Raw genomic sequence first — 72,089 nt, forward strand, 5'->3', positions numbered from 1 at the left:
ATCAGCAATGTGGTCTCTTTCAAAAAGGTTGGCAAAGAGAGTTTCTCCCAAAATGCTAATGGGGTCGGGTCTCCTCCAAAGCTGCTAGAGAGAGGAAGAGAGAGATATGGGAATGTGTGAATAGAGGGTATGAACTATGGGGGTGAGTGGTGTAACATAGGGTGAGAGAGAGATGAGAGAGGGAGTGTGATTAGGGTTTGATATAGGGCTAGGGAGAAAGTGTGTGAGGCATGAATGAGAGGGATATAGGGGAGTGAGGGTGGCAGCTAAGGAGAGAAAGAGGGAGAAGCTTTTATAAGCTTCCTCCTCCTTTCTTTTTGGGTTGCCCTAATTGTGATCCTCACACTCCACTATCTCCCTCCCAGTTAGATCATTTTTTCAAGTCGGTTAAAACCCATAACCCTATAGAGCGACCCACACTTGGGTCACTACTAGGTCCAAATACCACTATGGACTCGATTAAGCTCCAAATGAGTAGTTCAAACCCAAATAAAAATTAAATTATTAATTAAAATTTAAATATAAATTAAAAATTACAAACCATATTTGAGGCCAAATTGTATTTTTATTTATTTAATTATCATAAAAAATTTATCAAAAATTCTTGGATATATATATAGTGGGAATAGACTCTTGGATCATGTTTTAGATAAAAAAAACAGCATTTTATGAGCTGAAAAAAATTGGTACCTTCATAGCCATTGATTTTGGATCAACAGAAAAACCTGTATACATGTCATATTTCGGCAATCCAAAAGCTTGGTCTCTCTAAACAAAACCTATAGATCACATCTATGGTGTTAGACCTTAGAAAAAAATACTTAAAACTACAATTTTTGAAGGGGCCTAAGGAGACCTAATAAAAAAGGGGGCCTAAGGAACATATTACTCTCTCTCTCTCTCTCTCTCTCTCTCTCTCTCTCTCTCTCTCTCTCTATATATATATATATATATATATATATATATATATATATATATATATATATAAAAGAAAGCTACTGGCCGGGGTGGTGGATTAAGAGGCCTACTTCGGAATATCACCCACCCTATGGTATCACCCTGCAGCTCTACCTTGTGATATGTCCTTGTCGCCCGGCTCCAAAGCAATAGCATGGATAGGAAGAGATGATTACGGAGTGAGATTGTATGTATATATATGATCCATGCTAAATATGCTAAATGAAACATTTTATCGGATTTCTTGTGTTTTTTTTTAATTCTTATGGCAAACATGTGTTCAGCATGATTGGTTTACTATATATATATATATATATATATATATATATATATATATATATATATATATGGATAACTTGACTAATCAGTTAAATCTTCAACAATCAACGTAATTTTTTGGTTAAATTTGACGTTTATAAACATCTCTCCCTCTTTTTTTTTTTTTTGTGTGTGTGTGTGGCATATGTGAGCCGTTAACATCCAGAGTCATGCACGTATCCACCAGCTTGACTAACAAAAAAAAAAAAGTTTCACAAGAAATTTACAGCTTTAACCAATTCTAGGATTGTAATTTATGCATTAATTAGTGTTAGCATGTGTATTTAATAAGTGTATACTGATAATATACAAAAGTCCGTAATTTCAAAATTCAATTAAAAAGCGTGCTACCAAATTATTCACTTCCCATGACAGTGACAATGAATGCCTGATATCACACTACCCATAAATTTGTCAACATGGACTCTAACAAACTGCCAAAAAATTTATACTCATGATTGCTTGAAAAATCTACACAAATACAAAAAATCCCTTGGTTTTTAAAACGCTATCGGTATCACATTTGTATAAAAAGAAAAAATCCCTGTTGGCTGTCTGGCAGGAGAAGTTAGTGTACGTCACCTTGTGTTGGGCACGTTGCAAGTTCGAATCCCAATGGTATAATTGTATAACTCTGCCTAACCCCAGCTTTCTCTGTCTTACAAAAAAAAAAAAAAAAAAACAGAAAGGAAGGGGTCCATATATCTGCAGGATCCTCCTTTTGCGTTACACACAATAGATTGGTTTGCTTAAATCACGAATCAAACATGCTGTGTTACCATCACCTCATATTCGATAAAAAAAGTCTTAAGAGAATAATTTTAGATGGAACAAAAAAAGAAAAAAACAATTGCCGGTCATAAAGATTGTCATCAATTGAAATATGGTACGTTACAAGCGAATCTTGGCAAAGTAAATTGCTTTTGAAAACTTTCCGTATAACAATGTCACACGCTTTCTTGTTCTCGGGCAAGAGCATTAGAGAGTACTTGTCTGGTAGGAGCAGTTAGTGCACGTCACCTTGTGTTGGGACGTTGCAAGTTCAAACCCCAATGGTATAGTTGTATAACTGGTATATGGGTCTGCCTAACCCCAGCTTTTTTCTCTGTGGAAAAAAAAGCACAAGAGAGTACACCTGGGCCCTGAATTTCTATAGGGTCATTGTCCAACATGATTTAAAGGAGAAGCAGCCTACAAATTATCTTTTATTTTTTGGAAAAAAAAGAAAGATGGAAAATTTTTATAAAAAAGGAAAAAAAAGAAAATAGTGCCGGAGACCTAGACTTGAGAATCAAAGTCTCTAATTTTTTGGTGGAAAAAAATCAGTCAATCGTCAACCATCATTATGCAAATTGTGGTTATGTAGTCCTACGTCTTTTGCTGACTCTTCTCCTTGTTGGGTCTCTCACATCCAGGTTGTCACCAATTATTTTCTTCTTCCTTTTTTTTTTTTGTCTTTGATTCAAACTTAGGTCTTGAGATATTGTATTAAGCAAAATTATTTTAAACCTCATTCTTTTACCAATCTAAACATTTATTTTTTCAAATAAATTTTTTTGGGTTTCTTCTGACATCAAGGAACTTGAAAATTTAGTTTAAGAATATACAGACAAAAGAAAGCAAAAAAACAGGAGACAGTCTTGCTCTTTTGTTTGGTTAAAATCATGGGGCCTAATTTTTTCAGGCAATAACTTACATGGTACTGATTTTAGTACCATTGTTTAAAAAAAAAATGGTACTGATTTTTTTCAAGCAATAACTTAGACAAATGGTTTGACCAATTAGGGACCTAATTTTTCATGCCACAAGAGTGTAAAATCATCAAGAAAATTTTAATTGGCTAGATTATCATTTTTTGTGCTGTGAATTGGTCATGTTTATCATATTTTTTCTGTATCAGTCAAAACACATGATGGTGCCAAAAGTGAGGGTCATCTATGTCACAAGTTCGAAACTCACGAGTTGTATTCCTTGACACAAGGTTAAAGTTGAATGTACTCTCCAGTGGGCAAGGAGGATCTCAAGGGTTTTTCCAAATGGAGGTAAGCCAATATGTGGTCGGTGATAGGAGATTTTTGCCTTGGATTATCCCAAAAAAAAAAAAAATTGCTGGTTATCAACATGTTGAGATCGTATATGTGCTTTCATATTAGAAAAGTTTGATGCTAAAACCTCACTTTCAATGTGACAACAAAATGTATTAAATAAAATGTGGCCATTATTTTGCCATTTGTAATATGGCCTAAAAAAAAAACTACTTGACAGGGATGCTTTAATTTACTCCTCGTTGTAATCTCTTATATATTATTCCCAAGGGAAAACTGTACAAAAACTTTCGTGTCCCCCATCTCTTTTTGGGCGTATCCATGTGACATAGATCAAAACTTGAGCTTCCAGGAATTGGGGTTTGCCTCATATTTCAAGTAGACGGTCACTGTGAAGCCATCTGCATGTACGGAGCAAAAAAAAGATCATACTCGGTTCAACATTCCACATTGCCAACCAGAAGATGTACAAAACAGAAAAAAGAAAAAGATGATGATATAATGAACAAAATAAGGATTTCATTATTGAGCAAGTATATATGCCACCAAGCAGACGCACAATCTGCCTTTTTTTGCTTTAGTAAAATAATGCAAATTGTTTTCAAAGATAAGAGAATATGAAGATCCACTGCAGGCCCAACAGTTGCATGAAAATAAGAAGTGGGTCATCCTGCGTTTCTTTATTCCTTTTGAATGTCTAACCAAAGCCAAAAGCTTCTCACTTGTGTCATTAAAATATGAAGGTGGGCCATACTGCACTCTTTCATGTTCGTTCATGTGGGCCACCACACTGGACAAGAGAGAAAAAGTATGCCCTGCTAGACCCGCCTTTACTAAAATGTGAGAAGAATGAATTTCACAAAATAATAAGAAAGAATATTATGGGGCTGTCTGGATCATTTGAGTATGAACATTGGCCACCCACCATGAAAAGATTAAGGGCACTGATTTCATTTCATACCCCGAAAATCAAGGGGAAAATGGTACAGTCCCATTTATAGCTTAGCTTTGAGAATATTAATAGCAAAGAATTGAAGGGTAACAACCAACATGACCTGTGGAGTTTAAATATTAGGGCATGAGAACTAAAGTGAACATAGGCATCACCCAATTCATTCTTCCAATTGGCTATAAACTACAAATTGTACTCATATTTAGTGAGATGAGAAGCAAGTGCACTTAACTTTGTGAGACAAAGTGAAGAAGAATATTACTATTTTAAGAATATTACAAAGTGAGATGCGAAGGGCACACAAACTTCTTCTTGTGGCCATTGCTTGTCCAATATCATTGCTTCATCTTCATCAAAGTGCAAATTTGCATTCATTAATTGCATATGTTGCAACTATGAAATTATTGTTGTTCCCTTTTTCTTTTTGGTTAGACAAGAGAAAATGCCCCTATCACTACCTCTAATTGGTAAAACCCTTGAGGTTCCGATGCAAATTGAAGGGGCTCGATTTACAATAAAATCCTACCAAACTACGGTTATCTAAGAAAAAAATGAGAAATAACTAGGCAAATATAGAAAAATAATTGGAAAACAAAAAAATAATTGAATTTCATATTCCAATCAACTCCACCAACCATCGACAAAGATCCCTCATCTATAAAGAGATGAGTTTTCCTAATTCTAATCTTAAGTAAACTACCTACCCTGATACAAAAGATAAAACTTATCTAAATAAATCCATCCAGTATCTGTTACAAATGAATCAAAACACAAAAATGATTCAAATTTTAATAGATCCAAATGATAAAATATAAATTATGAATCACATCCAAATGGATTCTTATGAACCCGAATCTTCTGCTCTGCTCTTACATCATTCTCTCCAAGTTGGAGAAGACTTGCCCTCAAGTCTAAATCTCCCTTATGTTTCTTCAAATTCCTCTACACTACCATAAATCATCAATCCGGTGCAACTATTCATGGTTGATGCATATAAGGAAGATAGGATCGTTTGATGCCAATAAGGTTTGTTCCTCCAAAACCTTTCCCAAAGCATTAAAGCAGTATATCCCAAAAAAACCCACCTTTCCTAAAATCATTCTTCAAACCCAAGTGAAACCCATTTAGAATTCTATCCAGATAAATATCCACTAGAAGATACCCAAGACCTAGATCTAATTAAAGAAGATTGGGACTCAAGATCTCATAATGGATCTATGTCTATTTATTTGGATCCTTCAAAAGCCAATTTTGAATCCGTTAGCCCACCTATAGATGAACTCAGTTTGAACTTACACCAAAGCTTGTTAGCTCCAATCCAGAGTGACCTTCTGCAAACCTTATCCATACCCAAACATATTCAGGACCTAAATCCTAGTAATCAGATCCAAGATTGTCCTATATCCATATTTTATAATCCAAACCCATTTATAATCATGGACTTACTTAAACCATATCAGTATGAGCTTCCACAATTAGCTATGGATGAGGTTTCCTGCTCCAAATCAGTTTGAACTGTTTTACTTTAAAGGCATTTCATGTGACTATGGATGGTTTAAAAAGAATACTTCTGGTTTTAGTGTACATGTCCTGGTAAATCTTGCTTGGTTCGTTCAATTCATGGTGATACACTGAGATCCGATCACTCTATATTGTGGGTCCATAACCGATAAGGTGGAGCAAAATTGGAAGAAGCGCAAACGTGATCCAAACTTGAGGGCAAGTCTTCTCCAACACGAGGAGAATGATGCAGGAGCGGGAGCAAGTCGTCATCGGGTCTACGGGGTCCATTTGGATCTATTCTCATTATTTGGATTGTTTTGTATTTATTTAATTTCGATCTTAATTTAGGATTATATATTGGGTCTTCTTGACTTTTGAACCTATCTCAGATCCATAGTTGAATTAGAGTTTCTACCATTTTCACCTTTTCATTATAAATATTCATTATAGAGAGGTAGATGAACAAAGATGAATGAATTGTGAGATATTTTTAATGAGTTTTTCTTAAATTTTTGTCAATTTCTTGCTTTTCATAGTCTTCTAGTTTCGTCGCTGTGCTAAGGTGCCGATTTGTTCGGGGTTCAAGAGTGATCCTCTTGTCCACTACATCGGGTCCTCTCTGCCCGCTGAAGAGTACTTTTAGTTTCAACCTTACGACGCCCAACATAGGCCCTGGGGGCAGGGGTCCTAGCCTTAGAGTTTTACGTTGCTGGTATGACGATTGTAGGTATGGCAGACTGAGCCAGCACGACCAGATCATGATACCAGGTTCAATTTTTTTGGGTTATAAATCCAAAAGTAAAAAAACCTTGCAACAAGAGAAGCCCTTGTATGTTTGGAATTTGTGATGTCTGGACAACTTGGTGGTGTTCAGAAGTCAACCCTACATGAGTGGAGCTCTTGTCGCCTTTGTTTCTTTTCTAAATTAGCAAAAACGAGTCCTTTAAACTAGCGTGAATCAGGAAGCAAACATGTCTGGACTATCAATGGGTAGATTAAGATAGGATCCAAATCCATATTTTTGGTACAGGTAATGTTTCCTCCCCATATGCATCAGACTGGTTTTGAGTAGGGGTGTCAATGGGTCGGGTTTGGTTCGGACCCATGTGAAACCAGACTTGATCCTGATTTTGGGTATGGTATCGGGTTCGGACTCAAGTCTAATCGAATCCACCATAAAAGAAACCATACCCAGACCCGATAAGAACTACACCCGGGCCATACCTGATAAAATAATAATTTTTTTTATTTTCACATTGAAAAAATGTGGGTCTTAATTGGAACTCAGGTCGGGCCTGGGTTTGATATAAAATTTCACAAACTATATCCGGATCCATGTATTAATCAGACCTTCGGGTCCATACCCGGGTCTTAATCGTGTCTTCTTATTTATCACCATACCTGGACCCTATAGGGTTTGGTACGGGTCAGGTCCAGGTAAACCCAACCCGTTGACACCCCTAGTTTTGAGCACCGGATCAGGATTTTATTATAGAATCCAGACCTTACCGGATGGACATAAAGCGCATTGACCTGGTCCCATCAGAATTACTATTTTATTGTTTCTGTAGTAGAAATGAGGTACAGATGCAGACGATGTGGATCTGCTTCACATCCTTCTGACCTAGACCTAAATGAATCCGGGTCAGATTGATTCAGTACATATCCTCATTGGATAAAAAAAAAAAAAAAATAGCCCGTCGGTCCTTTGTTAGGTTTAGGTTCAATCCACAGATTGTCCAACAACCACAATAGGGAAATTATAAACGTTGACCATGGTCGATGGTGGGCCCTAGATTTCATGTGGAGCCACGTAGTTCACATCATTGGACGTACATGAACGTAGTCCACACTTAGTCATGGCCGAGTTTAACGTGATCATATAGGTAGCTTCTCTTCTATTTCTGTCACACCATTTTGGTGGCGTGTTCTTGATGACACGAGAACACACGTGGCTACATTGACTAACACACGTAAATAATATTTTAAAGTTTTATTTCAATAATAATATATTGTTAAACAGCTTAACATTAAAATACCAAAACAAATAATTTTTTATTGATTAAATATCAAACAATTTCGTGTCTCCGTGTCGAACCCCGTCACGCGTCCACCTATTCACCCCCTCTTGGTGACGTAGCCTTCCTTTTAAACTACCGAAGATGATTTTAACGAATAAAAATATCTTATCGTGAAAAAGTGGTGGGGGTATTCGAGTAATTTGTCATCCAATGGGCAATCTTTTATTAAAATGCATAAAATAAAAAAATTTAAAACAATGGGGAGCAACAAAAGCAAGTACGTGGAAACCACTGATTTTTAACGTTAGGAAAAGTTAGATTGAGGTACGCTGCGCTGCGTGGGTACCCAACTGGAACTTCTTGGTAGACGTTGACCCCCCAACCATCTGGGTCTTTGGTTTTGGGCGTATGGGGGGGGGGGGGGGGGCTTCCTGCACACAGATTTGATACGGTTACTGAAATGCCCTCAAAGTTGACCAAAAATACCTTCGTTACCTGCCACTCATCCGAAAATGCAATTTTGGTTTTACACCTTGTTAAAACACAAGCTTCGATACTTCTCATTTGTAATTTTTAAAAACTTAGGGTTGTGTTGACTTGACTTATCCTAGTACCACCATGCACTCACCAGCATAGATAAGAAAGAAAGTGAATTATTGAGATGATGTGGCCTGGTGAAAGCATAGATAAGAATGTAAAATGTGTGAAAAGCATGGGTAAATTATTGAAATGATGTGGGTAAGATTTTGTAAACTCACTCATTGTATTTTGTAAATCCGGGGCAGGATTGAAATGTTACCCAAAAGCATGGGTACTTTGGTAACCAGGCGAAAACAGGGGTTTGGAGATATGGTTGGCGGTTTCCTCGTGTTTGTGTGTGTTTTATATCCAAAGTTTCTGCCCCGACAGGGAAGGGGAAGGAAGTCCGCATCTTCTTCCACTCGGTTTCAGTCCTTGAAAACCCTGTCCTTTACACTGTGGTTTTTGTTTTATTAAGTTTCAGCATGATTGATTCTGTGGTTCCTTTGAGTACCGTCATTCACTCCTCGACTCTCTTCTGTAGCCGTCCTCACAATTCACTTGTTCCTCTCCACAAGGTATGTAAATCTGATCTTTCCCTCGGCTCAGCTTTGCGTGTTTTCTTCATGAGAGAGAGATATGGTAGTTTTCTTCATGAGAGAGAGAGAGAGAGAGATGGTATGTGTGCATCTTTTTTTGTAAGTATACTTTTGAGGGATTGAATTAGTTCTAGATTAAATAGTTCTTCAGAAATGATGCTTTATTCATTTGAATAGGAATTCTTGACATTCAAGTGCGGAGTTTTTTGTCCATTTCTTGTGACCATGTTTTCTATTTTGTGTTATGCGTGTGCTATTCAATTTCTAGATATGTTGAAAATAGGATATTGTTTGGTTTTCTTACATAGATCTTCTAGGGAGGGATATAGTTCAGGAGATAATGGTCCTGCTGGGATGTTTCCTGCAATCCTTTTCTTACTTTTTCCAGCTGAAAATTTTCCTCTTCTATAGCTGAATTTTCATTGAAATATTCTGCCAACGCTCTCTTTACCTCTATTCTTTGCTTTCTTATAATAATGAAAATTTGACACGTTTTTAATTCCTTTTTTCAATGTTTCTTGTCTCCCCTCTTCAAAAGGCGTCTGTTTTGAATTATAATTTTAACCGAAATAGACGATTCCTTGTTTTTTACCGTAAATCTAGTAGATCAAAATTGTAGAATTTCTGCGTACTCTGTCTTCTTCACAAAAAACATTTTCTTTATATATATATATCTGTGTGTGTGTGTGTGTTATTTATTTATGCAGAGCTCTTAGTCTGGAATATGTAAATATTGGTGGCTTATAATCTGTATCCATGTGATAGTTTCACTTGCAGATTTAATGAAATTGGATATTGAGGAACCTTTGCTCTTCAGCAATTAGTGAAAATAAAATGTATCTGCTGCATACCTGATCAATGATGCCATTTGGATTTTTCAGTTGGTAAAAGATACCATTATAAAGCACATTCCATACTTGCAAGTCATCACTTGCAAGTATTCAGATGTGCAGTTGAGGAATGTCTTGCAATAATTGGCAAGGTCTGGGTGAAGACAAACGCCACCCATGTTGAATTGGCTAAATCATCTATTCAAGAATTTGTATATTGATGCCTTCTGGATCAAGCATCTGAGGCACGGGTTTTTTAATTATAGATGCCATAATTGAACATGAAAAGTTGCAGACTGTCATGACTGACAAATCAGCAATTCTTATGCAATAGTTATTCAGGGAATTACATATGGTCCTCCAAATTAGTGAAAGAATAGACTTAAGAGCATAGATAGTCATCCAAATCAATGAAAACATAAATCACCAAATCTTGATTCCTGTTCTAGCATATGCATCATGGATCTGGCAATGGATTGTTTGAATCTTCAGACATTTATACATTCAACCACTTGCAATTGTACTTGCACTTAGCTCAAGTGGTTCAAATAAAAGTTGAACAAGTGGTTCAAACCAACTTTAATGTTTTGCCAAGCCATCTGAAAATATAATAAACTCAGTTAACCCTTTATAATATCTTATGAAATAAAATGCTTACTAACAGAAATTAAGAAGAATCTGGAGAAATGCTCTGTGTATGTTCTCAGATGCAATACAACTATTTGATTATTAAGTGTGAAAGAAAATCCATCACTTGAAATTAGTCTTGAGAAAATATTTACATGTATATCATACCATACTTTGGTCTTTCTGGAGGGCCAATGGTGCCTTCTTTTTCCTTAATATCAAGCCAGACGGTTTTGGGCTGGGTTGACTGTCCATCTTAGGAAACTTATATTGAGTATATAAAAAAGCCTATCTCACCTGTTTTGTCCTGATATGCAGATGCTCTTATATTGCACTTGTAATAATAGATCTTTTTTGTTTTACTAAGAGGGCATGGAGCTGCACTTTTTTTTTATGACGAAGTTCCCTGCCAAAGCAGGTAATCTCCGGGTGGGGTCACTAAGCCCACCAATGAAAGGCACCTGCACACCCGGTGGGAGTCGAACCTGGGACAAAGGGGTTAGCACTTTCTCCCCAAGCCCGCTACCACTTGGGCGACCCAGGCGGGTGTGGCATGGAGCTGTGTAATGAAATATGCGGAAAAGAAATGTATGTCCTACAATGGACATTCACACATAGAAATCAAAGAACAAGTCCAAAAGAGGACATACACAAAAGCCAATAATGGCTAGAAAGCATAAAATCTTATAAATGCACAAAAGGGCTTGAAGAAGCCACACATTACAAAGGGGGAGACCCCACTTATTTATAGGCAAGAGAGGAGTGAGGGAGAGATAGAGAAAAGCAAGAGAGAGGGACCATTGGGAGTCCCAACAAGGAGTCGTTGGGCTCCCAACGGTCACAATTGTGACCGTTGGGGGCCCAACGACTCTTTGTTGGGGCCCCCAATGGCTGTGCATTAAATGCACAAAAAGAAATAAAAAAAAAAGACAAAAAAGAAAAAGGAAAAAATAGAAAAAGAAAAAGGAAAAAAGAAGAAAAGGAAAAAGTCTAAAATGCCCCTATTGGGCGAGATTACAAAACTACCCCTTATCGGGTAGTGAATGAGAACTATATTATATATATAAATATAGGTATTACATATATTTTAACACCCTCCCTCAAGCTTTACGGGGATACAACGGAAAGCTTGTTGAGAAGAAACATGAAACGAGGAGCAGCAAGAGCTTTGGTGAAAAAGTCCGCCAACTGGTACTCGGATGTGACATAGGGCAGTGCTATGGTTCCTTTTAGGTATTCATCTCGAACATAGTGGCAATCCATCTCAATGTGTTTAGTACGCTCGTGGAAGGTGTGGTTGCTTGCAATATAGATAGCACTCTTGTTATCGCAACACATCTTCGAAGGAATTGAGATGACGATGCCCATATCACAGAGGAGACTTCTAAGCCACACAAGCTCCATGGTTGTAGTGGCCATTGCATGATATTCCGCTTCAGTTGAGGACAATGATACTTTATGCTGCTTCTTGCATCTCCAAGAAATCATAGAGTCACCTAGGAAAACACAAAAACCAGTGGTTGAGACTCTATCATTGGGATTTCCTCCCCAATCAGCATCTGTATAAGCAATTAAATCAAGGGATGATGAAGAGGAAAGAAAAACTCCCTTAGTTATGGTGTTTTTAATATATCTGACAATTCTTAAGACTGCACTCATGTGCACAGTTGTAGGTGCATGTTGAAACTGACTGACGGAGTGAACTGCATGAGCTATGTCTGGCCGAGTGATGGATAAGTATGTCAGAGACCCAACGAGTTGACGGTAGGGAGTAGGATTCTCAAGAAGTGTCCCATCTTCCAGTCTCAGCTTTGCATTGATAACCTCAGGGGTTTATGTCTTCTTATCATCCGAAATTCCAGACTTGGCACAGATGTCAGCAGCAAGTTTCATCTGAGAGAGGATGTACCCTCGAGGTGAATATGCAACTTCAATACCTAGAAAATATCTTAAGAAACCAAGGTTAGACATGTCAGAATTTTCTTTTAAAATTTTCTTAATATCATGGATTCCTTGCTCATCACTTCCAGTGATGATCATATCATCAACATATAGTAGTAGAATAACTACAGAGGACCCTGCACTTTTCACAAATAACGCAGTGTCAGTATAACATGAACGAAAATTTAAGCTAGTCATTACAGTACTAAATCTGTCATGCCAAGCTTTCGGAGCTTGTTTTAACCCATATAGTGCCTTTTTTAGTTTAAGAATTTTGTTTTCACCAATAGATACTCCTGGTGGAGGATCCATATAGACCTCTTCACTTAGTTCGCCATTAAGAAATGCGTTCTTAACATCCAATTGATAGATAGGCCATTTTTTAACGGATGCAACCGCAATAAGAGTCCTAACACTAGTCATTCTAGCTACGGGAGCAAAGGTTTCTTCATAGTCTATTCCGTACTCTTGAGCATATCCTTTGGCTACCAACCTAGCTTTATAACGTTCTAATGACCCATCACTTTTAGTTTTAATTTTGAAGACCCATCTACATCCAATAGACTTCTTTCCAGTGGGTAATGAGGTTATTTCCCAAGTTTTAGCCTTTTCAAGGGCACTAAGTTCAAGTTTCATGGCTTCAACCCATTGAGGAATGTTTTTGGCTTCATTATAGTGTGATGGTTCATGATAAGAGTGTAATGCAATTAGGCATGCCCTATATTTAGGTGTTAGGGACTCATAGGAAACAAACCTATTAGGAGGATTGGAGATCCGGCTAGATCTCCTTAAAGAGGTTTCTTCTATGTTGGAATTTTGAGAATATTTTTCTAAAGCGCTAATGGGAGTTTCTTGACCACGCCTAGCATAGGTTTGAATGGACCTATTTTCAACATCATTACTTGCATTTTCAACATTACTAAGAGGAGTATCCTCTAAATCATTAGGAACATCCTCTTCGTGAGGAGTCACATCTTCTTGAGAGAGAAGATCAAATAAGAAAGCATATTCGCTTTCATCAATATCTTTATTTTTCTCAAAACCGTTCTCATTTTCTAAAAATGTAACATCTTTGGATACATATAGTTTGTTGCTTTTGGGATCGAAGCACCTAAAACCCTTTTGATTTTCTCCGTATCCTAAGAACACACATTCGATAGCCTTGGGAGATAACTTATCTCTTTTATGTGTAAGGACAAAACACTTACACCCAAAAATTCTTAACCTATTAAAATCGGGTGTTCTTTCAAAAAGTTTTTCATATGGAGATATATTTTGTAGGGATGAGGATATCATTCTATTTATCAAATAAGTGGAGGTTAAGGCGGCTTCGGCCCAATAGCATTTTGGAATTTCTTTGGAAATAAGAAGAGTCCTAGTGGTTTCCAAGATGTGTCTATGCTTTCTTTCGGCTAGACCGTTTTGTTGGGGAGTCCTAGGACATGACCTTTGATGACAAATTCCATTGGTTTCCAAATATTCTTGAAATTCATTTGATAGATATTCTCCACCGGAGTCGGATCGAAGAATGGAGATATTAGTTGAAAATTGATTTTTGACAATCATATGAAATTTTTTAAAGAAGTTAAAAACTTCGGATTTTAGATTGAGAAAATAGATCCACACATATCGAGTGAAATCATCAATGAAAGTAACATAATATGAGTATCCTCCTTTTGATATGACCGGAGAAGGACCCCAAACATCCGAATGAACTAATTCAAAGGGTCTTTTTGACACAAATGTTCTCTTTGGAAATGGGGTGGATTTCATTTTTCCAAAAATACAACTCTTGCAAACAAAATGTTTCTCATTACAAAATTTCTTTCCAAAGGGAAATGAGTACATTTTTTAGAAGCTTGGATGTCCAAGTCTTTGATGCCAAGTTTCTATATTTTTATCTTGGACATGATTACAAAATGAGTTAGTGGGAAGTTTCAAGTGGGTCATGTAGTAGAGATCTCCCCTCCTATGGCCTTGCCCAATCCGCTTCCCGGACTGGAGATCCTGTATAGAACAATCCTTGGTTGAGAAGGAGATTTCACATCCATGATCACATATTTGGGAGACCGATAAAAGATTTAAATTAAGTTAAGGTACTACTCTTACATTTGGCACAAAAAAATCTTTTGAAAAATCTAAGGTTCCAAAACTTTTAACTTGTAAAGAGGTACCATCGGCGGTGGAAACAAAGGAATTTTTGGAGTTGCTACATACATTGGATAGTCCATTTTCAATAGGGGTCATATGAAAAGATGCTCCAGAGTCAAGGATCCAAGAAGGCGTACCTGGAGGAGAAGAAGAGGCAATGGCGGCTCCCGAAGTTGATGGCGACTTGAGTAGAATTTGTAGTGCTTCGGATAGTTGAGCAAGGGAGAAGGACTCTTTCCCTTTCATTGTCTCCTCCTTCTTTTGTGGGATTTCTTCAATAATAGCAACTTTACCTTTTGGAGGTTCATTTATCTTTGGACAATTAGGTCTTATATGACCCGGTTCTTGACAATGATGGCAAATGGCTTTCCTATAATTGCCATTATAGTTATTTTGCCTCCCAAAGTGTGGAGGCTTATATGCTTTCATATGATTGCCGGGTTTAGACACGGCAAGAACTTCATCTCCTCCTTTAATCATGCCAAGACGTGTTTCTTCTTGGCATATTTCGGCTATGGCATCTTCCAATGGAAGTGGTTTGGATCTATGAAGGAGGGAGGACCTAACTTGTTCATATTCGGGCCTAAGCCCATGTAAAAATTGGAAAAAGTGTTCTTTCTCCATTTGTTCTCTCCTCATTTCAACATCTTCACTTGATACCCATTTGGGTTCAAGAAGGGATAGCTCATCCCACAAAGGGCCAAGAGTGCTATAGTAATCTCTTACACTCATTTCACCTTGCTTAATGGTACGAATTTTTTCTTGGATGAAGAATTGACGAGCAAGGTCTTTTTGGGTATACATACCTTTCATAAAGAACCATGCTTCATTTGCTAGGCGGAATTTAGCAATGTTGGCGCAAATCTTTAACTCCACGTTGTTCATGAACCATGCAAGAATTTTTGCATGCTTACTTTCCCAATCTTCTACCTTGGATTGATGATCTTCAATAGCTTTCATGCGAGCATTTCCTTCTAGAGTTTTTTCTTGATCACCATCAATTTTCGTAAGTTGAAGTTGAGGTTCCCTAATGGTGCCCATAACGTATCCCCAAAGCTTTTTACCTTTGAGGTTGTTCTCCATGGCGGCGGCCCACATCATGTAGTTAGTACCATTGAGCTTGAAGGAGAGATCAATCTTTTGTTCTCCTTCCATTATATAATCAAGAATGGAGGACAAACAAAGAGAGATAAAACAAGACAACTAGCAATATGAATCAAGAGCACAACCAAGGCTCTGATACCATGTAATGAAATATGCGGAAAAGAAATGTATGTCCTACAATGGACATTCACACATAGAAATCAAAGAACAAGTCCAAAAGAGGACATACACAAAAGCCAATAATGGCTAGAAAGCATAAAATCTTATAAATGCACAAAAGGGCTTGAAGAAGCCACACATTACAAAGGGGGAGACCCCACTTATTTATAGGCAAGAGAGGAGTGAGGGAGAGATAGAGAAAAGCAAGAGAGAGGGACCATTGGGAGTCCCAACAAGGAGTCGTTGGGCTCCCAACGGTCACAATTGTGACCGTTGGGGGCCCAACGACTCTTTGTTGGGGCCCCCAATGGCTGTGCATTAAATGCACAAAAAGAAATAAAAAAAAAGACAAAAAAGAAAAAGGAAAAAATAGAAAAAGAAAAAGGAAAAAAGAAGAAAAGGAAAAAGTCTAAAATGCCCCTATTGGGCAAGATTACAAAACTACCCCTTATCGGGTAGTGAATGAGAACTATATTATATATATATATATATATATAAATATAGGTATTACATATATTTTAACAAGCTGCACTTACCTTCCTTTTCTTTGCTTGACTAGTCTATGGTGTGTGGTGTGTCTGGTAATAGTTTCTCATACAGAAAGGTTATATGGAGATTAGTGCAGGTGACTTGTTGGTACTTCTGCATAGAGTGAGATCAAACTGGATTATGATTTGGCCATGTTCTCGTTTTTTCCATTTGATTAATTTACATGACTATGATGATTGAAAATATTGTCAAGCCACTGTCGATTTCAAAAAAATGACAGTAGCAGGAGACATGTGGAACGACAGATAAATCTTTTCAGCAAGAGCCCAAAGTATGTAAATGAAGATTCTGAACATTTTTATCACTGTCAACTGAGTAACATATTGAAATTGAAACTTTTATTAGAATTCTTATGATAGTTGTAATGACCCTTCACAATTTCTTATACTCTGTTGCCATGGGAGCCCCCGGAAATTTGCTTCTGTTGCCCATAGTGTTAATCATTTTTATGTAGATGGTTAAAAAAAGTCGCAAGGACAGTGAAATGCTGTCTTGAAAATGGATATCAAGAATGAAAAGTGAATAGTAATTATGACCATCTGGGACACTAGGAATCTTGCCATTTTAGATCATCTCATTGTAGAGCAATAATAAAATTAATGTTTTGCATGTGGAATATTTCAATTTTATAGACTGTTTATATGAGTTCTGTTATATTTGAAATGACTATTCTGACAGTCTTTCAAAGTATTATGATGCTTGTGATGTGCTTGATGCTAGCTATCTTCCTACACATTTAGCATTTCAGTTGCAGCTTACAAGCTTTTATAACTGCAGATAATTGTGGAACCATGAACCAGTGTTTATGAGAAAGGGAAGCCATTAGATGAAAGTGATGGGCTCTAAGGTGGTCTCTAGACATGATCATTCTTATGGCTATGGGGTCAACAGCTGATATCCTATTCGGCCGTCTGTGAAGTTTCCATATTGGTACCCCTAACATACAGTGCAAAGCACTTTCTGGGTCATTTGAGCAGTAAACATTTTGGTCTTGGTTGCCGGTATGAATTTTCAGTTGACACCAGAGAACGGGATCTCCAGGATGAACAGTCAGTGTTTCCTGGTCTCTGGTGAAAACTACCTAACTAGTTATTCACCAATTCAGCCTTCTATGGTGAATGGGAATTCACAAAATCGTTATCAGTATGAAGTATCATCTACAGAAGATGCTGTTTCATATTCCATCTCTCAGGGTTCTCCTGGTCCACTCTGCTCTGAAGCATTCCAAGGAGGAAATTTTCCTGCTTTTACCTCTCAAGTGCAGTACTGCACTCTTGAGTCATCATCATGTGCAGTGGGACAATCTATTGACAGTTCTCCATCAACACACAGTTTTTCATCAAGTGGGAGCCCTGTCTCACAACAGGGTTCTCAGACATACCCACCTGATATGCATCATTCCCCTGAAAACACTTACAGTTCTACCATAAGCAATTCTTGCTCAACTGAAGAAAATGATTTCAAATACAAATTAAGAGAATTGGAAAGATTAATGTTTGGGCCTGATTTGGAGTATGGAGATAGTTCTACAAGTGCCCTTCAGAGCGGTGCAATGTTTGGATCAGAGACATGGAAACAAATGTTGGAGATTCGAAAAGGTGGTGTGAAGCAAGTCCTAATTGCCTCTGCAAAAGCTGTTGCAGATAACAACCTGATATTAGCAGAGTGGTTCATGAATGAATTGAAGCAGATGGTTTCAGTTACAGGTGAACCAATCCAGCGACTAAGCGCCTATATGTTGGAAGGATTGATAGCAAGGCTGGCATCATCTGGAAGTACCATCTACAAGTCTCTGAAATGCAAAGAACCGACAAGTTCCAATCTCCTCTCTTATATGCATTCCCTGTATGAAATATGTCCCTACTTCAAATTCGGTTATATGTCTGCAAATGGTGCTATAGCTGAAGCATTAAAATGTGAAGATAGGGTTCACATCATTGATTTCCAGATTGCACAGGGAAGCCAATGGATTACCCTGATTCAGGCTCTTGCTGCTAGGCCAGGTGGGCCACCGCACATACGCATCACGGGCATTGATGATGCCCAATCAGCTTATGCCAGAGGTGGAGGCTTACCATTAGTCGGGCTGAGACTGTCGAGGGTTGCCGAGTCATACAATGTGCCATTTGAGTTCAATGCTGCAGCCATGTCTGGATGTGATGTTGAACTCGACATGCTCAAGGTTCAGCCACATGAAACCTTAGCTGTGAACTTCCCATTCCAGCTTCATCACATGCCGGACGAGAGCGTAAGCACAAGCAATCACAGAGACAGGCTTCTGCGCTTGGTTAAAAGTTTATCCCCTAAGGTGGTTACTCTGGTAGAGCAAGAATGTAACACCAACACTGCACCTTTCTTCCCCAGATTCATGGAGACTCTGAGTTACTATACTGCCATGTTTGAATCGATCGATGTGGCTCTCCCTAGGGATGACAAGAAGCGTATTAGTGTTGAGCAGCACTGTGTGGCCCGTGATGTAGTGAACATAATCGCATGTGAGGGTGCTGAAAGAGTAGAAAGGCATGAGCTTCTTGATAAGTGGCGTTCACGCTTTATGATGGCTGGTTTTAGGCCTTACCCACTGAGCTCTGTGGTTAATTCCACCATAAGAAATTTATTACAGAGTTACTGTGAGCACTATACACTTGAAGAAAGAGATGGGGCATTGTTTCTCGGCTGGAAGAATAGAACCTTAGTTACCTCTTGTGCCTGGTGCTAAAAGCAGATACACTTGCATGATCGTTTGTCTCCTGGGGTCTTGTAAACCTTTCTGCTTTAGTTGCTCAGTGAGCGGTTCCACATCCTGTGGCATTCCTAGGAGGTTTTGCTTTATTGTCACATAAACATCTGCTGAGTTGCTTTCAAACTCAGATGCAGGTAGAAACTTGGTTTCGCTTGGACATCCTTGAGCACTCTGGGGATGAATGTAGGTTGTATTCTAATGTATGCGGCATGAACTCCTGTATAAAAATCTGAATTTTAACAATCCTCAATTATGTGCATGTGACAGTACGCCATGTGGAACAGCATTGTAGTCATGTGTGCGTGTGCAAATGCAGGGAGACATGCTTGGTTGTGCATCTGAGTATGCATGTGTGCTGGAGTGTGTATGTGTGTTATGTTCAGATTTTGGAATCCTTGCAAAGTGGCACCAAAGGAATGCTACTCAAACTTGTAGAGAATAAACCAGGATTGCTATTTTGTCAATGACAGCACTTTCTCAAGTTTAGTGTAATATAAGAAACTGCAAGTTGTGATTGTGATTTTCATGAATCCTATGAAAATTGGTCACAAGAATGACCTTGTGCCCAAGAACCGCAGCTTTTTTATTCTCAGCTGTTGTTCATCCAACCTGTGATCAAAGCAAAACGTGTCTAGTCTACGGTCTCATTTTGTATCTGAACTTTAGCGTGAGCGTAGTTGATGAATAGTGCCCTTTTCGGTCGCAAGGATATCCAATAAAGATCCAAACTTAAACCAACATTTGAAAATATTTAGTCGGAAGAAGAGAAACAAGCTGCTCATGAATCATCACAGACTCCTCGTCTTATTGACATGGTATTTACCCACAACTCATCTTTCATACCTTGACTCACCTTCCCCACTGCTCTACATTATTTGCGGTCCCTCTTCATCTTCTGTATCAAAAATTGGTTGATCCAAAAATGAAAAATCTTCTAAACATGTAGACGAATACCATGCAATACTGATCATCAAGATGAACTACTGAAACTCCAAGCTGGATTTGTTTTCGAAAGGCAGAGCTGCGAGCTGCTTGTGTAAGGTATACTGCAAATCATTGTTAAGTTTGACAATGTGTGCTTTGCTCAAGCAGATGCAGTAATGCAATGGTAAATACCACTAAAAACAGTAGATTGAAACAATGAACGTGAGAATGCATGGGGTTTGTTAGAACATCGTAGAGAAGCATGGCAGGTCTTTAGTTTCACGATCTCTTTAGATGGTAATCCTTCCATTCTGGGTCCAAATCTAAACGAGCTGATGCATCATCATCATCATGTAATTTTTTTGGTTGGCCAGCTTTGCCATCAAGATGATAAAGTTTGGCAGGGCTCGGGTCAGGGTTGAAAAAGCACCAATCAAGTTTTTTTTTTTTCCGATGACGAAGGAAAGCGCTCACCGAGAACCGAGTCAAGCCTGTCTCCCTGCGAGGTAAACTCCAGGTTGAGGACACAACAACACAGCCTTACATGTTCCAATCATGATAAAGCAACGGTAGCCCACATGCGCCAGCAGGATTCGATTCTGGGCCTTCAGCTTGATACAGGACCCCACGAAATACATAGGTAACCATGGCCGTGGTAAAACCACCAATCAAGTTAGACCACATTATCTTGACCGTGCAAGTCAGGCTGCAAAGCAATTTAATACTGCTGCCTTTAGAAAGTTACTTTTCTGCTTTTATGAGCCACCCCAACATTTTTGTTGATTCCTCGACTGCCCCTTGACGTTCTGTGTACACAATTTTTGCTTTGACTTGTACGCATTGTTAGGAGTGTGCATATCGCTACTGTATCGGTACATGATGATGCAAGTGGAAACACTGGAAACAAGAGAAAAGGATTGGTCAGCTGTTCTTTTAAGGCTCATCCCATTATAAAAAAAGAAACATACAACTGAGAAGTGAAGAAGAATCAGAGACCAAGGACACTACAGATTTGCACTTTATATGGCGGAACAAGATTGAACGTCCATCACTTCATCTGATCTATTGTCTCAGGCTGGTGCTCGTGGCGAATTGACCGGAGCTTGCATTCATGAACCAAACAAATCAATCCCAACCTGGCTCGTGTGGAAAACTCTAATCCTTATCTTTGAGTGCAAACAATGGGATTTGAACCTTGAATCTCAGGATCGAATGCCATGTACTCTAACAATTCCACGTTGTTTCACACATACACTCATTTATGCTAAACCAGTTGTTTGTGGCTTGGCTCACCGAGCCCAGTTGATGAACATGAATGAGCTTTGTGCAAGCCAAACTGAATCAAACCACAAGCTGATTGGCCCTACTGATTGGAGGGCATGCAAGGATTGACAGTATTTCTTTCTCTTATCAGCACAAAGGTGTTCTTAATCCCCCAGATTGGTTATCTAAAAAAAAAGAGTATCTAGAAAGAATCCGCCTGAGATCGTTTAAATAGCACAATCAGCAAATAAAGGGGAAATTGTCCAGATGTATTCAGAGGGTTAGATGCCTTGCAAACCAGCATCAGCAAACCCTGGCACAAGATAAAATAATCTTTTCTCATCAGACATAAATAAACAGTTCTTAGTTCATACAGTATACAACACTACGATTATATTTTCTGCATGGATTCTTATTATGCCCAAAACAATCTAAAGAAGCCCCTACTCATTGCCGTAAACCAATTTCTCTGAATCAATAGCTCCAAAAAGATCACGGCCATTTTGGATCACTTGAATTTGCCAATTCTCCTGGTTAAATCTATCAAACTAGGAAGAAACCTCAAACAGGGGTAGGCCAACCCCTGTTTCAAGGGTGACATTGTAGACATAAATCTGGAAGGATCTACAATATAAAACAAGAAAAATAATAGAAGATTCCATGATTGAAGAAAAATAATAGAAGATTCCATAAGGATATAACCACAAGCCCATTCCCACACCCTTTCTTTATTTTCTGCTCTATCCTGCAGTCATATACTAGAAGATTCCAGCTATATACATGTCATGAAGAAAGGAATGCAATTCTATTTGCAGTTTAAATCTGAATACATCAAATTACAAAGGTTATTGCTATTAAAATAACCTCAACCAGTGAAGAACCTTTTCCATGATTGCCACGGGAGAAATCCACCTAACAGCAGTGAAATTCAAGACAGTCAGTTGACAGATCACAGTTTAATAAATCAACTAGAGAAAGCCAACTTAGGCAACAAGGTCAAAATCAAGCTGAGACTAATTCCAGGCTTACAGAGATTCCAAGGCCCCACGGGTCTCCAGTACATTATGTCACAAGGTACCAGTGCAGTATGGGGTACGACAAGGAAATTCTAACAAAAAATGAGTACATTGGCATGCATGCACGTGCACGTGCACATGCACACACACAAACACACACATATATAGATATGTACGTATGTATGCATATGTATAAAAGCATATACAAACACGAGAAGTGCACAATTATACTATATTTTGTAAAATCCCCTAGATATCAAGTTACAGAGTCAATTATGATCTAAAGCATATCAAAGATATAAAATTCTTTTGATGACTACGATATACAGTGAACTAACAAACAATGATCAACAAATGCAACTAGACACTTTTGATGTCAAGCACAAACTGCACATTGATTGAATCATAAGATGGATAAAATTGGCTGTTAAGTTCAAAACCCAGTTGATCTGTACCCAAGAGTGCCTAGTTCTAGTAACGGTACAACACCACAATGGGGATGTGGTAGTACCCACATTACATACCTGGTATATTCTCTGGACAAACAGCCCAAGTCCTTATAGATTGAAGCTACAGCAAACCAAGCCAATTCTTATGGACTATCCTAAGTCAAGCATGTCAGCAATCGGCCAGATCATGTCAGAACCCAACAACCCAAGTCAAAGACCCACTAATTCACATCTATGCCACATGAATACAGATGCGGGAACAGTACACGATGCACTTGGAAGGATACGATAATTTTCAGAAATTAGGACATGGTGACACAACTCTACACACATAGATGTATGTATGTGTGTATGTGCGTATAAGATAGCAATTCTAAATCATTATAATTAGGAACATCATAGTAACGTAGTTGATGACATATTTTAAAAGAAAAAGGATCCAAGTGTACGAAATAAGTAAATAAGATCATAAAAAAATGGAGAAAGTTAATGACACAATGTTGGCTTGGCAATGAAGTGCCCTGGTGTGCCCATGAAATGCGAGTGTTGTGTTGCGTCGACACAGGATACACATGTGAGTGTCCATGTGACGGATATTACTTTACATGGTGTTAGTCCTAAGAATTTCATATGATTAGTAAATGAAGCTAGAGCATACCGCAACCAGGGCATCGAAAATAATTGTTATCCCTTAGAACAAGTCCTGAGCCTCCACAAACACCACATCTTTTTTGAGCAACCTACAGGAGAAAGAAGCACCATTCTTTTTAAGATGAATCCAAAGTTCCACTCAGTGTGCATGTGTAATGATTACAAATTTACAATCAGGAAAAGCACAGAAAATAAAAAAAGTATAGATTTCATTAATTATCATTTTGCAAAAATGTAAAGAGAAGATGTAAATATAAAATGACAAAGAAAGAAGACAAAATCATGTTTAAAATACAGAAAGTGAAAAAGTTAAGAAACAGAAAAATATCATGATATTATCATGGTTCTTCCTCCCCAAACCCCTTTTCTAAGACTACCCAACCTTCTTTTTTTTTTCTGGAGTCGAAAAAGTGGCGACCGGGCACTTATGGGGGCCCTTTTAGCTCCCAAGGGTCATTTTGACCCCATTTTTTCATGTTCTCCCTCTCCAAACCCCTTTTCTAAGCCTACCCAACTTATTTTGAGATCAAATTCACCTCTAAAATTGGGGCTTTTGCTAGATCCGAGCCCTAGATATTTGGTTTGCCTCAAGTCTCACCCATTTCCATCCTACCCAACTTTTTTTTTTGCTTCTAACCCTCAAAACCGAAACTTAAAGCCCTTCTTTTACCCTAAAACCCTTCATTTTCATACTCCACACTTAATTTTTGGCTACTAATCCTTAAAACCGAGTCATAGTAGTGTGAATTATCCTAAATCTGCCCATTTCCATCATACAGACTCATTTTGTGCCAAGGTTTTTTGTATCATACTGTATCGTACGATACGATATGCACTCGTATCGCGATACAAGTGCATATAGTACCCATATCGTATGTATCATACAATACAAAGTCATATCGCACGATAGGGGTGTGACATACTTAAAAAAGGCCGAAAAGTATTTTTTTCACTTTTGGATTTTAAAGACCTCTTGAGGGCCAACTCCCTCATTTGTGTATAGGCCATTACAGAGGTGTTAAAATAAGCTTTGCGTATGGATCTGGATCCAGATCCATACGCATGGCATGTTAAATGAAACACATGCTCAATACAGCTTCATTAATGGCATCCTTGTAATATCTCTGATATTACAAGGCTCATTGTATACCTGTTTTATTTTATAAAACTTAGGGTTTGGAGGTCGAGCCAGTGTGTGCCGCCCCAACCGATTGTGCATCTCCTCCTCCTCTCTCTCTCTCTCTCTACTTTCCTGTGCAAGCTGAACCACACATACGAAATCTCATATGGTATCAGAGCTTGGGGTTGCGGAATCCAATTAGAGGCGTGTTCAGTGAGATCTGAAGAAACAGGTTTTGGCTCGTCTTCCCTTTTTTATTCTCCTCTCCCAATCTTTCTATGCAACTCGTCTTTTCCCTTTTTTTTTATTCTCCTCTCTGATTGCAGCCTGTTTGATTCATTTTTTTTGTTGTAGTCACCATTTTTTACTCTGCTAGTTCTCGATTCTTAACGTGATATCAATCCCATCGTCTGCTACTCATAAACAGGTTCGTCTGCTACTCATTTTCTTTTTATTCTTGTTCATCAACGACTGCAGCCATCGACGACTGTCAGTCATCATTCCTTGATTCATCCACTCTTAACGTCTGTCAGTTTTTCCTCAACATCAACGACTGATTCCAAACAATCTCTTTGTTTTCCACTCTTAACGTCTGTCAGTTTTTATTCATTCTTTGATTCCAGAAATTTTTTCACAATCTCTTTGATTTCCTCTTTTAACGTCTGTCAGTTTTTATTCATTCTTTGATTCCAGAAAATTTTTCCTTTCCTCTATTGCTATTTTAGTGTCCCCTGTGCAACGCCTATAGGCAGATTGTAACAGTTTACAATCTCGATTCTGAAAAAAAAAAGTTATTTCCAGATATCGGTAGCACAAGTACATGTCTTGTTGAAGTTCTCCTGATTGATTAAGTGATCTCAAACCTGCTTGTTTCTTTTCATTCGTTTTGTTTGCTTATTCATTGTCCCATTGATATGAATTACTCATCGTCATCCGGTCCCTCTACAAATTTCTTGAGTCAGCTCGTTACAAAAAAACTTACTCATTCTAATTTTTTGACTTGGAAGAGGCAAATCCTTCCTTTTATACGGAGTCAGGATCTCGATGAACATCTGGATGTTTTAGTTCCTATACCACTACGACTTATTTTGCAGGAAACCAAGGATGAGAAGGGTGACACAATTACCATTTCTATTAAGAATCCAGAGTATACAGCTTGGAGGAAGCGGGATCAGTCTTTGGTTGCTTATATTACGTCAACACTCTCAAGAAGTGTTGGTTACTCTTTCAGATGATTGCACTGTGGCGGATCTGTGGAGTAAGCTGTCTCAGACATATTCTCAGATATCAGAAGCCCGAGTTATGTACTTAAAAAATGAATTTCAAAGTTTGAAGAAAGGCTCCATGACAGTCATGGAATACATAGGCCGCTTGAAGAGTATTACTGATCAATTGGCAGTTATTGGAAGTGTTATTGCAGATAAAGATAAAGTTCAACAACTTCTCAATGGATTGGGTCCTGATTTTGACATGTTTACCACAGCTTTATCATGCCTTCCGCAGTTGCCCACTTTTGACGACCTTCAAGCGAAACTTCTCCAGCATGAGATGATTATGAAACAAAGGGCAGAAGGAAATGAATCAGCTCGTCCTCATTCAGTTTTGGCCATGGACACTTCTGTAGGTTTTGGACGAGGGAATGGAGGGCATCAAGGAGGCAGAGGCCACAGACGTTTTGGGCAGGGAGGACGTGGTATCTTGCCTACACCTAATATTTCAGGGGCTTTTAATACAGGGAATCAGAGGAGAGTGCCCAATTGTTTCTTATGTAACAAAAGAGGACATGTGAAAGCTGATTGTTGGTTTAATCTACAGAATAGAGGAAAAATAAACAAAATTGAGAATAAATCAGCTACTACTGTGGACACAAAAGTGTCATCCACCGATGTGCAACAACTTTTGTTATCAGCATTGTCACAGATGACGATCAAGCAAAATGAACAAGGCGAATGGTATGTTGATTCAGGTGTCGCCACACATGTTACGGGTAATGCGGGTAAGTTATCTCACTTATTGCCTTATTTTGAAAAAGGTAGTATAGTTACGGGAGATGGAACTTATCACTCCATTAGTCATACTGGCAGTGCACATATCCCTATGTCAAAGTCCTCACTTCACTTGTCCAATGTCCTTCTTGCTCCTAATATTAAAAAGAACATTGTTTCTGTATCTAAACTTGTTGACGATATGAATTCTTCCGTCGAATTTACTCCCTCTTCTGTTTATGTTAAGGATCTACGAACGAAGGAGACGTTCGCTAAGGGGGAGCGACAAGGAAACATGCACGTCTTCAAGGAGATTCCTTCAGTGTCTTCGTCTTCAGTCCCAGTTCTCCAGTTGAAGTCGTCCAAGCATTCTTCAGTGTCTTCGCCTTCAGAGTCTTTGTTTTTTCCTTCATTGGAAGTTTTTAATTCATCTCATTGTAATAAGTCAGATATTTGGCATAGTCGTTTGGGACATTGTAGTCGGGGTTTCGTTGAAAATCTTGTATCTGATGGTCTCCTTCCAGAGTCGAGTTTATGTTCATTTTTTGATAATAATAATAAATGTTCTTCATGCGAACTCTGCAAAAGTCATGTTCTTCCTTTTCATATTATAAATAAAAGAGCTTCAAAGCCATTTCAGATTATTTGTTCCGATGTTTGGGGACCCGCACCTATTCCTTCTCTTTCTGGCAGTCGTTACTATGTTATCTTTATTGATTCTTATTCTCGTTATACTTGGATATATTTCTTAAAACACAAGCATGATGTTTTTCAAATATTTCGGGAATTCTATTCGATGGTCAAAACAAAGTTTGCTTGTGATATTGTGCATTTATAATGTGATGGTGGAGGAGAGTATTCATCGAACGAGTTTATTGCCTTTCTTCGGGATAAAGGAATAAGTCGACAGGTTTCTTGCCCTCATACTCCTCAACAAAATGGGGTTGCGGAGAGAAAACACAGGCATATTGTCGAGAGCGCGATGAGCATGTTACATGATAGCAATGTGCCCGTTAGTCTCTGGACAGAAGTTTTTCACACATCTGTTCATATCATAAATCGTCTTCCTATGGAACTTTTGGATCGAAAATCTCCCTATTATACTTTATTTGGGCAACATCCCTCTTACGATGAGTTGCGTGTTTTTGGTTGTGTATGTTATGTACATATTGATTCATCTCTGCGAAATAAGTTTCAGGACAAGGCTGTCAAGTGCAGATTTGTTGAGTATGCAAATGAATACAAAGGTTATCGATGCTATGACCTTACTACAAAACGTATTAGGACCTCCAGAAATGTTGTTTTTGACGAACGAAATTTTCAGGTCAATGACTCTGCAGCGTTGCCATCTCGAGAATTAGAAGTATATGATCCATGGATGAGCGCAGATCTTTTTGCTAATACAGGAGAAACATGTCAGACAAATTGTCCTTCCTTCGGCTTGAGTAGGGAGTTGAATGACTCACAGATGTATGTTGAATTATCTCCAGTTGAGTCTCTAGTTGAGCCACCCCCAGTAGAACGCTTCTCTAGACAGATATACACTAGACGGGACAAAAATACAGAGCTGAGGAATGTGGAAAGCATCGCCAATGATCCGGCTCAAAGGCTGCCACGCATTAAGCATCTTATTCAACGATGGGTGAGTTATGAGACCTTCTCCCTTGATTTCCAGTTGTTTATGTCTCATATCACAAAACAGGATGAACCCACTTGTTTTAATCAAGCTCTTCAATCCCGTCATTGGACTGAAGCTATGAATGAAGAAATTGAAGCTCTTCATGAATGCCAGACTTGGGAAATAGTCCCTCGGCCAGAAGGAAAGAATGTAGTTGGCTCAAAATGGGTTTATAAAACAAAGTATAAGCCTGAAGGAAGTATTGACAGATATAAGGCACGACTTGTTGCTCGAGGATTCACACAACAATATGGTGAAGACTACGATGAAACTTTTAGTCCGGTAGTCAAAATGGGTACTATTCGTGTCATCATATCCCTAGCAGTCGATCGAGGTTGGAGCCTTAGCCAGATGGATGTTAAAAATGCATTTTTGCATGAAACTTTAAAGGAAGAAGTGTATATGGAGCAACCTCCTGGTTATGCCGAGAAGGATCCTACTGCCTGGGTGTGCAAACTAAGGAAATCTCTGTATGGGTTGAAACAGGCGTCCCGTTCCTGGTTTGAAAGTTTCTCTATGCAAATTCAGAGTTATGGTTTTAGAAGATGCTCTCTGGATCACTCACTCTTTATTTACCAAAAGGCAGACATTGTTATACTTCTTATATATGTTGATGACATTGTGATCACTGGGAGTTCAGATAATCATATGCAAGACGTGAAGCAGTTTTTAATGAAAACTTTCAGGATGAAAGATTTAGGGGAGTTGAGGTACTTTCTTGGTGTGGAAGTTGACAGACAACAAGACACATTGACACTCATGCAACAAAAATACACACTTGACCTTCTGGAAAGAACCGGGATGACGAATTGCAAACCAGTCAGTACTCCTAGTGTATTACATCAAAGGTTGAGCTCTGAAGATGGTCATCTTTGTGTCAACCCTACAACGTATAGAAGTCTCGTGGGGATGTTACAGTACTTGACATTTACCAGACCTGACATAGTTTATGTTGTCAATCAGGTATCCCAGTTTATGCATGCTCCAACGGAGGGTCATATGGAAGCTGTGAAGCGCATTCTACGCTATTTAAAAGGAACTATAGGAGACGGACTTGTTTATCGCAAGAACGATAATATGCATAGAGGACATGAACTCATCACTTATACAGACGCAGATTGAGCAGGGGATCCAGATGAGAGACGATCTGTCTCTGGATATTGTGTATATATTGGACACAATTTAGTGTCCTGGAGCAGCAGAAAACAAAAGGCAGTGGCACGATCGAGTACAGAGGCTGAATACAGATCGATGGCTGCAGGCACGGCAGAAGCCACATGGATTAGACACTTATTGAGTGATCTTGGGGAGACAATTATTCGATCATTTCTTCTATGTGACAATCAAAGCGCAATAAACATTGCATGTAATCCTATCCAGCATAGCAGAACGAAGCACATTGAGATTGATCAACATTTTATACGGCAGAAAGTCGAGATGAAGGAGATAGAACTACGTCATGTTCGAACAGAAGATCAAGTGGCAGACCTGTTTACCAAGGGGTTAACAGGACGTCAATTTTGGCTATTGAAGAGCAAGTTGTACATGCTCCAAAATCACGTACAACTTGAGGGAGGGTGTTAAAATAAACTTTGCGTATGGATCTGGATCCAGATCCATACGCATGGCATGTTAAATGAAACACATGCTCAATACAGCTTCATTAATGGCATCCTTGTAATATCTCTGATATTACAAGGCTCATTGTATACCTGTTTTATTTTATAAAACTTAGGGTTTGGAGGTTGAGCCAGCGTGTGCCGCCCCAGCCGATTGTGCATCTCCTCCTCCTCCTCTCTCTCTCTCTCTCTCTCTCTCTCTCTCTCTACTTTCCTGTGCAAGCTGAACCACACATACGAAATCTCATAGTATCCATACACCCTATGACTCGTGAGAGTGATTTGGAGGCTGATCTGTGCGCAAGGGAGAAGGATTTTGCGATTTCATCAAGAGTGCATTTTTACCATTTTCCATTCAAGTGGGTTAAGGTAAAAAATCTTTATTTTTTGCTTCTTATTGAGCTTTTTGGGGGGAAGATGGCATCAAATGATCCGACATGGCAAATGGGCACTCGAATAATAAGTAAAAAGTTAAACTGATTGAAAATCGAGTGCAACTATTATTATATTGTTATTTCAGGTGGTATCTCTTGGTTATGTATTGTAATTTATAATTGTTAAGTATTCATAAACTTGGTTTTTTTGCTTTTTGATGAATCTTGTGGCATGTTCTTAATTGAAGATATTATTATTTTGCATTGTTTTTGTGAGATTTGATGATTGATGATGTGTTATGTACCTTATAGAGACATAAATGTTTCATATGTGATTTTATGCATTTCATCATTGTTTTGTCTATGATGATTTTTTTAGAAATTTTAAGTTTTTTTTTCAAAAAAATTTATGATACAATATGATACGTATCTTATTTTGGGTCTGAACAATATGGGTTACAATACGATGAAGTATGGCCATATCAAGAGTCCCAACATGGGATCATTGTACGCCGGTTAATGAAGGAAATAGGATGTTGAACCAGTGCAACTATTGTAAGAGGCAAATTCATGAAGGCATTTCAAGGATGAAGCATCATTTAGTTGACACAAGGAAAGATACACCTGCATGCATTTCTAAGAATCTGTTCAGATGAAGTGAAATGGCAGATACACGAACTATTGAAGGCATCTCAAACGAAGAGAAAGAAAAAACTGTAGGAGGCGGTAAAAATTGGGGCTATGATATGTCCCAACCTTGGGGAGAGCAAAAAATGCCACATGAGGCGTATGGAAAAGCAACTGACAATGTAAATGGACCTACTAAGGAGGAGTTGGAGATTTTAAGGAAATAGAAGGTGTAATGAAAAAGAGGCGGAAGCACCAAAAGAGCAAAAGCACTCTTTAAGAGTGACCACAAGAGCGAAGAACACAAACACCAAAGGTGTACACACAAAACTCACAAAAGTAGAAAATGACTTAAAGTCATAAGTTGAATATTATTGAAGAAAGGAAGAGAAGGGTGAAAACCCAATGCCATTACAAGAGGAGAGCCTCCTCTATTTATAGAGGAGGGGAACTCAAGAGGGGACCATAAAGGGGGCTCCCTTCTAGTCGTTGGGAGCCCCAACGGTCATAAATATGATCGTTGGGGCCCCAACGACTAGATGGGTGGGGCCCCTTATGGTCCTCCAAAGTGAAAAGAAAGAAATAAAAAAAAGAAAAAAGGGAAAAAGAAAGAAAAAATAAAAAAGGGAAAAATTACATGGTAATTTACCAAAACACCCCTATCGGGTTTTTGGTTGTACAGAAAAAGAAAATGAATTATGTATATATATATATATATATATGTATATACATATAAGTATATGTATATATATATATATTAATATATACATAATTTAACACGTCCCCTCAAACTTTACGGGGAGAAGACCGAAAGTTTGCTAAGAAGAAACATAAATCGTGGAGTTGGGAGCGCCTTGGTGAAAAAGTCAGCCAGCTGATATTCTGAAGTAGCATATGGTAATGTGATAGTTCCCTTGAGATATTCGTCTCGAACATAATGACAATCCATTTCGATATGCATGGTCCGCTCATGAAAAGTGTGATTGCTGGCAATGTATATCGCACTTTTGTTATCACAGCAGAGCTTGGTGGGAGTGGAAATGGGAACGCCCATGTCACCAAGGAGACTCCTGAGCCATACGATTTCCATAGTTGTCATTGTCATGGCCCGATACTCAGCTTCAGTGGATGATAGTGAGACCTTCTGTTGTTTCTTGCATCTCCACGAAATGAGAGATTCACCTAAAAAAATGCAAAGACCCGTAATTGAGATACGATCATTGGGATTTCCTCCTCAGTCAGCATCAGTAAAAGCAGTTAACTCAAGAGATGAGGAAGAGGATAGGAATAGTCCCTTGGAGATGGTATTTTTGATGTATCTCACAATTCTCGTTATGGCTGCCATATGAACCGAAGTGGGTGCATGCTCAAACTGGCTTGTTGCATGGACCGCATGAGCTATATCTGGACGTGTGATGGATAGATAGGTGAGGGATCCAATTAATTGACGGAAGGGGGTTGGATCCTCAAGAAGAACATCATCCTTAAGCCTTAGTTTTGCATTGATAACTTCGGGAGTCTCAACTTTCTTTTCATCAGATATTCCTGACTTGATACAAATTTCTGCAGCTAATTTCATTTGAGATAGGATGTATCCGCGCGCAGAATAAGCTACTTCAATCCCTAAAAAATATCTCAAGTATCCAAGATCAGACATATCAAAAGTTTCTTTTAACATAGACTTTACATCATTTACCCCATTTTTGTCACTCCCAGTGATGATCATATCATCAACATATAACAGAAGCATAACAATGGAATCACCTGTCTTCTTAACAAAAAGAGCAGTGTCAGTATAGCAAGAAGAAAAACCTAAATTGATTAATACATTACTAAACTTGTCATACCAAGCTTTAGGAGCTTGCTTAAGTCCATATAAGGCCTTTTTTAATTTTAAAACTTTTTCATTTAAATTCATACCTGGAGGAGGTTCCATATAAACTTCTTCATTTAAATTTTCATTCAAAAAGGCATTTTTGACATCAAGTTGAAAAATTGGTCATTTTTTAACAGAGGCTATAGCAATAAGAGCTCGAACACTAGTCATTCGAGCAACTGGGGCAAAAGTTTCATCATAATCTACCCCATACTCTTGGGCATATCCTTTGGCTACTAACCTAGCCTTATATCTTTCTAATGAACCATCACTCTTAGTTTTTACTTTAAAAACCCATCTACATCCAATGGGTTTCTTGCCATTGGGAAGATCAATGATTTCCCAAGTTTGTGCCTTTTTAAGAGCATTAAGTTCTAGATCCATAGCTTCATTCCAATGAGCATATTGTTTAGCATCATTGTAATGAGATGGTTCATGAAAGGAGTGAAGAGCAAGTAGACATGCTCGAAAGTTTGGAGAAAAAGAATCATAAGAAACAAATCTATTGGGTACTTTGGAAATACGATTTGATCTTCTTTGAGAGGTTTCTTCGATCGACTCACTTTGAGAGAATTTTTCAAGGGCACAAGGTAGATTTCTTTCATTCCTTCTAGAGTAGACTTGTATTTGTCTTGAAACATTTTCTTCTAAATCTTGATCATAATTTGGATGTTCAAGGTGATCTTCAATTAGTGGTTCATTAGGATCAATATGATCGTCTATGATGTTTTCTTGAGGCAACAAGTCAAATAAAAAGGAATAATTAATATTTTCATTTGGTTGGTGCGAAAAACCATTTTCTTCTTCTAGAAATGTGACATCTTTTGAGATATAAAGTTTGTTTTTGAGTATGTCAAAACATCGATAACCTTTTTGTTTTTCGCCATATCCTAAGAAAATACATTCAATAGCCCTAGGAGAAAGTTTATCATTTTTTTGAGTTAGAACAAAGCATTTACATCCAAAAATTCTTAGTCTTTTATAATCAGGAGACATATTGTAAAGTTTTTCAAATGGAGAAAGATTTTTCAAAGAAGATGAAGGGGTTCTATTGATAAGGTATGTTGAGGTTAGAACCGCTTCGGCCCAAAAGGATTTTGGAATATTTTTTGAAATTAATAACGTTCTTGTGGTTTCTATTATGTGTCTATGCTTTCTTTCCGCAAGACCATTTTGTTGCAGAGTGTTGGGACAAGAACGTTGATGACAAATTCCATTTTCTTTTAAATAGCTTTGAAAATCATTGGACATATATTCGCCTACTGAATCGGACCTAAGAATAGATAAATTTCCCAAAAATTGATTTTTAACCATCGCATGGAATTCTTTAAAGAAAGAGAAAACTTCGGATTTGCGATTTAGGAAGTAAATCCATGTAAATCAAGTGAAGTCATCAATAAAGACCACATAGTACGAAAAACCTCCTTTAGACAAAATAGGGGAAGGTCCCCACACATCGGAATGAATAAGTTCAAAAGGCCGAGTGGTGAAGTAACTTCTTTGAGGAAATGGAGTAGCTTTAGATTTCCCAAAAATGCAATCTTTACAAGTCATGTGATTTTCTTTACAAGTATTGTTCAAAAAAGGAAAAAGAGACATTTTTACAAAATTTGGATTACCAAGTCTCTCATGCCAAATTCCAATACTTTTGTCTTTTACAAGATTGCAAGATGACTTAGATGGAAGAGTCAAAAAATCCATAAAATAGAGATCGCCCCTTCTATGGCCTTGCCCAATCAGCTTCCCTGACTGAAGATCCTGCACGGTGCAATCTTTAGGTGAGAAAGAGACTTGGCATCCATGATCGGTGATTTGGGAAACGAAAAAAAGATTTAGATTAATTTTTGGAACGATTCTTATTTTAGGAATGAAAAAGTTTTGAGAATTTTTAAAATCAAGTGTTCCAATACTTTCAATTTTCAAAGATGTTCCATCGGCCGTTGAAACATAAGAGGATATGGGTTCGAAAAAAACATTTGAAAGAGAGTTTTTATGAGATGTCATATGAAAAGAAGCACCGGAGTCTAGTATCCACATACCTGGAGGTGATGAAGAATAGGCGATGGCGGCTCCGGATGTTGAAGAAGAGGTCTTGAGAAGATGTTGGAGAACTTCGGAGATATGATTAAGAGTTTCTTTGATATCTCCATCTTTGGCACTTTCTTCTTCCTTCTTTGGAGAATTTTCTCTAACCGCGGCTACTTTTCCTTTAAGTTTAGGACAAACTGGTCTAATGTGTCCCGGTTCATTACAATAATGACATATCACTCCCTTTCTAGGCCCATTACTATTTTTGTTAAAGTGAGGAGGTCTATATGCTTTTACATTTGATCCGGGCCTACTAACGGCCAAAACTTCATCACCTTTAACACTTAAGCCAAGTCGAGTTTTCTCTTGGCATATTTCGGCAAGGGCGTCTTCAATAGGTAAGGCTTTGCTTCTATGGAGAAGGGATGCCCTAACTTGTTCAAATTCCGAGCGAAGACTATGAAGGAATTGGAAAAAATGCTCTTTTTCAATTTGTTCCCTTCTTAACTCAATATCTTCCGGAGCCACCCATTTAGGCTCAAGAAGAGCAAGTTCATCCCAAATAAGAGTTAGGGAGCTAAAGTAGACCCGGACACTCATATCCATTTGTTTGGTGGAACGGATTTTTTCTTGACAAAAAAATTGATGAGCAAGATCCTTTTGGGTATACGTACCCTTAAGGAAAAACCATGCCTCATTGGCCCTTCTAAATTTGACAATATTAGCACAATTTTTAAGGTCTACGTTGTTCATAAACTATGCCAAAATTTTGGCATGGTTACTCTCCCAATCATCAACTTTGGATTGATGGTCATTGATAGCTTTGATGCGCTCATTGCCATCTAAAGCTTTTTCAACCTCATTTTCAATTTTAGTGAGAACAAGAGAGGGTTCGGGAGTAGTTCCCATATCAAAACCCCAAAGTTTCTTACCTCTTAGATGATTTTCCATAGCGGAGGCCCACATAAGATAGTTGGACCCATTGAGCTTAAAAGAAAGCTCAACTTTAGAATCACGTTCCATCGGCACCAAATATTCTTTCTTTCTTCAAAAGCTTGAGGGGCACACGTTCCAAGATAACAAAGAGAAGCCCAATCACCAACCGAGCTCTGATACCATGTAATGAAAAAGAGGCGGAAGCACCAAAAGAGCAAAAACACTCTTTAAGAGTGACCACAAGAGCGAAGAACACAAACACCAAAGGTGTACACACAAAACTCACAAAAGTAGAAAATGACTTAAAGTCATAAGTTGAATATTATTGAAGAAAGGAAGAGAAGGGTGAAAACCCAATGCCATTACAAGAGGAGCGCCTCCTCTATTTATAGAGGAGGGGAACTCAAGAGGGGACCATAAAGGGGGCTCCCTTCTAGTCGTTGGGAGCCCCAACGGTCATAAATATGATCGTTGGGGCCCCAACGACTAGATGGGTGGGGCCCCTTATGGTCCTCCAAAGTGAAAAGAAAGAAATAAAAAAAAGAAAAAAGAAAAAAAAGAAAAAGAAAGAAAAAATAAAAAAGGGAAAAATTACATGGTAATTTACCAAAACACCCCTATCGGGTTTTTGGTTGTACAGAAAAAGAAAATGAATTATGTATATATATATATATATATATATATACTTATATATATACGAATGTATATATATATATATAAGTATAAGTATATATATATATTAATATATACATAATTTAACAGAAGGGCAAGGGGGTAGAGGTGGGGACATGCAAGACTCGTATTGAATGTGCACCAACTTGTGGTGAACCTGTTGGTAGTAGTAGGGGAAGGAGTAGAGGAGATAGGGGATTTATGAGTCTAGGATGTGGGATTGGTACCTATTTCCTACCTAGGACGACCCCCTGGAGCCCAACAATATATATGTTCTGCCATAGCCTCCAAGCAAATGATTGAGCAGGCAGATCTAGCAGTTGGACATTTTTTTATGAGACTTGCACAACAAATCTGATAAAATTTTCAATTTATTGTCATAAAGGTGTTATGTTTTTTAAATTCATTGATATGTCTAATAAACGAAAGACGACAGAGGAGTCATTTGTGTTTTTTAAAAATGTGGTGGAGGATGTTAAGCCTGAAAATGTGGTCCAATTCATTACTGATAATGCAACAGACTTTAAAGTTGTTAGATTAATGTTGCAGGAGGAATATAAATGCTTTGTTTGGTATCCACGTGCAGCATATTGCATTGATCTCATGCTTGAAGATATTGATGAGATGGAGGGCATTTCTAAGAGCATTGAGATGTGCAAAAAAGCAACAAAATTCATTTATAATCATTCAACCATCCTAAGAGCGTTGATACGCTATATATTGACAAGGTTTGTTATGAATGTTTTGACTGTATAGAGCTTTGTCATTCATCAAAATAAATTAAAGCAAAAGTTTACTTCAGATAAGTGGTTTGCAATAAAAATTGGGCAGAAACCTATTAGGGTTGAGATAATGGAGATAGTCTTCTCCATGGAGTTTTGGAAGCGGTGCAGTATATTTTTTAGGATGACAGTGCCACTCGTGAAAATGTAGAGGAGAGTGGACAGTGATGAGGCTCCAGCTATGCCCTACTTGTATGATGATATGGACAAGGAAAAGAACATATTAGAGAAACTTTCAGCAACAAGAAAAAGTATTACATGTCAGTTTGGAAGGTGATCGATAAAAGATGTTGAACTCACCAGCTCCATCAAAACATTCATGTTGTTGCCTCTTACTTCAATCATGCCATCAAATTCTCTCCCATATTCGTATATGATAGGGAAGTACAAACGGGTGTCCTGAACTCCATTGAGAAACTTAATAGAGATCATAGTCAATAGAGACAAATTCATTTGAAGTTAACCAAGTATGAATAAAACGAGAGGGACTTTGGACAAAAGAACACAATCCAATTGAGTAGCTCATTGCGGCCAGGTATGCATTTGAAATTCAATGTTATTATATTTAATTATGTATTTTTGTGTTGCAAGGATTTTCTCTCATGATATATATATTTTTTTGTTGGTTTAGATCAACGATGGAATAGGTTTGGTGGAGATTCCCCTTCATTATCTAGGTTTGCACTATGTATATTGAGTCAAAGATGCAGTGCAAGTGGATGCAAGAGAAATTGGAGTTTTTTTAGTGCATCTACACAAAGAAAATGAATAGATTGGAGCACTCTCGATTAAATGATCTTGGCCACTCATGGTATGAGTCTCAAATGGGGACTCAATGTTGGGAATCCTTTACTGTTGTACCCCTCGAATTTTTAGAGCTTGTTTTGGACGAACCAAAGGTGGGGCTGGTTGGGAGATCCGGGTTTGCAACAGACAGGTATTCCAATTTGAGTCTGATAGACTCTAATGGATCAAACCCGTGGGCTTTAGGCCTTGGGCCCGTGGGTGACGTGTTTAGGGGGGTCAAGACCCTTGTTGACACGGTGGGGAGGAGGTTGTAGGTTCCATGTTGCAAACGAAGAGGAACGGTAGGAGTAAGTCAAATGGCTAGCCAGGTAGGTGCAGATTGGGCTTGGTGAGCGGTTAGGCTAGGAGTCTTGGTCCAAAACTGGTAGGACTAGTCTAGGAGTTCTAGGAGTGTCTTGGGATGTGTTTAGGGGTCTGGTATACGTTCTAGAGGTCTAAGATATTAGGCTAGGCCGTGGAAAGGATTGGTGAGGTCAGATAGTCAAAACTGCGTGTTCTGCCTAATCAGTAAGATGCAATTTAAGGTTTTCGATTTGGTGAAGTAGGTAGCAGGTTGAGGAAGAGTCTCCCATATTCTGGAGTGTTGGCGCATGGTCTGGAACGTAGGAACACCAGCCGACTCATCAGGGAAGCAAAACCGCATTTGCCTAGGTGTCAAGAGCTTGGGCTCTTTGGAAGGGATAACCAACCAACCTGAGGGGCTTGGTCCTCACGTGAGCCAAGAAGAGAAGGGAGAGAGAGAGAGATGTCTAAGAGAAAAGAGATAGATGGATGGCTAGAGAGAGGTTCTTGAGTATCAAATAGCATAATAATAAAAAAGGGGACCCTAAGCCTCTATTTATAGTGTTTGGCAGGGTTCCTTTCGGTAGAGAGAGACAACGAGAGGGAAAGACAGAGGGAAAGGGAGACAAACAGTGAGAGGGAGAGGGAGAGCGAGACGAGAGAGAAAGAGAGAGGGAGAGCGAGAGACGAGAGAGAAAGAGAGGGAGAGAGAGAGAGACAACGAAAGGGAGAGGCAGAGAGAGAGAGAGAGACAACGAAAGGGAGAGGAAGAGAGAGATGGGCCTCCCCTCTTATTTAGGGTCAGTCAAATGGGGGCTTTGACCACCATTTGACTGAGGCGCACGCCTCGGGGGCTTTACGCTTTTTAAGTGCATCTCAAGGCGAAAAGTTCCTTGCCTTGAGGCGAGGCACTCTTTTTACCTTTCGATAACATCGGTTTCACCATTAATGTATTAATCTCTGCAAACTAGAGGACTTTAGCACTTCAATCAGCTTCATTCTCCAGCTACATGGTAAGGCTCAATATCTTGTCTATCATATTTAGCTAAACATTTTTTGATATACATATTCGCATATGTAGTTCAAGACATAGAATGTAATATTTACACAATTTTTCCACTTGGGAATGGTTTCCTTGTTAAATCCTTTGTTTCCAATAAAATAATACAGATCAAATTGCTTTTTTTGGATTCAAAAAGGGTTTGATGTGAAAGAATCCATTAAGTTTAGACTAGGAGAAGGGAAAAGAATGATGGAAAGAAAAGAAATGGAAATCAATTAGTTATTTATGAAAATTTTATTAATCAAAGTTTCATTTTAAACTATGACGAGTTAGATGTGGATATATTGCATGGAGGTGTCGAAGAAAAATTTGTTTATTTGCATCAACCTTTTGAGGAGCTCATTCAAGACTTACTCGAACTGCTACTCAACAGAAAATAAGGGCTTTGGTTCCAGCCATAAGGGTAGAGGCAAAAGTGAGATTTTCGTCATTTGTGGATCACTAGAGGGCAATTTCTTCTTAAGAAACTTGAGCATGCAATCAGTAACTGGAACACAAGTTTTTTGTGAGCCTTTAGTTTCTAAGAAGAAAATGGTGGTCTTATGCTTGAAAAGCATCATACATCAATTAATGGTGTATCTTAAAAAGTAGATCAATAAATATTCTATAAATCAACAAAGTTCCATTGCTGCATATGAAGGGTGTGGAATAGGTATTTATGAAAAATTTTGTATGTGTCACCTTAGAGATGCTAAATTAATGGTGTCACAAAGAGTCTAATAACAAACTGAACACATCGAACATTTTGGACTCAGAGTTGAGCTATGAACAGTTGCAACTATAGAGAATAACTACTTCAAAGTAATTTAGCATGCTTTTTGTGACAAGCTAGAAGAACAGAAGATTAATAATCAAACAAGTCACACCCGCATAGGTCAGCCAAGTGGCAGCGTGCCTGGGGAGAAGGTGCTGACCCCTTCGTCCCAGGTTCGATTCCCACTAGGTGTGCAGGGCCCTTTAATTGGTGGGCTCACTAAGGGCTTGGGAAATGTTATTAGTATCAGTGCATATCGCCCGATACGTCGACAGAATTTTGATACGCTTCATCTTGAATCGGCTATTTTTTAAATAAATGCCAAAAATACTAAAAATTAATTAATTATTATTATTTTAATGGTTTAAACCAAGGTTATAAGTATCATATTGTTACCTGTATCGGTCAGGCCGAAAGTAACACTGTATCGTATCGTAAAATATCAGAAATTTTAATAAAAAAATTTAAAAATTTAAAAAATAGCAAAAATTCTAAAAAAAAAACATCACATGAAACAATAATGAATTGCACAAAATACCACCATAAAATCACATATAAAGAATTTATGTCTCTATGAGCCGCATAAGACATCATCAAACATCAACTAATATAGAATCATAGATAATATTGCATGCATATCTCACAAGAACAATGTAAAATATTAAATATCTTGTAATTAAGAACATGTCATAAGACTTATACTTTCATATTACATAAACAAAAATAAAATAACCAAGTTTATGAGCAATTAAGTGTTAAATAACAAACTTTTTTTAAAACATATTATATAAAACCTCAATAATCATAATCATCTTTTTCATCCTCATTATCTTCTTCTTCTTCTTCTCCTTCTGTGACATTCACATTGTCTCTAAGATACGTGGGGTCTTCATCATCTACCTTCTGTGCTCCTTCTTCTTCTTCTCCTTCTGTGACATTCACATTGTCTCTAAGATACGTGGGGTCTTCATCATCTACCTTCTGTGCTCCTTCCACGTTAATCCACTGAATATTCTCTTCATTCAAAAGAGTTCATATTTCTTCTTTAATTCATGCATCCAATTCATCAAAATGTTCCAAACTGATAGAATTGAATTGTTCTTTATGCCTCCTTGATGATAACTTTTTGATTTACCTAAAAAGATGACATGAAAAAACTAAAATTAGTTGAGTTTTAAATGATATAAAAAAAACTTTAAATAAACATATGAAAATGACAAATAAACTTTATAATTTTATATACCTCTGTCTCAGTCGTAAGTTGTAGCGAACGTAGATGAGATCATTGAGCCTTTTATGCTCTAATCAATTTCTTCTTTTTTTATGGATTTGCACAAAGACACTTAAGTTTCTCTCGCATCCACTTGCACTACATATTTAGCTAAGAATGCAAATGAAAAAAACTCTCAAATTGGGAACATCACTTCCAAACCTAGCCCACCATATGTCTGGAAAAAAAAATAAAAAAATAAGAAATCAATAAGACTAACATATACATATACAAATACAATATACAAAATATCATAACTAAATAACAATATGAAATTAAAATAGACAAAATAAATTATTTAAACACATCGTGACATGATTTTGCACTGTTGCAAGTCTCTCCATATCATACAATGCATTATTATAAGTTTTCATTTTCTTATGAATTTGATCTTGAATGCTATAATCAAGGTTTAACCTTTCGATACAATTCAAAAGTCAGTTGTTGACTTCCCTGCCCATTTTAAATGTAAGGGAGTATCTAAATGCATGATTTAAATAATATGTTGCAGCATGAAGAGATTGATGAAGTTGCTCAGTACACCTATGAACGATGATGTTCCATATAGGTATGCACATTTTTTTTTCTTTCAAATTATCTCTAATTGTAACGACCCCAATCCATACCCTTTAAAAATGCGGAATATTTTTTTTTTCTAAGAGTCGCGGAAACCTTCCCAGAGATCTGGGGTCCTCACAGTTCCACTTTCCATTGGATAGCCCATCCACCGAAAACGAAGTTGCAATTATCATCCATATCAACCAACTAAAACTCTTTTATTGATGAGTAAGAAAATTTCAAAGACAAGGTTTTCTTCAACTGAAACTAAAGTAACAATTGCCGAATTTAAAAGAACTGAATGACAAAAAAAAGAGCCATTATGTCCTCTACTGAAGCTGACAAGCCCAAGTATAACTCATTCATCCCCAGATGCATGTCCAACTTCACTGTTCACCATATCCTGTGAAAAACCAACAAAGTAGGGTGTCAGAACCGAAATTCTGAGCACAGCTACTTCTAAAGAAAACAGGTGAGAGAAAGAACATGGATAAGATTTCATGCAGTGATTTGAGTGAGTACAGATATAAAATTTGCAACATTTACATATCCATAACTACCAATAATTGCATATACTCACCAATCAAGAACAGTAAACAGTGTCATATATCAATAACTAAATAATCAAACCTTTCAGCATGATTTCACAAAGTAAGTCATATGCTACCACAAAATGATGTCATGATATCAAGAATGATGCAAACATGCATGATCTAATGCATAACACAAAAATGCATGATTATGTGCAATGCATGATTTCTTCTGTTATCTTTCATTTAAGTTCCATCTTTCCATATGCATGCCCTATTAGATGCACACATCTTTAAGTTCCTCTTTTTAATTACCGTGGCCCGCGGATACACCAAACGGGTACAAACCCCGAGGTCAAGTAGGTTCCCAGGGTAGCATAACACACAATTTGTATTTTATTACTGGGTTCCAACTTAGCCCTCGACCGATATCAGGAAACACACCATCCATCGGAACATTAGACCTCCACATCTAATGTCGGGGACACAAGGGACACCCCACGCCCACAAGTGTCACTTCCTTGGTACCATAAACTCACAGTTGTGACTAACACACCACTCTCGGGTAAAGTGGCGGGTTCTCCCTAAAACCGTGGCCAGGAGAAGAACCTCAATATCGGGTTCAGGGGCAACAACGCACACGGAGTTTTTGTATCCTCACAGTCTCCCCAAGACCGGATATCTAAGATTCTCATACTCCAGATGAGATATCTCAGAATGTATATTACACTGTTCTTATTCATTATATTTTTAATTAAGTCCATTGCTTTAAGTTTGCCACACATATGCAAAAGTAAAGTGAAAACCCCGCATCCTCCCTTGCAGGGACCCATTCGGGACTCCAGCCCGTGTAAACACATAGAACAGTGTAGTAAAGTGTCAAACCATCTTATGTGGTTAAAGTGATGTATTTAAAACATATGTAAAAGCAAACCAAACCCACGGCTCTCCAGGCCGATGACAGTCCATTTAGGCCATCGAGGCATCACATCACAAAACAAAAGTAGTGTTTTATTTATAACACTAAGCCAAAGTGCCAAAAGCATGTGCACTTATCATAAATCCAACCATATGCATGTCATAATGCATTCATATGCATTTTCAATATGTGTGTGTTACCTACATCACATATTTAACCAAATCCATGGTTTCTTTAAGTGTGTGAGTGTACATGTACCAATTCACACAATAATCAAGCGTTCCGGTTCAAGAAGAATTAATAATAACTGAATCATGCTCACACCCATGAGTACCATAATCATAACAGTCAAATGAAAGCATAAACCTCCACGACAAGTGTTTCCAAATGCATATCCATATGTGCCAATATAACCATGGTCATGAAACAACACTCACAAGCATGGCTTCAAAGATTCATGTGCAAGGATTCACTTATTTATACCAAAATGCATGTTGTCATTCCTTGATTGATTTTATTATATCATGTGAATACCCATGCATGTAGATTCAAGAAATCAAACATTACTTCCATGATTGCTCATGCCCATGCAAACAACTAGACAACAATATCCCAATCAAGCATAACAATCAAGTCAAAGCATATTAGCATTTTCATGAATATACAAGACTTTCCCTAAAAAAAATGAAATGAACATACAAGGCTAGACACACAAGCAATCACAATTGATAATAAGTGTACAGCTGAAAACATGCTATCATGCACATTTTTTTTTTTAAAACATCAATCTACATGGATGACCAGCACAAGCAGTCTAAAACAAGCAAGGAATTCTATGTTGTTAAAATGCTCAAAGTTTGATCCATCACAAGAATCGAGCTATACCACGTTAGCCTACACAACCTAAACCACTTATCTAGAAATTTAGTATGACCATAAATTTTATTTTTGAATAACATGAAAAATAACTTTTAAATAGTCAAGAATTTTATGTGCATATCATCACTGCAGGTATAATCATCAGGCATGTGGTGCATCCATATTAAGGCCAATTTCCTCTAATTCCCAAGAGTTACTGAGTTTTCGGTGTTTCATTTTTTTTTCTCTCTTCTTAAAATAGCTGCCTCTATACATTGCATATCCTGAATTATCTAATTTCATCAACTGTCCTTTAAGAAATGGTAAAAAGAATACCACTAAATTGACCATGCAACCACCTATTTATGTTTTTCAACAAATTTGGATATTAGACAGGCAACTGGACTGATTCATTCTCTAGTGAATCACTAGGTCATGTGTGCCCAGACAGAATTTGATTCACCTCCCAAATCTCATTCGGTGTTTCATAATTCACATTTACTTATACGCCATCGGTTCTCCTACCTTCAAGACTCATGAAGTTCTATCTTGATAAAAATCATCATCTTCTGGTAGAAACCTCTTCTTTCTAGGACCTTCTTGACTACCAGCTTTGCAACTCAAATTTCATTTATATCATGCAGCCTTTCATAAGTCTGGGTGTTATGATTTCAAATTTTGAGTATTCAGCAGCAAGTATAGCAGTACATTATCATACTTATCAAAATACGAAGGAATGATATTCAGCAACCTATCACATCAATGTACAGGGCTTAATATGAACATTTTAATCCAATAGCATAAAAAGATTTTGTCTACAAGAAACTTCATAAAGACTTATATGATGCACCTAATGCACATCGTGTAACCTACCCAAGTCAGGTTATACATGACTCTCCCTATGCACATACAATGATAACGAAACCCCAAATAAAGTTTTATTTTAATTTGATAATGACAACCGAATCCCCCAAATCTGATTTATTAGAGTTTCTGACAACCTTCATAACCTCCTCCCCATTCAACATCAACACTGAAACCCAACAGTTTACGTGCCCCAAAACAGTTCTTTTTTGCTATTTCACAAATACCAACTTGAAGAAAAATCGCCCAAATTAGCAATCTCTGTCCAAGCTATTTATTTTTCCTAAGCAATTCAACTCTTTACGTAATACAAACATACTAAACACCACAAGAAAATCCAAAATGAAGAAAAACAAGTAAAACAAACAGATCCAAAGGCTATATAGCTCCAAAAACGATACCAACGTCCAAAAACATCATCTACCGAAACACCCGTTAAAAATCTCTAAGATTTTCATCAAAGGGGATCAATTGCACACACACACGAAACCCTTTTTTTTTCTCAGAAAAATCGAAATCACACATCCCCTTGATGATGAAAATCCGAAAACCCCCAAATCATAGATTTGGGGTTTTAGGTTTAGGGTTGATGTAAACCCCAAATCCTACCCTCAAACCCCCACATGGAATCGAACCTAGGTTCGATCCCTCACCCGAAATCTAAGAAGCACCGTACATTTTTTTTTTGAAGCTTTCCGGCGATCGGAGGCTGAAGTCACGTGGTAAGACCGGCTGGGGTTGCTGCTACCGCGACAGGGAGTGCTTGCTAGAGTTGCGGTGGCTGTCGCAGCTCGCCGGCGATCTTCCACCTCCAGTGCGCGCACGCAGACAGGGAGAGAGAGACGAGGGAAGAGGGTGAGACCCCCTCTTCCGCCTCCCTTTTATCGCCGAAACCCCCCCCCCCCCTCCCTTCTTGCCGAGATGGGTGGGGTTTCGGTTACACGTGCGTAACCCCCCCCCCTTCTTGCCCCTTTCTGCTACTGTTTAAAATCTATCGGGCAACCCTTATCGGGTTGCCCTTTTGTTTTAAAAGGGCTGTTATATGGGGTGGGGCTCGGGTCCGAACCCGGGACCCGTAACCCGGCCCCAAAACAATATGGATCCACAAGTGGATCCAAATGGATCCACTGTGGATCCTCGGATAAATTTTAAAAAAAATTAAAAATTTTATTTATTTTGAATCTCACATTAAACATAAAATTTTAACCCCGAAAATATGGATCCGCAAGTTGGATCCAGGTGGATCCAACTGTGGATCCTCGAATTCGCTTAATATATATATACATATGTATATTTCTATTTTATTAATAATATTAATATTATTTATTTATGAGTATACACATATATATATATATATTTTTTGATATATATAAATATATACGTATGTATATGGATCCGGTATATGGATCCCATACTCATCTACGCACCCCTATTGAATGATTATTCTCCGAATTATTAAATAAATTAAAAATTATTGTACTTATACGTATATATCAAATTTACGAGGTAAATGTATGCGGAAAACCCCTTTATGGGTCCTGGATCTGTAATTTGGATCCAGGCCCAATTTGCAAAATTTTATAAAATTTTCGGGTTTTACATCCCTACCCCCTTAAAAGAATTTCGTCCGCGAAATTAGAACGTACTAAATGTGAGTAGTACTAAAATCAATTATCGCACGTAAGCCTCGCAAATTTAGACCTTCTGTGATCCTACCTCCTTAGGGTTGATCACGAACAATAATCGTTCACGTAATCATACCAAAACTTATTAAATTCATACCAATAGAATATTAACTATAATTTCAATCAATCACACAGAATTCACATAATTCAAGGAAAGTATTAAATAACCATACCAGTGAAGAAGACTGCTCTGGAGGACGAGTCACACTTGTCGATGCTTCAGGACAGGGCTCATATACCAAAAATAAAAATTTAACACTTAAAAGATGACAAAATTGCAAATCTTTGTGGTGGCTCTGATACCAAACCTGTAACGACCCCAATCCATACCCTTTAAAAATGCGGAATATTTTTTTTTCTAAGAGTCGCGGAAACCTTCCCAGAGATCTGGGGTCCTCACAGTTCCACTTTCCATTGGATAGCCCTTCCACCGAAAACGAAGTTGCAATTATCATCCATATCAACCAACTAAAACTCTTTTATTGATGAGTAAGAAAATTTCAAAGACAAGGTTTTCTTCAACTGAAACTAAAGTAACAATTGCCGAATTTAAAAGAACTAAATGACAAAAAAAAGAGCCATTATGTCCTCTACTGAAGCTGACAAGCCCAAGTATAACTCATCCATCCCCAGATGCATGTCCAACTTCATTGTTCACCATATCCTGTGAAAAACCAACAAAGTAGGGTGTCAGAACCGAAATTCTGAGCACAGCTACTTCTAAAGAAAACAGGTGAGAGAAAGAACATGGATAAGATTTCATGCAGTGATTTGAGTGAGTACAGATATAAAATTTGCAACATTTACATATCCATAACTACCAATAATTGCATATACTCACCAATCAAGAACAGTAAACAGTGTCATATATCAATAACTAAATAATCAAACCTTTCAGCATGATTTCACAAAGTAAGTCATATGCTACCACCAAATGATGTCATGATATCAAGAATGATGCAAACATGCATGATCTAATGCATAACACAAAAATGCATGATTATGTGCAATGCATGATTTCTTCTGTTATCTTTCATTTAAGTTTCATCTTTCCATATGCATGCCCTATTAGATGCACACATCTTTAAGTTCCTCTTTTTAATTACCGTGGCCCGCGGATACACCAAACGGGTACAAACCAGAGTTACCAGTCGAGGAAGCGGGAGCGGGAAGCGATACGGGAAGCGGGAGCGGGAAGCGAGGCACTTTAAAAAATTTAGGAAGCGGGGAAGCGTGGGACCACTTAGAAGAAAATTCCGAACCATCTCGGAAACGACCTAGGAAGCGAACCGGAAGCGACCTAGGAAGCGAACCGGAAGCGAGGGGAAGCGAAAAAAAATGAAAAAAATGGGGAAGCGAGGGGGAAGCGTGGGGGAAGCGCGCTTCCCATTTATGGGAAGCGCGTTTCCCATAAAAGGGGGACGCGCTTCCCATAAAAGGGAAGCGCGCTTCCCAAAAAAGGGGGACGCTTCCCCTCACGCTTCGGAAGCGCGACGTTTCGCGCTTCCGAAGCGCGCTTCGGGGAAGCGCGCTTCCCCTTTTGCCTAGGCGCTTCCGGTAACTCTGGTACAAACCCCGAGGTCAAGTAGGTTCCCAGGGTAGCTTAACACACAATTTGTATTTTATTACTGGGTTCCAACTTAGCCCTCGACCGATATCAGGAAACAGCACCATCCATCGGAACATTAGACCTTCACATCTAATGTCGGGGACACAAGAGACACCCCACGCCAGAGTTACCGGAAGCGCCTAGGCAAAAGGGGAAGCGCGCTTCGGAAGCGCGAAACGTCGCGCTTCCGAAGCGTGAGGGGAAGCGTCCCCCTTTTTTGGGAAGCGCGCTTTCCTTTTATGGGAAGCGCGTCCCCCTTTTATGGGAAACGCGCTTCCCATAAATGGGAAGCGCGCTTCCCCCACGCTTCCCCCACGTTTCCCCCACGCTTCCCCCACGCTTCCCCCTCGCTTCCCCATTTTTTCATTTTTTTCGCTTCCCCTCGCTTCCGGTTCGCTTCCTAGGTCGCTTCCGGTTCGCTTCCTAGGTCGTTTCCGAGACGTTTCAGAATTTTCTTCTAAGTGGTCCCACGCTTCCCCGCTTCCTAAATTTTTTAAAGTGCCTCGCTTCCCGCTCCCGCTTCCCGTATCGCTTCCCGCTCCCGCTTCCTCGACTGGTAACTCTGCCCCACGCCCACAAGTGTCACTTCCTTGGTACCATAAACTCACAGTTGTGACTAACACACCACTCCCGGGTAAAGTGGCGGGTTCTCCCTAAAACCGTGGCCAGGAGAAGAACCTCAATATCGGGTTCAGGGGCAACAACGCACACGGAGTTTTTGTATCCTCACAGTCTCCCCAAGACCGGATATCTAAGATTCTCATACTCCAGATGAGATATCCCAGAATGTATATTACACTGTTCTTATTCATTATATTTTTAATTAAGTCCATTGCTTTAAGTTTGCCACACATATGCAAAAGTAAAGTGAAAACCCCGCATCCTCCCTTGCAGGGACCCATTCGGGACTCCAGCCCGTGTAAACACATAGAACAGTGTAGTAAAGTGTCAAACCATCTTATGTGGTTAAAGTGATGTATTTAAAACATATGTAAAAGCAAACCAAACCCACGGCTCTCCAGGCCGATGACAGTCCATTTAGGCCATCGAGGCATCACATCACAAAACAAAAGTAGTGTTTTATTTATAACACTAAGCCAAAGTGCCAAAAGCATGTGCACTTATCATAAATCCAACCATATGCATGTCATAATGCATTCATATGCATTTTCAATATGTGTGTGTTACCTACATCACATATTTAACCAAATCCATGGTTTCTTTAAGTGTGTGAGTGTACATGTACCAATTCACACAATAATCAAGCGTTCCGGTTCAAGAAGAATTAATAATAACTGAATCATGCTCACACCCATGAGTACCATAATCATAACAGTCAAATGAAAGCATAAACCTCCACGACAAGTGTTTCCAAATGCATATCCATATGTGCCAATATAACCATGGTCATGAAACAACACTCACAAGCATGGCTTCAAAGATTCATGTGCAAGGATTCACTTATTTATACCAAAATGCATGTTGTCATTCCTTGATTGATTTTATTATATCATGTGAATACCCATGCATGTAGATTCAAGAAATCAAACATTACTTCCATGATTGCTCATGCCCATGCAAACAACTAGACAACAATATCCCAATCAAGCATAACAATCAAGTCAAAGCATATTAGCATTTTCATGAATATACAAGACTTTCCCTAAAAAAAATGAAATGAACATACAAGGCTAGACACACAAGCAATCACAATTGATAATAAGTGTACAGCTGAAAACATGCTATCATGCACATTTTTTTTTTTAAAACATCAATCTACATGGATGACCAGCACAAGCAGTCTAAAACAAGCAAGGAATTCTATGTTGTTAAAATGCTCAAAGTTTGATCCATCACAAGAATCGAGCTATACCACGTTAGCCTACACAACCTAAACCACTTATCTAGAAATTTAGTATGACCATAAATTTTATTTTTGAATAACATGAAAAATAACTTTTAAATAGTCAAGAATTTTATGTGCATATCATCACTGCAGGTATAATCATCAGGCATGTGGTGCATCCATATTAAGGCCAATTTCCTCTAATTCCCAAGAGTTACTGAGTTTTCGGTGTTTCATTTTTTTTTCTCTCTTCTTAAAATAGCTGCCTCTATACATTGCATATCCTGAATTATCTAATTTCATCAACTGTCCTTTAAGAAATGGTAAAAAGAATACCACTAAATTGACCATGCAACCACCTATTTATGTTTTTCAACAAATTTGGATATTAGACAGGCAACTGGACTGATTCATTCTCTAGTGAATCACTAGGTCATGTGTGCCCAGACAGAATTTGATTCACCTCCCAAATCTCATTCGGTGTTTCATAATTCACATTTACTTATACGCCATCGGTTCTCCTACCTTCAAGACTCATGAAGTTCTATCTTGATAAAAATCATCATCTTCTGGTAGAAACCTCTTCTTTCTAGGACCTTCTTGACTACCAGCTTTGCAACTCAAATTTCATTTATATCATGCAGCCTTTCATAAGTCTGGGTGTTATGATTTCAAATTTTGAGTATTCAGCAGCAAGTATAGCAGTACATTATCATACTTATCAAAATACGAAGGAATGATATTCAGCAACCTATCACATCAATGTACAGGGCTTAATATGAACATTTTAATCCAATAGCATAAAAAGATTTTGTCTACAAGAAACTTCATAAAGACTTATATGATGCACCTAATGCACATCGTGTAACCTACCCAAGTCAGGTTATACATGACTCTCCCTATGCACATACAATGATAACGAAACCCCAAATAAAGTTTTATTTTAATTTGATAATGACAACCGAATCCCCCAAATCTGATTTATTAGAGTTTCTGACAACCTTCATAACCTCCTCCCCATTCAACATCAACACTGAAACCCAACAGTTTACGTGCCCCAAAACAGTTCTTTTTTGCTATTTCACAAATACCAACTTGAAGAAAAATCGCCCAAATTAGCAATCTCTGTCCAAGCTATTTATTTTTCCTAAGCAATTCAACTCTTTACGTAATACAAACATACTAAACACCACAAGAAAATCCAAAATGAAGAAAAACAAGTAAAACAAACAGATCCAAAGGCTATATAGCTCCAAAAACGATACCAACGTCCAAAAACATCATCTACCGAAACACCCGTTAAAAATCTCTAAGATTTTCATCAAAGGGGATCAATTGCACACACACACGAAACCCTTTTTTTTTCTCAGAAAAATCGAAATCACACATCCCCTTGATGATGAAAATCCGAAAACCCCCAAATCATAGATTTGGGGTTTTAGGTTTAGGGTTGATGTAAACCCCAAATCCTACCCTCAAACCCCCACATGGAATCGAACCTAGGTTCGATCCCTCACCCGAAATCTAAGAAGCACCGTACATTTTTTTTTAAGCTTTCCGGCGATCGGAGGCTGAAGTCACGTGGTAAGACCGGCTGGGGTTGCTGCTACCGCGACAGGGAGTGCTTGCTAGAGTTGCGGTGGCTGTCGCAGCTCGCCGGCGATCTTCCACCTCCAGTGCGCGCACGCAGACAGGGAGAGAGAGACGAGGGAGACGAGGGAAGAGGGTGAGACCCCCTCTTCCGCCTCCCTTTTATCGCCGAAACCCCCCCCCCCTTCTTGCCGAGATGGGTGGGGTTTCGGTTACACCTGCGTAACCCCCCCCCCCCTTCTTGCCCCTTTCTGCTTCTGTTTAAAACCTATCGGGCAACCCCCTTTTTGTTTTAAAAGGGCTGTTATATGGGGTGGGGCTCGGGTCCGAACCCGGGACCCGTAACCCGGCCCCAAAACAATATAGATCCACAAGTGGATCCAAATGGATCCACTGTGGATCCTCGGATAAATTTTAAAAAAAATTAAAAATTTTATTTATTTTGAATCTCACTTTAAACATAAAATTTTAACCCCCAAAATATGGATCTGCAAGTTGGATCCAGGTGGATCCAACTGTGGATCCTCGAATTCGCTTAATATATATATACATATGTATATTTCTATTTTATTAATAATATTAATATTATTTATGTATGAGTATACACATATATATATATATATATTTAGATATATATAAATATATACGTATGTATATGGATCAGGTATATGGATCCCATACCCATCTACGCACCCCTATTGAATGATTATTCTCTGAATTATTAAATAAATTAAAAATTATTATACTTATACGTATATATCAAATTTACGAGGTAAATGTATGCGAAAAACCCCTTTATGGGTCCTGGATCTGTAATTTGGATCCAGGCCCAATTTGCAAAATTTTATAAAATTTTCGGGTTTTACACTAATGACCTATTTTGCCTTATCCATGGCCTCATAGCCATAACCCCTCTTCATTATCAACCAATTGAAACATCTTCACCATAGGTATAGTTATTCTCAACAACTTCATGAATCCTAGAATTTACTTCTGAATACAATATCTATAATTTCTCTGGGCTTTCTTTTTTGTGCATGGTAATATGCATTTCACTTATATGATGAAAACATCTTTTTTAATGCAGCTCTATTATTTGTCAGACTTTGTACTGTCAAAAAATTCATAGTAAATCTAGTAATTGCACTACGAATCAACTTAACACCACCAGTGTACTTTGTTATTAGGCTCAAAACTCATGCATGATTGTAAATAATTTTAGTAATTTCTTGACAGCATTTAATTATCTGTTTTATCTCATCCATGTTGTCGATGTCCTTAGGAATGAGGTCTATGCAATGGGCAACACATGGAGTCCAAAAGAATGACCCAAAATTTTCTGCCAATTATTTACCTGTTGCCCCATAATTTATTGCATTATTAGCAATAAACTACATAATATTTTGAGGTTCAACCCCTTGCACAACCTGATAAAAAACTCTGAGAAATACATCTGATGTCTTGGGCGTATTAGACAGATTAATTGACTTAAAAAACATAGTTTTTTGGGGGCAATAAACAAGAAAATTGATCAAGGTCCTTGACTTTCTATCTGTCCACTCATCTACCATGATGCTACACCCAGTATATCTTCATGACTGCCTTATCTCATCACAATATGTCTTCGCTTCTTTCATATTAATATCTACATTTTTTTCTCAAAGTATGATATGAAGGCATTTTATATCCAGGTCCGATACTGGTTATGGCATCTGCAATGACCTGAAAATGAAAGGAATTTACCACATTGAAAGGAATACATACATTATAGAACCATCTCTCAACCGCGACATTCGACTGCTCAACTAAATGTTGAGGAGTCATAGCAGTACGAATGTCTGGTTGTGCCCCAGGGGCAGTCCTATGAGGGAAAAAACTCCTAATAAAGCCTCTAGCTCTACCTCCTCTCGAAGAACTCCCTCGTCCTACTCTTCTTTTCGTGCCCACAACGACATTACTACTGACACCAGCCACACCCTTCCCCTTCACTGCAGAACTTCCTACTTTTGATCCTATGCTAGGGGTTATAAGATCAAAAGTAGAGAACTCATCTTTGTAATACACATCCTCCCAGAGCTCCATATACCCCATTTATGCCTCATTTATCTCTCTTGTCTTTTTCCTCTCAAATCATCAAGGAATTGCTGGCATTGCCATTTTACGACATTCAATAATTTACTTGACGTGCATACTTGCACATTATGATGTGTCCCGGCTAAATGATGCTTCAACCGAGAGATACCACCCGAAAAAGGATTTTAGCAATAGTTGCACTTGATTTTTAATTGGCTTTTACTCATTATTTGAGTGCCCTATTGACATGCTGGATCATCTGATGCCATATTCTAAAAAAAACTCAATAAGAAGCAAATAATATAGATTTTTTTTGCTTTAGATCACTTCTTTGAGTAAAAAATAGTGGAAATACACTCTTACTTAAGAAAATCGCAAAAACACTCTCCTTTGCACATGAATTGGCTCCCAAATTAATCTCACGACTCATAGGGTGAGTGGGTTCCCTTCTAACAACCTCTAAACAAATGGAGAAGTCGGCCCTCAAGAGGCTTTTAAAACCCAAAACTTAAAAAGTAAGTTTCGTGTCTTTAAGTATGCCACACTTTTACGATACGCCGGGGTGTATCGTATTTCCAAAAGGTAACGATATTTTTTTATTATTTTTTGGCTGATTAAGAACGATTCAGCTGAATATCGGTATCGGCCGATACAACGGTAGCCCAGCAATTCAGGGCCGATACCTTTACTGACAACATTGGACTTGGGTGTTGGTGAACCGGGGGAGGGGGCGGGGGCATTAAGTGACCCAGTTCTCAGCCAGGATTCCTTGTCATAAAAAAAATAAAAATAAAATATCAAACAAATCATTTCCCAAGATGAAATTGAAGTTCCGATGAAAAAGTGCATAGCAATTACCAGTACCGTACAATGTTTTGTTTTTTCTTTAATGGTATAAACTAATACTGAACCATTAAAGAACTTCCCAAAATCAACCATTAAAACCAGAATAGCAATTACCAACAATAATGACAGCAACAAAAATATAAAATGCCCATGATAGTGAAAGTTGTTGCTGCTGCTGATACTAATACTATTATTATTACTGTCACTTTCTTTTTGGTTGGTATCATTGATAATTTTAAAGAGAAAACTTACGATTCGCTTGCTGAACTCAATGCCCGCAACCACAAAGGGAGTTATACCAGCTGCACCACAAAACCACAGAAAAACATAAGCAATAAATCGCTTTAAGAAATGGAAAAGAAACAATTAATCATTTCATTTCTAGAATAAAGGAAAACTATCGTATATACGATTAAAAACTCATAGCGAAATTCCAAATCATCAAAGGAAGAGATTTTTCAATTTTTTTTTTGTTCCTTGTGCAACTTAAGCTTCGGAACCCTAATTTTTTCGAAACCATATGAATCAAAACAACCCAATCGGTGAGGGGAAGGGGAAAGGGGATCACCTAGGGCTCCAACGACTATCTGCCACGTGATATCCGCGCGCACGGGGTCCGTCTCAGCGACGATCTCGACGATCGCCGGAATTCTCACCGCACTCCGGCCGTTCGGTGCAGAGATCCCGGTTCTGTTAGGGGCAGGGAAGACAAGATCGCGTCTTCTCGAAAAGTTTCTAGAAGGGTAGGCAACAACAATGGGAGTGGGGCAAGAGGAGAACGAGAAGGAACTCATCTCTCTCTCTCTCTCTCTCTCTCTCTCTCTCTCTCTCTCTCTCGCTGCGTGTGAAGAAGGAAAGGAAAGAGGAAGAAGAGGCGGTCGTTATTCGTTTGAAAATGTGATCGTGGATAAATCTACAGGACGACCCCTTCATTGTATTTATAACTCAAAGCAAAAGTTTGAATTATCCGCCACGCGTGCGGGGTTGGTTGTAAATGGGTCGGCTCATGTCGGGTTCGAGTCAGGTTTCATAAGACCCAATTTTGCTTTGGGTATATAATATTTACTAATAATGTGCTGGTCAAAAATACAAGCCAAAATGAGAGAGAGAGATTGTTTATCTATTCTTCTTTTTAACTCCATGATTGGCATTGGATAGAAATGAATGGAGGAGAAGGATTCACGTGGAAGACCTAGAATGATTTTCTTTGTTGGTTCATATCGCCGACCCCAATTGTTTTGGGATGAAGGCGTAGTTGTTGTTGTTTGTTGTTGATTGCTAATATAAACATGTATCAACAGCATTTCATGGTTACATTCACGCATTTCATTTATAAGAAAAAATACCTTATTTAAACATAGAAATTTCGGGAAGGGAGATCAGTCTAACCAAATGAAAGTCCAAAATCTACAACTGATGATAATTGATGACTTTTGTTCTCTGACGATAGAGTTTTTGATCAATTGTACTTTACATATTAGATTTTTATCAGTAATTTAGTAAGTGACATATTTTGGATTATGAATTTTTGATGTTTAGATGCATTTTTGAAAGCACTAAAAATCAATGACCCACAATACTTTTATATTGTAAAGTTTTAAATGCATTGTGATCTGATGATTTTTTACGTTTCAAACAAATATACCTATATGTCATAAAGTCTTCGTGTAAAGCATATTTTTTACTAAATAAATTATAAAGAATAAATATATGAGGTTCGATCGATAAGATGCTCAAGCATGGGAGAAAAGGAGTCATCCCATGGTTGTTGGTTGTAGATTTTGGATCTTCCTTTGGTTGGATGGTCCTCCTTCCCTAAAATTCTTGTTTGGATTTATTTTTATTTATTGTTTATATGCATAACTAGATCACATTTTATAAAAAAGGAGTGTTGTTTTTATTTTTAATAAGGTAAATGTCCGGATTATCAAATTTTTTAAACTAAAATGAAAATAAAAAGAGGCAAGTATGAGTAGTGATGATGGTGGTGATGGAGGTGGTGGTAGGGTGATGGAGGAGGTGGTAGTGGTGATGGAAGTGGTGGTAGTTGTGGTGATAGTGTTGGTGGCAGTGACGATGGAGGAGGTGGTAGTGGTGCTAATCGTAGTGATGGTGGTGGTGGTGGTGGTGATGTTGGTAATAGAGGTTGTAATGATGATGGTGGTGGCAAAGATGGTGATAGAGGTGGTGGTGGTGATGGTGATGGTGATGGTTGTGGTGGTGATGGTGATGATGTGGTGGTGGTGAGGCGATGGTTGTATTGATGATGGTGGTGGTAGTGATGGTGTTGGTGGTGGTGTTGGTATGATGTGGGAAATAAGAAAATAAGTAGTAAAAAAAAATTAAGTCATTTCTTATTTTTGAAAACATCATATGATTTCTCACCAAAGTTGGTAGTGGTGTTGGTATGGTGTGGGAAGTATGAAAATAAGTAGTAAAAAAATATAAGTCACTTCTTATTTTTTAAAACATCATACGATTTCTCACTAAATTTATGAAAACTAATAGTCACATTAGTACTCGATACACACTAGCGTATCACGTATTTGGTGTACCAGTGCTAGAAACTGGTACAAAACTTGTTTTCGAAACCATATAGTGTTGTTTTAGCCTCTTCACGTACATACCATTCTTTTTTGTAAGTAACCTCCATACTTCTCACGACTAATGTCATTCATGATTTATCTTTGAGTTATCTTAGGGTTATCGTGTATGTGTTTATGGATAACACTTGAAATCCACATGCAAGACATGTTTTCACTACAAGGTTGCCTAGTGATCTATCACATGTATACTCGCTTTGATACTTCTTTACAAGAAAGAACTTTGTTCTGCGTACCTTTGGGCAATCAACTATAGTCTGTGGGTTCTTTCTCATGCATACGACAATGACTTTATTATTGCATATCTTTAAACATTTTGCTTTATATTTATTACTAGTCACATGATCTTTCCAAAACTCGCAACAATATTAGAGACCATTAAACATTTTGTTAAAAGCAATTTCTCGATCATTTGAGCCTACTGTTAGCCACTGGAATTATTCACAATCATTAAGTTCTCTGTTACGCAACTCATCATATAAATGAGATGTCTCTTCTTCAATGATTTTTAAGTACTCTTGATTGTAGGAGAATCCATTGAACAAGAACATTTTCAACCACATCTCATTAGTGTAATAACATAAAATAGTTATATTGCTCAACAAATGTTTATATATCATATACAACATACAAAGGGTTCGACTTCTCAAATGTCATTTGTGCATCGCTTTCACCTGCCATTATTTGACCCATATCATCATTGTTCATCTTCTCATCAATATCATTTGATTCTCCATTGTCAACATGATTGTTGCTACCACTAATTGACTATTCGGTTATACAAACTAAATGAAAATTCATTGTATCTAGTATTTTCTTTGCTTTTATGCATTCAACATTCTTGCATTTTTAACATTCATGATTAACCATAAAAACTTTACATCAATCATTACACTTATATCTCAAGCATAAATTACAAAGTCTAACAACTTGTACCAAGCTTTATCATCTGCCCAAGAAGGTTGGATGTTATTCAAATTACTATGATAAAGATTACTGACATTGGCTTGCCCACGTGGTTCCACATCCTCCACAGTGATTCTTTAATCGTGTATAATGTTAATTGTTCATTCTTCATTGCATGCACGTTGAACATCTATATCCTTAATTGGTTCAAGCAACTGTATGTCCTTTGCATGCCTTGGGGCATTAATATTGTTCACTGTTTTGAATAGTTGGATGATCGCCCCAGGGAAATCGATGAAAATGATGATACCACAACCTCGTCATAATGCAATGCCAAAAATCACCCTAGCTTCTATAGGAAAAATCTGATTCTTTCCAGTCACCAACAAAAAATTTAAAAAATAAACAAAAATAAGTTTATATATTATTCGTCAAGCATACGAAGCTTCAAAGTTTAGTATCATATATGCAACTTTAGTAATTTGAATAACATCCAACCTTCTTGGACAGATGACAAAGCTATATACAAATTGGCAAACCAATGCTGACACGTATAACATTAATTGTTGATTCTCCATTGTCTGCATGTCGAACATTTATATCCCTCATTGGTTTGGGCAATTGCATGCCCTCCACATGCCTGAGCTCAATGTTTGAAACATTAATATCATTCACTGTTTGGATTGGATGATCTCCAAATGACTGAACTCAATAGATGGTGCCTCCGCTAGATACATATTCTTCATAAGATTCTTATAGTTCAATTCATCAACCACTTTTTGTTTAACTTCGCAAGCAACAACTTCTTCTTTAGCTTTGCAAGCAACTAATTAAACATCGCCACTAAATAATATCAATTGTACATCATCATTGTCCAACACAACTATTTATATATGTTGGTTATCTACTTTTGGAGAACTATATCAGATGATCATTGACTCTTCCACATATCTAATTTTATGAGATATTAAAGCCATAAATTCTTTATAGCTATTATTTTTAAAGACTATTATTGATCCTTAAGTTGGAAAAATAATATATTTTAACCATTTCAGAGGCCATCATTAACTACATATACCAACCATAAAAACATATCATTGATCTAATAAAAATAGAATGTGAAAAAAGACTATCCATATGCACTTCATACATTCAATTAACATAATTATCTATAACAACCACTATGAAAACCAACTATCCCATATTCAATGCTTGTGCACAGTGAACCTTAGCCCCATTACACCAACATAAAACAACAAATATTAACTAAAGGACAAACAAACAAATATAAATTATCTACAATACAAACAATATATATATATATATATATATATATATATATATATATATATAATCTATATAAAAATCCTAAACATAGTAAACCTTAAACGGTAAATTTGGTAGCAAATATTAAATAAAAGACATGAAAACATATAAAAATATCCACAAGAACTAAACACAAATACACATGTGGCTATTAAATAATCATATCTATAAAAAAGAAAAGTTTAGAGTGAAATTACACTATGCATATATATATATATATATATATTATTTGTATGGAACTCACATTTTGACCTAACTGGGGAAATCAATAAGAAGGATGATACTGCAACCTCGTCGGAATGCAACACCAAAAAGCACCCTAGCTTCTACTAGAAAAATCTGATTCTTTTCGGTCACCAATGAAAAAAAGAAAAAAAATAAACAAAAAGGAGTTATATATGATTTGATAAGCATGCAAAGTTATGTAGGTTTGCATGCCAAATATTTCACCAATAGCCACACATTTGTAGATCTCCTTATTATTAAAAGGAGGTTCGCATGGTATCCTTCAAATTTAGCATCATATATGAGACTTTAGTCCAGTATTTGTGAAGTTACTATGTTCAGTTTAACAGGAGGTTCACATATATTCTTATGCAAACTTCGTGAGGTATATGCAGATTAAGTAGGATATTTGCAAGCTTACGAGGTTAAGCTTAACAAAAGGTTCTCATATTTTTATGCAAATTTAGTATATATATGCAAACTTAGTCATGAATTTACAAAGTTTTGAGGTTTGTGTTTAACAAGATGTTCACAAATATGATTTATGCAAACTTCATAATATTAAAAAAAAAACTTGTGAACCTTATTTTAAGTGGGAGTTTACGATACTCGATGAGCAGAGCGATATATCATGCAAACTTTCTGAGTTTCACACATATGAAGGGTAAAAAGGTCCTAACAAATTTGGTCATTTACAATTTTGTACATGGGGCGAATTTCAAAAATTATGGGGCATTTTAGAAAACTTGTCATTTTTCTATATAATAAGATCAATTAATTATTTTTATAAAATATATATTTTGAAAAAGATACCTATAAATTAAAATATTTAAATATAATATTTAAATCAATTAATTATTGAATAATTATTCTTTTATAAATTATAACAACAAAAGTTTTAATAAAATAATGTCTTTATAAAATGAAATTGTAGTTTATATGTAAAAAAAACTAATAGAAACAAACTTGATACCCATTTATAATGTTATAGAAACAAGTTTTTATGTAAGTTTGTATATGTTTCTCAAGTAATTGGAATGTGTTTCTTAAACATTTGATACTTCTTTCTATAGGGTATGTGTAGGAGATAGGAGGAGACAAAATATGTCATAGAGCATGACTGCACTGCTCATTCAGATATGATCTTGGTATAGACGGCTTAGGCGACTTTATGGAAGGTTAGGGACTGATCGTCGAAAATGATAGAGCTCCAGAAAGTGGTATAATTACCTTAGACACATTCGTAAGGAAGGTTGATAATTAAAACCATGACCGACAGGCTCCTATGTTGATTTCTAAGATAGGGATCACTTTACAACTAAGATATGGGTACATAAAGGGCTTGGGCCTTTGGAATGGATGAAGGACCAACCTAGGGGACTCTGGCCTCATGTGAATCACATAAAGGAGAGGGAGAAACGTGATGAATGAGAGAGAGAGAGAGAGAGAAGAAGAAGGGAAGAGAGAAAGACGTCAGGGGGAAGGGACGCCCAAAGAGAGAAAGAGGAGGGGACAACTAGAGAGATACAAAAAATCATTCAATTATATTTCAGCATAAAAAGGGAACACCAACCCTCTATTTATAGAGTAGAGACCTGAAGTCTAATCTTAAACTAACTGAGACTTCATAAAGTATCTTACCAAGAATAAAAAACTTAATAAAAGAGAGGTGTCTAAGGCCTATCTCTATCAGGACTCCTACATTAATTAAAACTCCTAAACAATTAAGAAAAAAAATAATTAAGACTCTAACTAATTAATTTCAAGAAGGATCTAGAAAGCCTCTGAAAGTGGGGGATGTTCCATGTTGGTCTCTTGGTTCACGCCCCCTATGTGGGTCTCATCGAGTGACCTTCCTTGGTTCTGATGCAGACATGTGTTAGGCTCTCCTTCCTTCTGGTATGGACATGTGTTCATTAACTTTTTCACATGTTAGGAGGACACATCAGCTGCCACATCACTCTCCTAGGTCTCACCTAGGCCTAGATGGCCTTTAATGCCTGCAGAAAAAGGCGTGTGGGTCTTGAAATTCAGATCCGTATCTTTTGAAATTTGGTCTGTAACAAAGTATGATTGTAGTATATTTGTCCTATCGTACATGCAATACTTAGGCAAAAACTAAGAATTGAACTTCACATAGGTACAAGTTTATATATCATATTTTATTCAGTTCTTTGAGATATAAGCTATAGTTAGTTATTTGTTAATAACTTTTTTCAAAAAGATGTCACAGAGTATAGGAGGTGTATGATCAAATTCTATAAACACATGAAGAAGGGTGACAAAAAAAGGTTGATGGGAAGGCAAAGAACGAAAATGAATTGCAACAAAACACAGATGGTACGAAGGCGAAGGTTGAGGAGACATTGGTCAGTGAGGTGTCAGTTGATCAGTTGATGAGGTCTCAATGGCTAAGCTCTAGACAATTATAAGGAGTTTAGTTTGAATTGTCAATATAAATTTGTATGAATTGTCAATCTTTAATGATGTAAATCATAAGTTTAAATATTGGATGTTCTTTAAATATTTTATGATCTATAAATTTAGATTGGGCAAGTGAAGGATATTTCTTAAACAGATAATGAGGTGGTTTTTATATTTGTAAATATTCTATGATTTGTACATTTGAATTTTATAAATGCTATGAATTTGAATATAACAAGTAATTTTTATATATGTAAATTTTATAAGCAAGTGAATTGTGTAAATGTCGTTAATTTGAATTGAATAGGTAAAACTATAAATTTGTGTGGATAAAAAAGTTTACAAAAATGATAAGCGAAAAATGACCAATATTTGTGAGGATGAGGAAGTTCGCATAAAATATAGGTGAATAATTACCAATATTTATGATCCTAGAAAGGATTGACACAACAACTTACTGGTTAGAGTTACTACCTCAGTATTCGCAGATTTATAATGTATTTCATGTGTCGATGCTAAGAAAATATGTACCTGACCCATCACACGTGATTCAATATGAGGATATTGAGATTCAAGAAGATTTAACCGTTGAAGAATAGTCTATTGAGATTGTTGACCGTAAGGAGAAAGTATTGCGATTAAAGACCGTTCTCTTAGTGAAGGTGCGCTGACAACATCACAAAATCGAGAAATATACATGGGAGCCAGAGTCTAGCATGAGGGAGAAATACCCTCACTTATTCGAGTAAGTACTAAATTTCATGAATGAAATTTCTTTAAGAGAGGATAGAATGTAACACCTGCAATTTTGTTTTAGTTTTAACTTTTAAATTCAAGTTAAAATCTGTTTTTAATTCAGGTAAAATTCGAGAGTCTAGGTTAGCTAAATAGTGTTTTGGACTCAAACCAGGTTCTAGAAGAAGCTTAGAGGGGTCACGCTGAGCCCAGTGGGGGGTGTCAGGCATGGTCAGTGTGGTCCACAGGGGTTTAGGGGTGACTCAGGGTTATTTGGATCTTGGATGAGTTAGGTTTGGATCCAAATCTTAGTTTGGATCCAATGTAGATTTGGATCTTTGTTTAGATATGGATCTTTAAATGGATATTGGATTTGTAGTTTTTTATTTAGTTCCTAGATCCAACCTAAATGGTGATTGGATCTGGATCAAACTTTTGGATTCATATTAGGTTTTAGATCTGGATCAGGTTTTTGGACCTGAATCATTTTGGATCCAGACCCAAGTGGGATCCACTCCAGACTTTACAGACCTCATTAGGAGGGTCTTTAAAACTCTAGAAGAATCTAGAGAGGGTGGGATGCCCCCCCTAGTGGACCCTCTCAACTAATTAAAATAATTAGTTAGTAATTAAGATAAATTAGTGGTCAATTAAATTAATTAATTATTTAATTAATGGGTTAGTTAGTAAAATTCTGGAATAGGATTCTTAGGGATGAGATTAGGTTAGTTTTGAAGATGATTGGACTCTAAGGAGGGGACGCCCCCCCCCCCCCTCCCCCCCCCCCCCCGCTTTTGTGGACTTTCTAATATAAAAAAAATGTCTCTTTCATATCTTTTTTCCTATTCTCTTCTCCTTCTTCTTCCTTATTCTTCTTTCTTAGGGTTTCTTCAGTAGCCATTGAAGCTTCTCCAAGGTGCTAGGATGGAAGATGAAGGTGTTGGTGGTTCTAAAAATACGTTTCAAGTAGAATTCATCCTACACGTAGCATAGATCGAATGCAAACACATAAATCGTGTGTCTTGCCGATTCTATGGGTTGATCCATGGTAGATCAGATTTGGAATAGGTTTGAAAAAGGTTTTACAAGTATTTTTAAATCATTATCAAGATTTAAAATAGATCTATAAAATTATTTTTGGTAAATCTATGCCCATATGGCTAAACCAGGAAATCGAATAACTCAAATGCATAGTTTCATATTCCTACATAATTTTAGATGGTTAAATCTTTGTTTCCAACATGATTAGATTTATATTTGCTTTCTTGCATGTGTTTACAACATGAATCATGTCTTTGCAAATTTATTTTATGTGTTTTATGGTGTTTTCGCATGCTAGCATCTTAAACTAGTTATTTTGTACGAAAATTATGATTTATTTTGATAGTTTAGATTTCAAAGCATGTATTATGATCATATGATGTTTCTTTATGATTGTAGATGATGTTTAGATACTGTCAATGGGATGATGCATGATTAAAAATTAATACTCCACATTTATGCTTGAGTTTTCTTGCTTTTCTCGTGATTTATATTTTATTTTTCATGCTGTCTTGATTTTTCTTGACCGATCCATCATGGCTCTCAAATTGGATCACCAATGGCCAAACCCTTTTATGGAGACCTTTCAGACATCTGAGAGGTGTCTCAAAAAAATATTGAGCTTTATTGATGGTATGAAAGTGCGGGTTATGACTTATGCACCCCAAGATATAAATTTTGTCATGCATGCAGAGCGATTCTTGATAGTCAATTTTATAGAAAATCTAATAAATCAATGATTTTGAGTTAACTAATTTTTTGATATGTCATTAACATCATATGAATAGATCTAATAAAAATAAAAATATGTATATTATTTTTTATAAATCTTGAAGGCTCACATAAATCGTGAAAAAATTAAGATTCTATAGAAAACCTAGATCTGGAACTGTCTCAGGTAAGGTCCGGTCCAGAAAATCTAAAAAATTCGTATGATGGAATTTTTTAACAAACTCAGATGATTTTGAAAGATAACAAGCATACCTTTCACCAAAAAAGTTGGGAGGACGAAATTCCTCTCGGATTGGGTCTGGTAACTGCTTCTTTAAGAAATAAGATTCTAGTATGTTCTATTAAGAACAAAAAAACAATTTCGGGTCCATGAATTTTCATGGGCAAAAAAAAAATCAAATTTTTGAGATCTATCACTTCAAATTAAAATTTATATCCTTTGATATGACTGTGAATTTTTATAGAGTTATATTTGTTTATTTTGATGGTCTATTAGACCCGTGAACATCATGTAAATTCTGATATTATATAGTTCTTGATTTTGGATAATAACTTAACTTATAAAATTATTTTTCTAAAATCATGTGCTCGATTATGATATGAGATGTTAATCATATATATGTTAATATAGAATTTTCCATGAATATTATTTGGGCATGGTGGCATACGCGACTGCATGTTAAACATGAGAATTAAGCATGATAATTAGACCAAATGGTATGCATGATCATGCATGTGTTATTTTTTAAAATTCATGGTTCATGCTAAATTGAAATGAGTCATATGCATCATGGAGTGTGGTATGTGACATGTGATATGTTGTAAGTCATGTGAGGCATTCGGTGAAACCAATGGGGTGCTTGTGAGTACCTGGTTTAGCTTTGTTAAACATGATCATATACGCACACACTTTAACTAGACTCTTGGGTGCTCCTTATTAGAGAGCACATACCTTGAGTTGGGTTCAAATGAGCTATGTTAGGACACCTCAATGACTGTAGGGGGTGTGAGTTCTTGCCTTGTGAGGTCGTAGTTTGAGCTGCCCATAGTAGATCTTAGAGCTGTTGAGCCTGGTGCTGAGTGCACCCAGTGTTGTAGTTGGACCCAATATAAATAACACATAATAGCTCATTTGTTTCAGTAGCCTACCTTAAAGAGGGTATGAGGTACACTCTCCGACTGACATGTTTTGAGGGCATTGACACCTCTTGGGTTTTCAGTCATCAGTGTAGGGTAGTGGGGCTGTCAATTTATCTTAGGTAGACAGTCAGGCTCTGCAAAGTAGGAATCGATTCTCTAGACCACTGTTAAGTTTCTCTATCGGTTAAAGACCGATTCAGTGGATGTTTGGCCGAGCTTTTTGAATCAATGTGTTAATTAAAATACATAGCATAATAAACCTCCATCTGATTGTTGAGTCAGGATTAGGTCCTGAGTGTGTACCCTTCAGAAAAGAAAAGAAAAATAATATATTAAATTAGGTTTACCAGTGGTTAAATGACTCATTGAATATTGGCATAAATTTTTATGCATGTCATGTATAATTTCTAGTTTCTTCATATGTTGGCATACATGAATCCTTTTGATTATCGTTTTGATTGCTAATGATACGGTGTAGGTACATTGCTTTATAGTAAGATTGAATTATTGTGAAATCTTGCATGATTAAATTATTATTGTTATGATCTTTAACTGTATTGAGTTTATATGCTATGACTTGCTATGATTTAATTGCATTGGGAAGGATGTATGTTTTATAAATTTGTGTTTTTTCCATGCCTATGTGTAGGGTGTTTTACTAATGGAGTTATGGCTAATGCTTCTATATTTTAATATTTCAGGTAACGAATAAGTTACAGGGAGATGACAAAAGGCTCGGGGTGGCGTCAAGAGGGTCACATTCCTTTAGGCTTGTTAGATAGACTAAATGATTTTATTTACTTTATTATTATTTTTTAGTCCTGTAAACTCTGTTTAATTAATGATTTGATTCAATTATTCTAGTCTTTTAAGTGTGTATTGGTAATTGTAACTTGCTCAAGGTTTGAACCGAATAAAAAAAAGAGTTTTCGTTGTGTTCTAAAAAATCATGTAAAGGGATTTAAAAAAAAATCCCTAAAATTTTCAATTTAAAAAATTGGGGCATTACATGCTAACTGCACAAGGGTGATGAGGTTGTTGAACAACTTCAAACTGCCAAACAACTCAACTAGTCATTTGGCACTCAACTTTATTCATGTTGTGCAACAAAATGTTCATCCTTGTGACGTTCTTCACCCCCACAATTGCATCAACATTCTCTTTCTAGTCCTTCATTATTTCGTAGAGGCACCAATTTATCTATAAAATGAAGATTCATTCATGGTTAGTTGTATATCATATTATTTATAAAAATGTAAGAAATATTATCAACAATACTTATAAAAGCTTGAGTCAGCCTGCACAATAATGCAACTTATTGGGCACAACCCATGTAAGAACCCACCACTCTTTGATCAGTCACCTCTTCGCTGTGTGACTGACTTTATAATGCAACACATGAAAATTTATGGAGACAATCACATATTTGGGGCCTTGCAATGGATATATGCTCCTATATCTAAACCTCCAAAGATTAACAAGGATTAATACACAATATAATACATCAACAATATTAAATAATGTTTGAATATAAATCAAAAGTTTAGGTGCAATAAAAGAATAAATACCTCCAACAACACCAACATTACGTTCATATTTTTACTTCCACTCTTCACACTACTCAAACTTGCATATAGGTGTGCAAGTGAGATATATGCAAGTGAGGTTGCTCTTCATGTATATTGATCGATGTGATCTAGGTCTTGCAATAGTTCAATGTACGATGCATGGATCGACTTTGCATTAGTGTCGATAAATAAGCATGTGCCAAAGAAGTAGAGCAAGAATGCTCTCACCTCATTCTCTACCCTAATACCACCCTTCCCTCTAATATATAGTATCTTCTTCTTCATCCTCTTTCCCCTGATAGGGTCATAACAGTTCTTCAACCGTGATAACTGAAGTCTTTCTCCTTTGAATACATCATTCTTCACATCCAAATAAAGATCACACAAGTACTTAAAATATCTCCACCAATGTTCACTCATTGGCTCTCCATGTCACTTAAATCTGATAATTTGTATCACGTCCTTCACTGTGATGGCTATCTCAAGATCTCCGAACTAGAATGTGTTGGTTGCAGAATTATAGAATTGCATAATAACCTCTAAGAAGGTGTGACTAATGTTTCATGGTGTAATCTCTAAGAAATATTAGAAATGCATCTGATACAGTCACTCCTTTGCTTCGTCTGTTAATATTTGGAATCAGTAGAACCAGTGCAAACAAGAGTTGGATCTTCTTCATCTTTTGGTTGCAGATCTTGCAATTATAATTAATTTTGCTGGAATTAATCAAATTAATCGTTAAATTATACATATATAAATATAATATTTTAATAATTTAGTTATCCTAAAAACATGTTTCACACATACATGACAAACTAATCAATCAATTGCAATCTTCAGACTAGCTAAAATGATTAGTGGTAACCTTAGCAACATTCAACTAGTCAATTGCATCAATAGATAGTGGTAACCTTAGCAACCTTCGACTAATTAAAATGATTAAATAATTCAATTAGTCACATTAGACACTTACTTTTTAACTTTTAAATTATTTAAATAGTTAATTAACATAAAAAATTTAATATGAAGTTAAGACTACCAAGTAACTGGAGATAATTTCTCTAGAACTTAACATAATGCTTATGAATAAAAATAAATTGTTCATGCACTTTTTAAGTGTGAAACAATGTTAATAGACACTATTATTGATTCAATGAGAAAATAATAGTTCATGCTTCACATATATATATACACATATGTATAACATTTTACACATTGAACTGCAATAATCAAACTAGTTGACCTAAAAACATGCTTTACACACATATATATGATAATTTAATCAATGTTTATGTAAAATTAACAATGATTACAAACATCTTACAAACATATATACACTTCACTACGACCTCTTCTTCAGAGCTTGCACTTTTGTTTTTGGGTCATAATCCTCGGACTCCTAAGGATAATCCTCCTTACGATCGTCCAATGCACTCTTCATCCCAAGCCGACCATCTCCTTGAGCATCCAATCCACCCACAAGACCTTCATTCACATCCACCTCCTAAGGAGGGTCCACATTAACCTCAACCTTAGGGTTCACACATTTTCCTTGATAAGGCACCTCCTCCACCCTTGTACACGATCCTTCTCCTCTATTATCTATACTCTCCAATTTCATCTCACCACTACCACTACAAGTGGCCGCATGTCTAACTTCATTTATCCGAGCATTGAGGGTAGCAACAACATCAAAGTGAGTCAATGAGTCATTTTTTTTTACCATTGAGTCCCCCTCCCCCTCCTTAGATGCTTTCAAGATGGGAGACGAGATTGTGGCTACAAGCCCTTCAACCTTTTATATACATTTTTCCTTAGATATGGACTACTTTGAAATTGTTAGTTGTTGTTTGACCAACATTGAAGGTGTTTATTGTTGGTTGTTTGAGAGCATATTTTTGGGTTTATAAAGGGTGTATTTTTTATGAAAAATGTCAGACACCTAGATTCTTGGCATTGGACGTGGCTCTCTCTCTCTATTGATGTGTCAAGCTTACTTTGTGCTTCAAAGTACATATGATGCCCCAGTTCATAATTCTTCTTCTTTGGTTTTTTTTGCTATGCTCTAACACTAGAAGATGATATGGGTGTGGACCCCTACAACATATTTTCTCAGTGGTCATATTGTACTAAACAAATTCAAAATTTTCTATAATAACAAGACAAAGAATATAGGTAAATAAGCGAAATACAAAAACACAAGACATAGGCTATTGAAAAAGCATTGTAAATAACTAACAGAATAACCAATTGATAATGTAAAAACCCAAATCATGAAAGAAACAACAATAAAATTCAAACAATGTTCCCAACATACCATGTTTATCATTCAAGATACACAACATCTAAACAACCAAACTGGAGGATAAAGAGCAGCATATGAATTGTTGAAACAAATAAAATAGGCTATTGAACGTGCAAAGATAACTTGAAAACCATGCAATTCTTTCACAAAATAACTAATTCACGACAATTATACAAAAAAATAATTGATTCAAGCAGTTGTCTCAAAAACAATAACTGGTTCAACCATTAAAGATGTGCTTACCAGAAAAAATCATCGTCGATGATTTTGAAAAACTTAAGGATGAAGTGCCACTGATGAATTACAAAAAAATAGTTGCCAAAAATTCACTAGTGGAAAGCATGTTGGGGACCACAAAGAATCCTAGTTTATGCAAAAATATCCCTAGGGTGCAGACAATCGATTTTTATACTCAATCATTTAGGAGTGCGACCTTCAAGAGGTATATGTGTTGGTTGTTATATGTTTAGTTCAATATTTGCAAATTTATGTGGTTCAATTTAACTTCACATATATTTTTATGCAAACTTCGTTAGGTATATGTGGATTAAGTAGGATATTTATGAGGTTACAGGATCAATTTAATAGGAGGTTCACACAGATTTTTATCTGAATTTAGTATTATATATGCAAACTTAGTCAGGTATTTGCGAAGTTTTGAGGTTTGAATTTAACAGGATGTTCACAAATATGATTATAGAACTTTGTGATGTTCACACACAAAAAAAACTTGTAGACCTCCTTTTAATTAAGAGTTTTCAATGCCTAATGAGCGAAGCGATATATCACACAAACTTCACAAGTTTCACACATGCAAAGGATAAAAAAGGTCTTAATGAAGTTGGCTATCTGCGATTTTGGATATGGGGCAGATTTCAAAAATTGTGGGACATTTCGAGATACTTGTCATTATTTCTGTAGAGTATATTCATTTTTCGTTTTAGAAACTCGTACCAATTCTTTTAGAAACTGTATTAATGTTTATTAGAAACCCATATCATTAATATTTGGAATCGTATCAATATGTTTATTTAAAACCCGTATAAGAACCTTGTATTTGTACCCATACCCATTTTTGGCATCCAAACACCAAAACTTATTTAAAATAGGTACAAATAGCATGGAGAAATTTATAAAGAGATCCAATCGAGGGCTGATCGAGAGTATGCAGCAGCTAAAACGATTTTCAGATTCCCATGATATCTAACCTAGTTTTGAACAATGAATACACATTGGACCTGTTCACTTGGAAAACAAGAAAAGAGAAAATGAAATTTAGTAATAGCAATGAAAAAAGATGCGTGTGCTAAAACCCAACTATTCACTTTTATGTGACAAGGGTTTCATCACATTTACATGCTCATCTTAACGAAGGAGTTGCCTAACCAAAGTTGAAAATAGGGGATATCGTGGGTTGGATTTGGTTGAGTGTCGACATAAATTTGAAACCGGTTTACTTATATCAGCACATACACACACAATCTTATTAGTACTTTTGAAGCATAGGTTATGTACAAATGCAGAAGCTATGTAGGTAGCATGTAGGCCCCAGCTTTTACCTGCCACCAAAAGGTTGGTATTTGACATAGATCTAGATAATAATTTGGAGAAAAATAAATGCTAGAAGGTGACCAAGAGAAACATTAAATATTACGACCATCCCAACTGCAATAAAACCCTAAGAAATCATAAAAAAAAACATGGAAAAAGGCTTTTAAGAAAATTGTGGTCGTTCCTGCTGTTGCTCTACCTTTGTTTCAAGTAAAAAAAACCACCCTGCTCGCAAATATTGGCTGCATGTTTACTTCACTCATGCACCCTAATTTCCGACTTGTATACCTTGGATATTGCTCTCTGGCTAATCTGTTGTTTTTGCTCGCAAATAACCCTTTGGGTCCTTCAACACCACTTGTGCTTGCAGGCATGCAATTGATGTTAGTTTCTTCATGAATGTGGCCTTGGACCAAGTATGCATTTGACACTATCTAAACAAGGCACTTACCAATAAAATAATACATAGGAAGCAAGGGAGAGAGATTTAAGAATCACACTAATGTAAATTGAATATCATATTGTGTGTATGAGACATGTGACTTGTTATCTTCACTCGTATGCATATGATACTTGAATCTACTTTCATTGGCAAAGTACTCGTAAAAGGGCTAATCATGCCAGAGCCATTCTAAATGATAAATATGGCATACACACACACACACACACACACACACACACACACTTAAAGTGATCCCCCTTAGTAGGCACAATACTCACAATAACAGAGCAATTATTCAATGAGTGGGTACATATCATAAACATCTAGCTACCCAAAAGAGGTAAGCAGACCATTGAGCCTTAAATGGCTACAAGAACCACACGTAATGATAAGTCTCATAATAAAGAGAAAAACCTATTACCCAATTGAACTTTGTGCTTATCCTAGAGAGGGTAAGTGGTACAACTCTGTTTAATATTGTTATCAATGAAGATATGTCCCTCGAGTGGTAATAACTCG

General features: G+C 37.1%; 2 protein-coding genes across 3 annotated transcripts; one reads left to right on the forward strand and one right to left on the reverse strand.

The window, feature by feature from the left end:
• The first annotated feature begins 8,669 nt into the window (after positions 1-8,669).
• Positions 8,670-19,277, forward strand: LOC149818910 (scarecrow-like protein 21). The gene is made up of 2 exons (XM_089984467.1): positions 8,670-8,893; positions 17,053-19,277. Exon 2 carries the CDS (start codon positions 17,279-17,281, stop codon positions 18,992-18,994), a length of 1,716 nt encoding a protein of 571 aa, XP_089840593.1. The 5' UTR covers positions 8,670-8,893; positions 17,053-17,278; the 3' UTR covers positions 18,995-19,277.
• Positions 19,278-21,851: 2,574 nt separating this feature from the next.
• On the reverse strand, positions 21,852-55,486 carry LOC149818911 (uncharacterized). Of its 2 annotated transcripts, XM_089984468.1 has the most exons (4): positions 55,141-55,486; positions 54,825-54,874; positions 23,329-23,410; positions 21,852-22,117 (listed from the first exon to the last, which is right to left on the reverse strand). In XM_089984468.1, the coding sequence occupies exons 1-4, from the start codon at positions 55,364-55,366 to the stop codon at positions 22,071-22,073; spliced, it is 405 nt and encodes a 134-aa protein (XP_089840594.1). In that variant the 5' UTR covers positions 55,367-55,486; the 3' UTR covers positions 21,852-22,070. The 2 variants fall into 2 exon arrangements, with proteins under 2 accessions (XP_089840594.1, XP_089840595.1); XM_089984469.1 differs by lacking the exon at positions 23,329-23,410 and having other exon boundaries at positions 55,141-55,480.
• Positions 55,487-72,089: the final 16,603 nt, after the last annotated feature.

The sequence above is a fragment of the Nuphar pumila genome, chromosome 13, assembly GCF_984573655.1.
Source record: "Nuphar pumila chromosome 13, dmNupPumi1.hap1.1, whole genome shotgun sequence".
NCBI lineage: Eukaryota > Viridiplantae > Streptophyta > Magnoliopsida > Nymphaeales > Nymphaeaceae > Nuphar > Nuphar pumila.

Excerpts from the sequence above, each read along its gene's own strand:
- LOC149818910 (XM_089984467.1), top strand. The coding sequence starts at position 17,279 with ATGAATTTTCAGTTGACACCAGAGAACGGGATCTCCAGGATGAACAGT.
- LOC149818911 (XM_089984468.1), bottom strand. The coding sequence starts at position 55,366 with ATGAGTTCCTTCTCGTTCTCCTCTTGCCCCACTCCCATTGTTGTTGCC. Across the intron at positions 23,411-54,824 it reads TTGAGTTCAGCAAGCGAATC|GTTGCTCAAAAAAGATGTGG; the intron begins GTAAGTTTTCTC and ends TTTCTCCTGTAG. Across the intron at positions 22,118-23,328 it reads TTTTCGATGCCCTGGTTGCG|GTGGATTTCTCCCGTGGCAA; the intron begins GTATGCTCTAGC and ends CACTGCTGTTAG.